This window comes from Sceloporus undulatus, chromosome 8 (genome assembly GCF_019175285.1).
Source record: "Sceloporus undulatus isolate JIND9_A2432 ecotype Alabama chromosome 8, SceUnd_v1.1, whole genome shotgun sequence".
In the NCBI taxonomy this organism is placed as follows: Eukaryota; Metazoa; Chordata; class Lepidosauria; order Squamata; family Phrynosomatidae; genus Sceloporus; species Sceloporus undulatus.
In genome coordinates, this window is record NC_056529.1 from 32,130,775 (window position 1) to 32,201,603 (window position 70,829).

Below are 70,829 nucleotides of genomic sequence, written 5' to 3' on the forward strand. Positions count from 1 at the left end.
TGCCTTGCAGTCTTTGCTGTTCGGAGATGGGTGAAGGCAAGGCAGGGCAGTCTGACCTGGATGGAGGTCAGCAAAGAACAAGCTCTGAATTAGGGGACAGCGAGAGTGAAACTTTCAAGGGATGTCATTGGCAGCTGTGTTGCAGAGGGATCACCAAGACTGCCCAGATTGAAACAAACCTGGGCCAAGCTGAGAGTAATAAATGTCCATTAACCAACTCTATAAAAATTAGATTTTTGTGGTTTTGAGGGCTTTGTGGCCATATTCTAGAAGAGTTTATTCCTGATGTTTCACCAGCATCTGTGGCTGGCGTCTTCAGATGCTGGTTAAATGTCAATTTTAAAAACTAGGAGTGTGTTTTAAAAAGTAATTTGGTTTAAATCAGGGATTAAACCATGGTTTAAACAAACTAGGGTTATGCCACAGTTTAAACAAACCAGGTTAAACCATGGTTTAAACAAACCTGGCTTAAACCAGCCAAGGTATCAAGCCTATGATCCAAGTCCCCACTATTCTGCTAACTCAGTTTTGTTCTGTTTTGCAGTGGCCTCTCCCAAGAAGCTGGCAGTGTGGAGCAGATCTCCTTACATTGTGCAGAGGGATCTCTGGAGTGGCTCTACCCAGCGGGAGCCTTACGCCTGAGCCTTTTCCCCCGCCTCCCCACAAGCACCACCAGCAAAGAGAACCCCAGACGCGTGACGGCCTGCATTAAATCTTCCAGCAGCTTCCGCGGCGCTCAGATTTACTTGGAGAGGGATGGTGTGTTGGAGCTCCTCCTCTCGGAGGCGGATGCCACTGTCCAGCCCAAGGTGCGCTGTTTCAGCTGGTTGCCCAAGGAGAAGGTTGCCCTGTTCCTTCAGTCCACCTTGCACCAGGACATCAGCCGGCGCATCGCCGCCTTCCGCTATGAGCTGCGGGGCAATTGGAACTCTCGTTTTTCTTGGCCATCCAGAAATCTCAGCATGGAAGGTATATATGAGCTTGGCTATTGGATGCCCTTATGTCAGTATTTATCAAATGTCCTCATCTCAGGCTCAGCAACAGCCTCTTGTCTCTTCCTCTGAGCAGGCGGAGATCCTGGTACACAAGAAGAAGCCATAGTTTGTGTGCCAAGCATAAAGAGAAATTGTGAAAGACATTCTCATGCAATCCAGGTCCCAGTATCTCTCCGGCAGTTGGGGGATTCTGGGCATCATGGTCCCCAAAAGTAAAATTTTCCAGCTCTGAGTCCAAATCACAGGTTAACATTTCAAATGTGCAGGCAACCCATGCACCAGTCATTTTACTAGAGTTCCCATATCTGAAGTGTAGTGGCCTCCAGGCAATTCAACCAAACCATAGTTACCTGTGATTTGGGGTGATGCCAGTTCAGCCTAAAATGAAATTGGATTGACCCCTTCTGAAAGGAATAGCAATTCTTGTGCTTTTTGTTTCCCCGATAAGAGAGGGCTTATGGAAGTAGTTGGTTTGTAATCACAGCCACAACACAACAAAATCCAAAGTAGACCTCACAGTGATACTTTTATTAAGCCAACCCACAGGCACAAAATACATCATGTTAGCTTTTGAAGTATAATGACTTCTTCAGCAAGGAAAGGTGGTAAAAACCATGCAAGGAAGAAAAATAATAAGGTTGGTGGCAGAGGTCTACATGTTGCTTAATTTAAGTGTTGTTTAAAATGGTTCCCAGGGAAGATTGATGCAGATAGAAGCCACAAGACACATATGCCTTAAAGGGCCTTGAAACAAAGGCAAAGGAAATATGCAGCACCAGTTGTTGTTATGTGCCTTCAAGTCATTTCCGACCTATGGCATACCTAAGGAGACCCTATCACAGGGCTTTCCTGGTAAGTTTCTTCAGAGGCGGTTTGCCATTGCCTTCTCCTGAGGCTGAGAGCATGTTACTTGCCCAGGATCACTCAATGGGTTTCATGGGAGAGCAGGGAATCAAACCCTAGTCTCCAGAGTCATAGTCCAACACTCCAATAACTATGCCATGCTGGTTCTCTATTTGACATCTGTATCTGTCTTATTGAGGCCAAAAGCCACTTTGTAGCCAGAGTATACGCAGTTTCTAATCGCACCCAGAAATCTCATTTGGATCTTTGTGGTGCTGCAGCTGATCCAAGAGGATGGGCCTCCTTGTCTTGGGATCTGCAGACCTAAACTGCGGGTGCAAACATGGCAGAAGCCTTTCACTCTATACAGTGATAGTAGCACTATGATTCCAATTTAACTGCCATGGTTGCAACCTATGGTAATCTGAGGTTCATAGTTTGGTGAGGCAGGAACGCCATGCAGGGAGACACAATCAAAGCACTTCCGACATGTGACCATCCAGCCTGTGTGAAGTTGAAGGCTTTCATGACGGCATTCATAGTTTTTTGTGGGTTTTTCAGGCTATGTGGCTCTGTGCTAGAAGAGTTTATTCCTGATGTTTCACCAGCATCTGTGGCTGACATCTTCAGAGAATGTTGGCATAGAAGAGATCTGGATACACACAGACACATGTGCGCGCGCGCACACACACACACACACTGTGATCCTGGGTAGGGAGGAACATGCCAAGAAAACCCTATGATAGCGTCGCCTTAGGGTTCAGGGGCAACAGATGGTGTCACAGAAACCAGCATCACTGAGCACCTACTGAGACCAACCCACTAGGTAGAGGTCCAATGCTGACTCTTTCTGCTGGTCCCCTGTCCCTTTCCTTCGCTGTTGTTTTCGCCTGTGATCTGCAACAAAGTGAGGTAGAGGAGCCTCTTGCTTCTATTTTTCCTTAACACCAATGGTCTGGGATCTGTTCAAAAGGCAAGGGTGCAAGGCAAAGAACCATGATGAAGATCTACAACTACAAATCCCAGGATTCCATAGGATGGAGCCACAATAGTTCAAGTAGTGTCAAGCTGCATTAGTTCTGCAGCGCAGATGCAGCCCCACTGACTTTTAAAAGGCGACAGATCTGTTTCCCTCTCAGGCCTCCAAAAGCCAAACGAAGCAGCCTTTGCTTTTCACAGACTCTTGATTCTGTGATCCTCCTCCTTGGCAAAGAGAATAATTGGGGTAGTAACTTGAGCCACCTGGAGTGTGTTGGGCCATCAGAAAAATGAGGCTGGAGAGGGAACATCTAATCGGACTTATCGCCGCAACAGCCGGTGGAGCGGTCACCTGGCCACCAGTTTGGCTGCACAACAAATAAGGCTTTAACATGGTCACTGGAACAACCAAGGCACTCTGCCCATAGAGGAAAACAAGTTTTCGTGAAGCCTTGTCCTAAGAAACTTTGATATAAGCAAGGGCTGAACCTAATACAGAGTCAGACACACTATAATGGACTCATTTCAGTCTCAAAGGCTGCTGCCACACTGCAAAATTCATGCTGTTTGACACCACTTTAACTTCCATGGCTCCATTCTGTGGCATCCTGGGATTTGTAGTTCATCATGGCACTAGAGCTCTCTGACTGAGAAGGCTAGGGGTGCACCTGCACTGCAGATTTAATGCAGTCGACACCACCTTAATTGCCATGGCTCCATGCTATGGAATGCTGGGATTTGTAGTTTTGTGAGATATTTAGCCTTCTCTAAATGATTGGAGCCAGGAGAATTAAAATGGGGTCAAACTGCACTATTGCTGCAGTGCAAATGCAGCCCAAATATCTCGCAAAACTACAAATCCCAGAATTCCACGACATTGAGCCATGGCAGTTAAAGCAGTGTCAAACTGCATTAAGTCTGCAGTGTAGATACAGCCTAGGGCCTGTTACAGACTGCCAAAATAAAGCTGCTTCGGGTCTCTTTGGAGGTATGCTGTTTAAATGATGCATGCACCCTTAGAATCCGGAAGCTGCACCAAAGCTGCACTCCAGTGCTTAGGAATGGAGTGTGGCTTTGACGCGACTTCCGGACTCTTAGGACCCATGCATCGTTTAAATAGCATACCACCAAAGAGACCCGAAGCAGCTTTATTTTGGCAGTCTGTAACAGGCCCTAGGTCTATAGAACCTTATGCTACAACTTCCTTCTCTTAGTTAGTCTCAGAGGGCTCTGTTACCTGGCCAAAAATACCAAGTGCTTATATTGGTCTTGCTTAAAATATAAAGTAATTACGAGAAAGGTCTTTCTTGGTAGTAACCCCCAGGCTCTCCTACTCCTTTCCATTCTCCTTCTACCTTTTGAATCATGGAAAAGATCCCATTCTTGGGTAGAACAGAAATCCTTTGGACAAATTGCCATATGTGTAAATTTAGTAGGTACAGTTGGGCCTCCATATTCAAGCATCCACGACTTGGAAATATTCCAAAAATGTATAAATTCCAAAATGCAAAGTTTGATTTTGCCATTTTATATAAGGGACACCATTTTATTATCCATTGTGTTTAATGGGATTTGAGCATCCATGGATTTTGGTGTCTATTGAGGGATCCTGGAACCAAACCCCAGCAGATACGAAAGGGCCCACTATATCATGAAACTAACTTTCAGAGACCCATGAATGGATCACTGATGCGGAAGGAGGTGAGATATTAGGTGCAGAATAGTCTACAAGTACATGCAGTATTGTCCAATGAGAAAGAACCGGCACAGATATTCCTAACCTGAACTGGCTCTTTGATCCTTCCTCTCCATCCCTGTCCAAAGAGGAATTGTTCATTTGTGATAAGTCCCCTCAGTTGACTTTTGTTTTTCTTTTCTTTTCGGAAGATTCAGGGAGTTGCCGGCCATGTAACAACACTGAAATCCTGATGGCTGTTTGCACTAGCGATTTTGGTGAGTACATCATCGCCTGCGTTATTTCTACTTTGCTTTTCAGCATCATGAACTGGCGGAGCTAAAAGGGAAGGCAGACTTGAAATTAAAAAGAGAAGCCATGGCACAAGGTTTGTTTTAAAGGGGTTGGCTTGTGCCTTCTGTGAGGCCAAGAGAGACTGCCTTGCCCACAGGCATTCATTTGCTTAGCGACACTAATGTGATTGCAATACTTCTAATTTCTGCTGTTGCAAGTGGTGATGACTTGTTTTGCACACCTTTAAGCCCCAGTTAAACTAACAGTCTCCACATCTTCCATTTCATAACAATTAATGGCATCTTTAATATGCTCCCTCTTTGGGCAGAAACTGTACAAACCGACTACCTGTTCCATGTGATTTAAATGTATTTTTAGACATTGCGAATTTGGTTTTTGCTGGGTTTTTGGACCATGATGGAGAATTGTATCGTAAGTTCCAATGAATACCCAGAGCTGTGGGCTATATTTCAGAAGAAGGAACTGGCAAAACTACCTCTGATTATTCCTTGCCTAAGAAAACCCTAGGAAATGCATGGGGTTGCCATAGGCATGTATGTGCTCAAAGGCACATACACACAAGATCTTGGTCCCTTTTTCCCAAATGCTGCAGGCTGGAATTTCTAGAGCATAAGAAAAGGTGCCTTTTCAGGACTGTCCCACCCAGAATCCCTCCAGCCAGCATAGCATACCTTCCCCACGAAACCAGAAGGACTGCATTACATGCTCTATTTCAGAGCAAGGAACTGGCAAAACCACCTTTTAAGTATTCCTTGCCTAAGAAGACCCTAGGGCCTCATTCCCACTTACAAAAAAAGCAGTTTGCGATCCAAATCGATGGATTGATTCGACAGAGGAGCGTGGTTCGCACTACATTTGCCCTGATCACATTTTTTCTATGTAAAATAACCCACTTGTGCTTCACATTCACAAATGAGTCGGTTCAAAATGGACCCGCTCCAGGTCGTCAAAGGGCAAATTTAAATCGATTCTGATCCACATCTGGTTCACACTTGCACCGAATCGATTTATCCAAAAAGATACAGAAAAAAATCCGTATCAAAAAGATGAGGGTTAAATGGATCTAGTGCCTGGCACCCCCTCTCCGAATCGCTTCAGCGAATCACTTCAAGTGGGAACCAGGGTCATTTGAACTGGTTTAAACCGATTTGCAATCTGGTTTAAAATGTAGTGGGAATCTGGCCTAGAAAATTCCTGGGTTGCCATAGGTCCACAGGTAACTTGAAAGCACATATACATGCATACCACACACACACACACCATTTCCCCATTGCTGTGTAAGTAGCTAACTGGTAGCTGCCTGCCAAGCCAGGCCATGGCACCATCAGTCAGGGCAACTCACAGAGCAAGGGGCTTCCCAGCTGGGATTGCCTGGCCTTCCCTTCTCTCCTACAAACGCCAATGCTGTCTGGGCTGTCTGTACAGTGGGCAGTTGCCAATTACTGCCCCCCATGCTCCGCTAACCCCCAGATTTGCAGCTCTCCAAACAATGGAAGAAAGAGGTCAGGGGGTCTGCTGGCTGCCCACTCCAGGGTTGCCACAGCAACTAGTAAGTCATAGAGAAGAACAAAAGGATTTGCCACGCTGGATCAGATCACGGGCTTCTCAGAATACCTCCGAGGGACTAATTCTTGTTGATTTGCAGAGGCTGAATGCAAGCTAATAATACAATTCTTGTGCACATAATTGGCTAGATCCTACACGTTATATTCAATTCTTGCCTTGGGCCAATAGTCATCAGTACAGGACTGGTTCCACACTACCTTTCAAATGTGGGTACCTCAATTTGGCTAAAGCATATATATTTAAAGTTGCCATCATATAACAACAGGGCAACTGGATCTGCTCAGAAATGCCAGCAAATGAAAAACAGGCAAACAGGTGCTCATGCGGCATCAAGGGCTGGTTTCTTCAGAGGGGTTTTGCCATTTCCATCCTTTGAGGGCGAGATAGTATAACTTGCCCAATGTCACCCAGAGGGTTTACATGATATGACATTCTTGTATTTGGTTATACTCTCTGTGCTGTTATTATTTTTAAGTGGTGTTCACCATTACCAGCAGTTCCCATGGTCATTTTACAGAACGTTGAAGTCAAAAATTAAATATTTCATCTGTCTGCACTTCTTCCCTGCAGTCATTCGTGGGAATATCCGGACAGTCACCAACGATAAAGAATCGCAAGAATCCATCATCAGCGTGAGCGCCACCCGGATTCATCGCCAAAAATTTGCCTTGTTCCAACCAGTTGGCAAATATGGGAAATCCACCGGCAGCATCCGTACCCTGCTGCGATGTGGGGTGAAACCAGGACCTGGCAGCTTCCTCTTCACAGGATGGCTACACTTTGGGGAGGCTTGGCTCAGCTGTGCCCCCCGGTACAAAGACTTCCGCCACATATACGAGGATGCGCGCCAGGCTCATGAAAACCCTTGCGAAGTCTCATTGGACTGAACTGAGGCGAGGAGAGAGGACCAGGGAGATGAAACCAAACTTCAGGTTTGGAGAAGGAGACAGGTTTTTGCCACCCATCGTAGTCGTGCCATAAATGGTGTACATACCCAACTCGGTGACATGACCCATTGGAAAAGACGGCAATGCTCAGTAACATGGAAGGCAGAAGTAAAGGAGGAAAACTGCATTACAGGCGGACTGAGTCAACCAAGAATGTCGCAGCCATGAATGGACCTGAGCAGGGCTGTTAACAGGACCTCTTGGAGACTTCCCATTCACATGGACAATGTAAGTCGAAAGAAACTTGGCAACATCTAACAACAAATGCTCAATTTAGCGATGAGTGAGGAGGGATCGAGAAAGTTCTTCCTTTCCTGTAGAAGACTTGTTGAGATTGAGCCATAAGTCTTGGAGGCTTTCTCCACCAAGAGAAGCTGCATTGGTCTGAGTAAGACAACTGGGCTGCTATGTAATTCTGTTGGTACACACCAATATGTCTCCTGGTTTAGAAAACATGTTGCTTCAGATCGTTCTTCTGTTTCACATGGATTCCTTGGGATCATTCCCCTGTTTGCTGCTGGAGCATCCAACTGCCACACTTTAAAACAAGTCTAATAATCCCTTCCTGCATTTTAAGGAAACCTGGCCTTCTGTCTATTGCATGTCGATTTCGACTTGCAAGCATCTGCCAAACGGGAAATCGCATCTCGTAAAAAACATCTCATCTTCTGCTCTGTCTTCCACTACTCAGCAAGGTCATGCCAAGAACACCTGCAAAGCAAACAAACCTCAAACCTTTTGTGGCTGCTGCGGCAGAGCTGCAAAACCAGGATTACATCTCATGTGGTGCCCAAAACCCTAAGAGGGATTGCATGCTCTTTAGGGGGGGGTCTTGGTTTTCCTTTCCTATCAAGTCCAATGTGGCAGAAAGCATCAGATAGGGAGATGAAGGGAGCTAGTGCTGGAACTGGAAATAGCCGTGTGCACAGCTTTTTGTGTGTTTGTGTTGGGGGTGGGGGGGTTGCGAATACCTGATATGCACCCTTGGTCTTTTCTATTTCCCTGTCCCAAATAATATGAATGTGACAAAGGGCAGATCTAGATATCTCCTCCACGTTTTCTGGATTTCCAACCTAGCTGCAAAAACCAGCACAAGTCCTGGACCCAGCCCTGGCTGCAGATGTGACTTTTCTTCTTCATGAGTTTAGATTCCTTCCTCCTGACTTGGTGCTGTTTGTCCAGGAGGAAGCCCTGTTTCAGTAAAGATTTAGAGTTCATGGTTTACATAAAAAGGACTTCCAGCTAACCTGCTCCCAAGTATGTTTTACTTAGAAGCAAATCACCCTGAGTTTAATAGGACTTTAACTTCCAAGTGAGCGTGCACAAGATTGCACCAGGCTTTGTTGTTTGGATAAGGCCCAGTTTTCCAATCAGGGTAATGCCTTTTTATTGTCCTAACAGGGCAAATGAATTGTTAATAGGGATTTCAGCGATGGGATATGTATCACCAGTTGGTTTTCTGCCAGCCCCATTGCTGGTAAAGGCTCTTGAGGGCCGACCGAAGAGAAGGTGGCAAACTGGTTTGATTTCTTTCGTGCCCAATAAGTACTGTATTGGTCTACTTGGCAATGGGAGAACCACTGGAAAAAGAAATGGAGCTCGGCAAGAAGGTCAATGATTGTACTGCAAATGTTAGCAATCTTTTCGCTTGGTGCTTATACTTTCACTGCTGAATCTAGTTGTATTTTGTCCACTCAGGGTTGTCTAGAAGGTGCTGAAACAAAAGTGGGAAAGTATGAGAAATAGAAGCAGGGGTGAAAAACGTGGGTGGCTAAGGGAATGCATTAGCTTTTCAGGAGACTTTGGTGGGTTGCACCCCCTGAAAACAACACCCCAGAGACATGGAGAGGATTTTCACTATATTTATTGGGGTGAGCATTTTAATTCTAGAGGCCTTTTTCAACAATAGGAGGTGAGTGGAAGTTGCTTCCTTTAAGAAACGACCTCTTCCGGACCTAAAATGCATGGCAACAATGCACACATTTCCTCCAGATTTTTTTTTTAATTTTTTAATTAATTAATTTTTTAAAATTAAGGACCCGGGGACTACAAAATGGCCCAAGGGCTGCACTTTGACCACCTCGATATCAGGGCAAAACACTGGAGGCTCCTTTTTAAAAGTAATTGGTTACAGTTTTGGTTGCTCGCCCTGGTTATCACCCTGTTTGCGATTTCAATTTATTACTCAAAGAAACACTTTGGGTTGCTGCTTTTGGGGAGGAAAAACATCAGAATGCTACAAACGTGTGATACAAAGCTCACCTGTATTGTGAGCTTGTCCCATACCTGTAACTCTAAAAGTCAGAAAGACACAGTTGGTTATACCAGAAAAGGAACATGGTTATCCCTTATTGTCATCACGTAACTTTATTGGAGGAAATAAACTAAATGCAAGTACAGTGGGCCCTTTGTATCTGCTAGGGCTTGGTTCCAGAACTCTCTGGATTCCAAAATCTGTGGATCCTCAAGTCCCATTAAATAGAGCGGATAGTAAAATGGTGCCCCTTATATAAAAGGGCAAAATCATGGTTTGCTATCCAGGATTTATATATTTTTTGAATATTTTTAAGCTGTGGATGCTTGAATCTGTGTATAAGGAATCAGTGGATATGGAGGGCTGACTGTAACTCACTGTGTGTCATGAGTTTCCTCCAAGCTCTGGATTTGGGCATCTTCTTCCCTGACTTCTTTAGTCTGTAGAAAATGGAAACTGGGTGGATCTGAACCAAACTGCTTCATTAGCAACAATAACAATAGGACACAGATCCAGACAGACATCAGGGCTCTGCTTATCAGCCAGGGCTCCTTTTCCTAGCTTGCATCCTAGGGCCAGCGACAAGGTGGCTAGATGTTGGAACTCATTGAGGTACTGACCAGTCAATAGATAAGTCCCTTGCCTTCATCCAAGGAGGCTTTTCAGCCCCAAAGGTGGTCAGTGCCACTAGGATACACCCAAACGTCAATGTGGAAACCAACAAGCTTACCCTGCTTAACCCCGGAAATGATTTTGGCTCAAAGCCCAGAATTTCACACAAGGGATAATGTATAAAAGAATGAGAACAACAATGAGGATTGGCAGTGGGGGTACTGAAAACCCTATATGAAAGTTAACAGGGATGCACATAGGTAAATTTCTTCCTCTCCCCCCAAGAAGCAGCTACTGAGCTAAATCCAAATAAGTAGGAAAACGAATACATGTGGGAAGAGAGGGTAAGGGAAGCCTGTCTCAGCACTGAGACCAGGCAACGTCGCAGGCTCAGCAAACACTAGCTGGATAGACCACAGGAGGAAACCAACTCTCAGGCAAAATGCCCGTGGACCAACTGGCACTGTACTGTAGCTTAATTCTTTAAGAAGGAACCATTTCTGTCTCTGTGTAGAGCGCAGAAAGCTTAGTCCAGCCTGGGAGAACCTAAAAGAAACATGACCCACTCTGATCTCTGAGATGTGGTGCCACGTCTGGACTATTTGAATGCCTAGATGAGAAAATAGCGGCGGCGGTGGCTCTTTGGCACTGGGAGAGTAGAGAGAATCAATGCTTCTTTTAGGTTCTCCGAGGATGCTCTTGCTTTTTGCCATTTTGCTCAGATAAGGGGATGATTCTATTTTTTTAAAAAAAAGACCTAATGCAGTATCTGAACTATTGCCATTACATCCCTTTTGACATGTGTGCATTTTCTTAACCTTGCCCATGCCTGGTTGCCTATCCCACACATTGCACAGCCAAAATTTACCCTGTTTCCCTTCTCATAAATCCAGCCTTTTGTGTGAGAACAAACAGTGATGCTTGCTGGGTTTTTGTAGGTCCTTTGGCATTGTTTTCCTTTGCTTCATCCTTTATAGGTTGCATGCCCCAACTTATCCATGGGTCATATCCACCTGTCTTCGACTTATGCAGTCGTCCCTCTGTATCCATGGCTTTTTTATCCACTGATTCAAACATCCATGACTTGAAAATATACCAAAAATATATAAATTCCCCAAAGCAAAATTTGATTTTTGCCATTTTATGTCAGGGACACCATTTTACTATCCATTGTATTTAATGGGACTTCAGCATTCATGGATTTTGGTATCCATTGTGGCTCCTGAAACAAAACCCTAGCTGATACCAAGGGACCACTGTACATGGGTCCAACCTATACATGAATATATACAGTATTTTTGCAGTGCTAGAGAACAAGAGAATAGGATCTGAGTGGAAAGTGACAGATCAATGCAGCAATCCCAAGCGCAGTTATTGTTGGAACATCAGTTTTTGGCATGATGTCTCACAGGACTGGATACTTAATCCAGATGAAAAGCCTCGGTGTAGATCAGATCGTTCTCTAGACAAACCTCATGTAGACAAGCCTTTAATCCAAATTAAAGTTGTTTTCACAAGCAGTGCCAAAAACATCTTGGGTTAGTCTGGGATACATTACTTGTGAATGCAAAATGGGATAGACAGCGGAAAGAGAACCAGCCATAAACTGAATGTACATTCCAGCCAATGTAGTTTTCGACTCAAATTTCAGATCTGGGAAATGCAAATAGAAAAGGCAACGTAAGCATAATTTCAGAAAACAGCCACCTACATACCACTTCTTGTATTAATCAAATTTAAATTAAAACCCCTGAAAATCTCATTGTAGGCAGACGCTTAAAACTAGTTTCCAGTCCAGGGAAGTATCATATGTGCACTAAAGGTTATCATGATACCAAATTTGTATAAAATTAAAATTCCCAGTATAAGTGCTCTGTAATGTTTTGTGTGTCTGTGAAATGTTAATATAAGGTGAATTGCTACGGCTAGAAAGATAATAACGTCGGATACGTTTTGGTCGTTTTGTAGTGATTTAAAAAAACAAACCTTGAGAAGATCTGTAATATTTTAAATGTAATTTTTGTACATATCGTTCGCGTCTTTGTGCCCATCGAGAGAGAACTCTGCCTCTGTGTAAACTGTAATGTCTTTTGTTCTTTCCCCCGCTTTTTTAATTTGGATCTTGTATTTTTCCCTTGAAATGGAGGGTTACATTAAAAAAAATACATCAGAGTTCCTAGTAATGCCTGGTCTGTGATGCTTTCTCTGGCTGCTTGGATTTATTTTTCCCTTGGTACTCTTCAAACAAAAGAAAATGAAGTACATAAAAGCCCTGGAAGATGTTCAGCTAGATAATTCTTTGTCTACCGAAAGCGTCCGAAACAGCAGTGCTCAAATGAGCTTGAATAATTTAACAAGCCCTGGAATGTGTGGAAACTAAAAACAGAGCCAGGCTATTGATTTTGGCACCTGAGGCAGAAAATCCCAAGGAGGTTCATGCGCACACACAAACGCACGCATATAATAATTGACCACTGGCCACCATTGAATGGTTCCCAGAATCCATGGCCTGAGGCTAAACTAGATGCGAAGGGACAGCTATTTGGATTTGGTCTGTGCATAAAGCATGGTGAACGAAGGGCCCGTTTTTGTGCCTTGTGAATGAAATGTGGAGAGAGAAAGAGACAGGAGCACTGTGAAACTGAAACCTGTGGCTTCGAACATGGTCTTTCTTTAGTCCAAGATACTTCTAATATCTGAGCAGAAGTATGAGAGATTTGTGAAGTCGCAAGGCTTTAATGGCCGGCATCCATAGTTTTTTGTGGGGTTTGGGGGCTATGTGGCCATGTTCTAGAAGAGTTTATTCCTGACGTTTCGCCAGCATCTGTGGCTCTGGCATTTTCAGAGAATTAATGAATGAATTTCTCTGAAGATGCCAGCCACAGATTGCAGGCGAAACGTCAGGAATAAACTCTTCTAGAACATGGCCACAGAGCCCGAAAAACCCACACAAAACTATGTGAGAGAATTGTTTGAAACACAACATGCGGAAAGGTACAAGAAGTTGTAGATTTGCTCCTTTCAGTGTGTGGGTTGTGTGCCTTCAAGTCTTTTCCAGGTTTTCCAAGTTATGGACTTGGACGTTATCATCTCCAAGTTATGGAGACCCTATCACAAGCTTTTCTTAGCCACTGTCTTCCTCTGAGGCTGAGTCTCAGAGGCCACCATGGAGCCCTGGTGGCGCAGTGGTTAAATGCCTGTACTGTAGCCATTCACTCAAAACCACAAGGTTGCGAGTTCAAGACCAGCAAAAGGGCCCAAGCTCGACTCAGGCTTGCATCCTCCCGAGGAGGGAGCTAAAATGAGTACCCAGACTGTTGGGGGCAAATTAGCTTACTTGCTAATTAGCTTACTTGCTGTTCACCGCTATGATCTTTGGAATAGCGGTATATAAATAAAAACAACAACAACCATAAGTTTGAGGAGGCCTTTAAAAAAGGTTATGCATAAGGCCAGTTCAAGAAATTTTGCTTCTTGAAATGAAACAGAAGATGGCATCCCCTCCTATTCCTCATACAGTAGTTGATGCAGAATTCAAAAACATAGTTGTGTTAGTTTGTAAAATCCGTATGTCAAGGATTTTGTAGCACCTTTGTGACTAACTGAAAGAAAAAAGTTGGTAGCATGAGGTTTCATAGACATATCTACTTATTTTGATATGGGCTATAGAACAGTTTCAATGCTGCGCAATTATTGTGCTATGATTCCCTTTAACTGCCCTGACAACAATCCCAAAGTTTGCAGTTGAGAAAGGAGCGTATCCAGCATGGCATAGTGGTTTGAGCATTGGGCTATGACTCTGGAAACCAGGGTTCGATTCCCACTTGGTCATGAACCCATTGGTTGGCATTCGGCAAGTCGCACCCTCTCAGCCTCAGAGGATGGCAGTGTCAAGCCCACTGTGAAGAAACTTGCCAAGAGAACCCCATGAGAGGCTCAATGTAGGGTTGCCATAAGTTGGAAAAGACGTGAAGGCACACAACACACAATAATTTAGAACTCAGCTGGAGCGACTTAGCACCTCACCAAACTGAATAGGACATTGCCATGGCAGTTAAAGTGGAATCACGATGCTCTAGTTTTGTACTGGGAAAGAGCACCTTCCAAAGTCTGCAGGCTAACTTAGGGGGCACATTATCCATAGCTCTTCCCTCCCATACTGGGCCCCAGTATTCAATGCTCCATTTGGTGCCTGCTTCCTGGCTCCTTGAACAAGTGAAATAATGCAGCAGTGGAGAGGTCCAGTTTGTGTCACATGAATAACACATGTGCTAGTGGGATGTTTACAGGAAAACAAAGCCTGGCCTAGAATCATAGAGTGCAAAGAGACCCCAAGAGCCATCCAATCCAACCCCCTTTTGCCATGCAGGAACACACAATGAAAGCACGCCCGACAGATGGCCATCCAGCCTCTAAAAGCTTCCAAAGAAGGAGGCTCCACCACTTTCCAAGGCAGCATGTCCCACCATCGAACAGCTCTTATGTTAGAAAACTCTTCCTAACATGGTGCCATCTTGTGATTTTATCATACAGGCAAGAAAAGTGGAATTTTAACAGGACAAAAGCATCTTTGGCTGGTTCTTATCACACAATGTCGCATCCGTTCTGCAGCCACCTTGCGTTCCATTTGTCACTGAAGTGCACCTTTTCACTGATGGGCAAAACCCATCAATAGGCTCTCAATCTTTTTCTTATTCCTTGACCGCCTTTGTGCGATAGGTCTCTTCTGCTACAGTTCCACTTCTCAGGAAATCATGTGGTGTGAGTGAGTGTGATTCTGCTCCTTTTTCTCTGTCGTCTTCCCACTTGCCACAATATTGGCTGCCAACACCTTCCCAAAGCCAGCTGCTATGTGCACATTCACACAGCAGCCAGTTTCGTTGGATGGTTGGCAACTGCAATCACTCCTCCCCCCTCTTCCTCCTGAAAGTGGTGTTTGGCAACGTGGAAAACAGATCACACAACCATGGGTTGCCAAAGCACTATTGTGGGGGAAAGTATGATAAGAAATGATGCCAAACTGGTATGCTTCCATTCTTAAACTAGTATGATTGTGGTGGGACAGCAAGCTGGTATGCTAAAGTCCTTAAGCCAAACTCTGGCCCGCCAGATGTTTTGGACTTCAACTCCTAGAATCCTAAACCATTAGCCAAGGTGGCTGAGGCTTCTGGGAGCTGAAGTCCAAAACAACTGGAGGGCCAGAGTTTGGACCTCACTGCCCTAAGCTATCTGACATGCAGGACTGGCAATTCCCTCCTCAATAAGGCTGGGGCACCATATTTGTGCCCATTGGCTACCATTGTTTCTTTCTTTTGCAGATCCTCCAGGGAAAGACCACCAATGGCTTGGGGTGGGACTGGCACTGGACCAAGGAGCACCACTTTTAAGGAGCCATGTCCTAGTGAACTGCTAGGGTTGAGCTTAATCCTTGCCATGCATCTCAACTCATCCAGCCGCCGGTGTTGCCATGGACCTGAGGAAGACGCGTGTGGGAAGGGAGGAAAGAAGGTGCCAACTTCCTGAGAGGGGTGCATTTCTCAAATAGCATTGGCGGAGGAGAGGCGGGCAGGAGAGGAAAGTCCCCCAGGCTCCCACCCGGGAGGCTGTCAGACCTGATTTCTGTCATGCGCTTCAAACCACAAGGCCCCATTGTAGTAGCTTGTTCAACATGATTTTCCCAGCCAAACACAGAGCTCTGGCATTGGAGTTTACATGCTCCCAAATTCCCATCCAGCCTTTGTCTTTCGGTCCCCCTGCCTCCTTTATCGCCCCTAATGAATTCATCCCTTTATTTGCACTTCTCCCCTTCGCAGCAGTCGAAAATTTCCCAGAAATTTTTGCATTAGTCAAAAATTTGAGCAGAAGGAGTCAGGCAAAGGGAGGGGTGTGCAAAAGGGCTGTGAGTATATCCTTTATACCCTTTGAGATTCCTTTCTATGGAGAGGCAGATAGCCCACCTCCTAGAAGGACAACAAGGCAAGTGGCTAGTGAGCGGCCATTCTCCAAAGGGGTCTTGGCGTCCCCCACATCTTGCAAAGGAAGAAATCCTTCCTGCCCCTTTCCCGGATGACTCACTTCCTTGGCCATCCATTTTCTTTCTCCACTGGGGCTATGGAGGTTTTTCACACGCAAGAGCCTGGTTCTCCTTAGCCCAACATGTTCATCTCATGGATGTCGTCCACCAAGAGGACCCTTGTCAAGCATTGCAGAAATTTGGCACCGTCCTCTCTAGCAGAGCTCAGGAAAGTTATATTTTTCGACAGATCCCAGAATTCCAGGGTACTGGGGAACTGTGGGAATATATATATATATATATATATTCGTGCCCTCCAACTATACCTGTTTGTCTCAGTTAACCTTCTGGCATCCCATTTTTCAGCTGCTTTTAAAATGCCCCTGTTTCTCTCTTCTCCTCCCACTTTCCTACTTTGTCCTCAACCTGCTTCAACAGTTGGCCACATCCGCACTGCAGGAATATTCCGCTTTGACATGGCTATAACTGCCACATCTCAGTGCTGTGAAACCCTGGGGTTTCTAATTTGTTGTGGCACCAGAGCTCTCTTGGCAGAAGTGGCTAAACATCTCACAAAACTACAAACCCCAGGATTTCGTAGCCTTGAACCATGGCAGTGCCAATTTGGATTATTTCTGCACTGCGGATGCAGCTTTAGTTTAGCACAGCTACTTCTGCACTTTAAACTCATTTGGCAGTTGAAGCAGACTGAAGACAAAGGAGGAAAGCAGGAGAGAGAAACCGGGACATTTTAAAAGCAACTTGAAAAGTGGGATGGTAGAAGGTGAACTGGGATTTTCTCTGCCAAATCAGGACAGTTTGACGGGAGGATGTTGCTTCTATGGCTTCATTCCCACTACCTTTTAAACTGGATTGAAAATCAGTTTGAACTGGTTCAAATGACCCTGGTTCCCACTTGAACCGAATCGCTGAAGCAATTCAGAGGGGGGAGGGCATGCGCTAGACCCATTTAACCTGCGTCTTTTCAATGCTGATTTTTTCCACATCTTTTTGGATAAATCGATTCCGCGCAAGTGTGAACCAGATGCGGATCGAAATCAATTTCAGTTTTCCCTTCAGCCGACTGGAGCGGGTCCATTTTCAATCGAGGCAAATGTAGTGCGAACCACGCTCCACTGTCGAATCGGTCCATGGATTCAGATTGCAAAGTGATTTATTTGTAAATGGGAACGGGGCCTATACCATCTTTAGGTAAGTCTGCCAAGAGGATTCTCGGATTCAGAAGAAGGCAGACAAGTAGACATTTTCCAAAGCCTTCAGAATCCCTGGCAACAAAGTCCATGTGTTTAGCTATACCACCCAGCTCTGGCATTCACACACATACTTTTGCTGCTTGGAATCGTACCATGGAGAAAGGACTACATTTGTGTGTGTGTTTGTGTGTGTGTGAAGGGCGCCTGTATTACATTAGAAACCGAGAGAGGAAAAAGCCTGGGAACAGAGTGGGGAGAAAAGCAGGGGAAGGGGGGAATGGGATAAGGAAAGAGGTGGCAAGACAAAGCAGTTAATGAAACAACAGAGATTTTGGCTTTCCTCTCCCATCTTTAATGCATTCCTCGTATTTAAATTATTGCATTTAATACTCTGCACATCCGGTGGGGTTTCAGCCTGGGAGAAGGGGAAAAAATAGATCTTGTTTTGATTTAACGTGGGCTTTTTTGGCCAAATCAGATAGCCTTTTCTGCCAAAGAGAAACATTTATTCTTCTCTTTCCCCAATGTCATTTTTGTTCCTTGTTGTTTTGGCTGCCCTCTGCCCTCTTGTCAGAATCAGCCTCCTCCTCCCACTTCCCCACATCTCTGTCATTCCAGAGCAATGTTTGGGTGCTGGCCAAAATCGCAGGGCTATAGAAAAGCTCATTTGGGGAAAAGGGCCAATCAAGTCTGCAGAAAGAATGGCGAAGGGAAGGTAGGCTGGAGACGTCAAACCGAAATCAAGGCAGCTCAACCAGAGGTATAGAAAGAAACACCAATTGTATTCTGATTTCTAACAAACAAATTTTTGTTTGTGACTTCTAGTGCATGCATTTTTGTATGCATTTCTCCTAATGTGTATAGTTTCTATATCAAAAGCGGGTGGAAAAGGAGTGCAGCAACACCTTTAAGACCAATTGGTTTCATCCCTCCCATCATTTTATAGATGCAAACCGGGACATATGGCCAAGCAACATCAAAACCATGTCCAAGCCAGGAATTGAACCCTGGTTTCTACAATTGTATTCCGATGCTCAAGCCACTACGCCACATTGGTTCTCTTAAGCAGAATATACTGGTTTGATTGTTTGTCACAAGGACAATTGTCTGAACTTTGTCACTTTGGCACATTCAGCAAACCAGTATCAAAAGCAAAATGGGCACCTCAGCAGGGGCATCCATATTAATATTTCCTCTGCAGGATGAAAAACAAGTGTATTAACCACAGGCACAATGCTGGAGAGAGAGAGAGGATGTGAAAAAGAAAAGCAGTGTGCAGAGTGATGAATGGTCTGTTTCCATAAACAGGGTTTCGGTTTTAAGTGGCCAAGCCAGCTGTGGCCATTTCACCGGCCAAAATAAACAGGCTGTCATGCATCTCTCTCCTTGCGCTTGGCACTTCCACATGAAACTATGTTGGCCATTTGCTTCCATGGAGATGCTGCAAAGCACCTCGAAGATGGTGCTGGGCATAAGCATTGGGTACAGTGGGTTAGCAGAATTTGAGTTGTTCTTCATTGACAGGTCAGAAACAGTAGGTTTAAAAAGCCGAAATGTAGGGAAACGTACCAATGGCAACTTAGTCCATCCCTTCCCTGGGTTCCCATTTGGCTAAGTGGAAACCATACGGCTTAGCATGGAAAATATGTGATTGTGACTGTAGTCCAAAATAGTTGCCCTCCAGTGCCATTTTTCGCCTCTCCGACATGGACATGGCAGGACAAGAACCATCCTTCAGAAGAGGCCATGTGTGTTGTAGGAACTGATTTTTTCCTTCTTTTTTCAATCCAAAAAGCTCTAAAAATAAATAAATAAATAAATAAATAAATAAATAATTCTGGAGCTCCGCTAGCCATTTCTCAAGAATGTCATAAAAAGCCCAGCGAGCTCAATAGAGTGGACTCTATTTTGCACTCGAGAGCTTTTGGACTAACTGTGACGGGGGGAAAAGAAAACTTGTGATGGGTGGTTTTCCTCCCCAAAGCCCTGGAAAAAAAAATCCCCAAAGGACCCAGGCGCACACACACACAAATATATAGCAAAGAATGTGCGGCTTGTCGGTGAATTCTCAAGCGAGGCCCAAGGGCTCCTTCTCACACACGATTAGTGTGTTTACCCTTGTAACACGGGCAAAGCCACACAATGGGAGCCTCCGGGGAGACATTTCCCGCCATTTCCCTCCTTTTTTCGGTGGCCTTTCATTCCCTCTTGCAACCCCAACCATATGTACCCCCCTTTCCCCTGGGAGATAAAAGACCGAATTTGTGAATCGGTCCCTTTACAAAGGCCAGAATCACAAAGGCTAAGGGGGAACTCGGTCTTCAATGCTCCACATCCCTGAAAAGGGCTTTGGCGGTGCAGATGATTCCCTCTCCCTTCGCCATTGTGAGAGCACTGGGTCTGTGGAGGATGGGCACCCCAGTGCTGTGAGGAGCTTATCTGAAATAAAACAGCAGCTGGGGGATTGCATAGAGCTGGCAGGCAGAGCTAATGGCAAAAAATCTCTCCCCGGCCTCTTCCCCAAGGGCCCCGGCCCTTGAACTCCAAGAACTTTGGGTTGTGAAGTAATCCTTCCCAGCCAGCTCTGAACAAGAAAACGAGAGCTAGGCCTCCCACACAATGCAACAGAGAATAGCAGGTGTTTCGAGGGCATAGGTTACTGCAGACCCTCTCATGCGTCCGTAGGAACATCGGGTTTTATGCCACATGAAAGTGCACTGTCAGGGAAGGCTTCGCTTTGAGCATCTTCATATGTAGCCTAGACTGTTGTAATGGTGCAAAATTGTATATTAGTTTTAGTTCTCTTTATCATGCGGGGAAAATCGGGGGTTTAAACGAGCATTATCCAGTGATAGTCACGCGATCGCGTTAAAGATTTTCACACACCGTGGCGAATAAAGATGGCTTATCCTGGGAATAACCAGGGAATAACCAGCAACAATTCATTCACAGGATTTCCCCAACCAGCAACAAATCATTTATGGGATTCATGGGAAATGGACAGATATAGGATGGGTGACACCTGGCTGAATCTGGGAGTCCAAGTAGACCACAAATTGAACATGAGTCAACAGTGCGATGTGTGGCAGCTAACAAGGCCTATGTGATTTTAGGCTGCATCAATAGAAGTATGGTGTCTAGATCAAGGGAAGTAATAGTGCCACTATATTCTGCTCTGGTCAGGCCCCACCTGGAATATTGTGTCCAGTTCTGGGCACCACAATTCAAAAAGGACATTGAGAAACTGGAGCCATGTGTCCAAAGAGGGTGACTAAAATGGTGAAGGGTCTGGAAACCATGCCCTATGAGGAACGACTCAGGGAACTGGGGATGTTTAGCCTGGAGAAAAGAAGGTTAAGAGGTGATATGATAGCCTTGTTTAAGTGTTTGAAGGGATGTCATATTGAGGAGGGAGCAAGCTTGTTTTCTGCTGCTCTGGAGACTAGGACCCAGAGCAATGGATGCAAGCTCCAGGAAAAGAGGTTCCAGCTCAACATTAGGAGGAACTTCCTGACAGTAAGGGCTGTCCGACAGTGGAACAAACTCCCTCGGAGTGTGATGGCGTCGAGGTCTTTAAACAGAGGCTGGATGGCCATCTGTCAATGGGGATGCTTTGATTGAGATTTCCTGCATGGCAGAATGGGGTTGAACTGGATGGCCTTTGCAGTCTCTTCCAACTCTAGGAGTCTATGTGAATGATTTGTTGCTGGTTATTCCCTAGTTATTCCCGGTATAAGTCATCTTTTTTCCCCCTTGGGATAAGTCATCTTTAATCACAATGTGTGTGAAAATCTTCACCGCAATTGCACAAATATCGCTGGATAATGCCCATTTAAACCCCTGATTATTTCCACATGTGATAAAGTCCTTCTTTACATTTCTTTCTTTTATAAAAATAGTAATTTTTATTAAGTTTTAATATCAGTTGAGCCTCTCCTATCCAGAATTTATTGCTGTTGTGTACCTTCCAGTTGTTTCCAGTTTACGGCAAACCTATCATGAGTTTTTCTTGGCAAGTTTCTTCAGAAGGGATTTTCATTGCCAACCTCCGAGGCCGAGAAAATGTTACTTGCCTAAGGTCATCCGTGGTCGAGCCAGGATTCGAACCTTGGTCGATGGGGTATGCATCCTTGTAAAGAAAACAACAAGGTGAACTCCTTGGCAGTGGGTTGTACATGTAGAGCAATAGATCCAGCAAGAAATCAATAGTATTGAATCAGTCATTTCAGTTTCCAAACTGGAAGTCTTCAGCATTGCAGAGACAGAGATGCACAGGGTTGGCCTGTAAATGCAGATCAGTTTTTCTGAACAGAGTGTGCAATGCCTACACTTCCAAACACAAACACAAACCTTACGTTATAACCATCTCATCTCCCCCACATTTCTCCTTGTGATCTGTTTGGGCCCCCTTTGCTTTTCCAGTGGTGGTGAAACTGACAGCTGGGCACAGAAAGACTTACCCGTGCATAGTGACAATTCTTTACCATTCACTGACTATTACAACCTCTGAGAAAAAGACTTAAGATTTGCAAGGGGAGCGGGGAGAGGGGGGATGGCAGAGAATGGATACAAGCTGCCTTTTGATGGCTTCCTATTAAAAACCTCTCATTAGCACAGAACCAGCTCTCTGGGATGACTTGCGGCTCCCCGAAACACACAGACTGGAGTCCATTTCAATTTCACTTGCCATTATTTGCTCTCCCAGCAAGCTCCTTATCTTTAAACAACAGCGGTCGAAGAAGTTTGCCAGGATCTTGTCGCACCTTTGAAGTGGTAGCATGCGCTTTCATAGATGTAACCACCTGCATATGAGGAAGTAGGCTCAAGTCTATGAAAGCTCATGCTATCATCTTCTTTCTTCATCTGGCTGCATCTGCACTGCAGGAATATCCAGGTTGGCACCACTTTAACGTCCACCTCAATGCTTAGTGTTAGGGAATTGTAGTTTGTTGCAGCACCGGCGCTCTCTGAAAGAGAAGGCTCAGTGTCTCACAAAACTACAGTTACTGGGATTCCATAGCACTGAAACTACAGCAATAAAGTGGCATCACCTGGATATTTCTGCAGCGAGGATGCCAGCCTTTTAGGAGTTATCACATTGAGCTAATTTCCGCATTAAAGAGGATTAAAGCACATTTAAAGTATCCTGCTGCAAATAAAGCGAAATGACAGATTGTGCCAAGTCGGCAAAACCCTAGTTTGATTCACATGCTTGTAATGAAGCAGGCAGAAAGAAAACCAACCCCCAAATTCGCAGCAACCAGCTCTCTTTACTCAGTCAGCCCACTGCTCTCCTGGTTTTTATCATGGATCGGAGCATAAACGGCTTGAAAAGTCTAAATTCCCCAACGCAAATGTTGTTTTTGCCATTATATATGGGACACCATTTTGCTTGCCACCATTATATGCATGCCTCTGATTTTGCATATCAAACCCCACGGGATACGGAAGGGAAGAATCAAAATACTTGAACATAGTCTTTGAAAAGAAAGGGGTGGCTTCTTTATTTGCTAGAATGCGCCGGAGCTTTTTGTCAATTCTGCCCCTATTATTTAACCAAGGAGAACCGTTCCAACCAGGGAAACCTACAATTGAGAAGTGAGTGGAGTGCACTTAGGACACTTGGGAGAAATAAATCACCCAGACAGATGGCGACCAACAGAGCTGCATTGAGTTCACAGGGTCCCCATAAGTTGAAGAGGACTTCGTGGCTCGAACGCCGCAAGGTTATGACCTTAAAAAAATCCCTATGGTTCTTAATTGGGTCTTTTCCAGAGCAAACATATGCATAAGCAAATTGCATACCCCCAATGTCAATATGACAATCCCAGTTAATCCCCTGTTGTCCCACTTTCGCAGCTTCATTTAAACGTTCCCAGTTTCTATCTCTTCCTCTTCCCGCTGTTCCCCCTTTGTCCTCAGATTACTTGCATTGCTGCAAACTGGAGTCAAGGTGCAAAAGTAGTTTGCACTCAACTAACTAAGCACGAGGAGATGGCTTCTCGCCCTTCCCAGTAGGCTCCACACAAAAGCAAAACCGCTGCACCTATCCTAGCTTATGTGTGGTTCCTTGTTGCCATTTGATCTCATTCTGACTTTTTGGGTCCCACTTGCCCAGGTTTTCTTGACAAAAACGTTGGAGGCTGTGATGTTGTTCTATTGATCTCTAACATACTGTTGCTATTTAAAAAAGGACAGCGCAGGCCAAGACAGAATGTGTTTGTTTCTTTTTTTCTGGTAGTGGTAACCCAATCCGCTGTAGGATTTTTTCATGTGTTCTAAAAAAGAAGTGTACTGGAACCAGCACTGGCAGAAGTTCCAGGAATTTTGATTAGCGGAGTAATAGTAATGCCTACTTCTCCCCCTTCTATCCCAATCGTCCTTCTTTCGAGCTTAGCTGATGGTGTTACTTGGTGTTAACCTCCATCAAGTCAACCTTCGACTTATGGCGACCAAGTCACCCTTTATCAATAGCCCTCTCAGGTACTTGCAAAACCAGGTAGTTCTTGATGAATCTTCCATCTGTAATGTGGTCTTCCTCTTTTCCTACTGTCTTTTACCATGCCAAGCAATATTGTCTTTTCTAGTATGTGATCTCTCTCTGTTCATATTAATGAATGAACTAGGATATGGAAAATTTGAACTTTTTCAATGCCTTCATCATCTTCTTAAAGTCGGTAAATCATGGTGGTCTTATTTTGTTTTTGATGTTCCGCTGTAACCGGACATAGCCAGGATTTTAGGAAGGGGGGTCCAGACTAAGTGCCACCCTTAATGGGGCTTGGGCACGTGGGCAGCCAGCACATCCATTCATTTTTTCTAATGGAAGAAGGGTCCGGACCCCAAGAAACCCCCCCCCCGCTATGTCTCTGGCCGTAAATCTGCCTTTGCACTTTCTTCTTGATTTTCTTCAGTCATTGGCCCGCAACAGATCAGCAAGAAATGCTGGCATGAGAGCAGAGTGGGGCGTGGCGGCTGTCTGCCCAACCATCCCCCACATGGCGTCATGGTACATCATGCAGGCGCACCCCACCGCATGGCGGGGTGTTGTCCACCACTCATCTTTGGCGCAAGGTTATAGACGCCTGTGCGCAAAGAGCTGTGGAAGAGCCACAGTGGCGGTGGTATAGGTTCCCTTTCCACATGGCAAAAGAAGCCCACTTTTGCGGCTTCTTTTTGTGCCATGGACCTGCCGGATTGGGGGCATAGCATGCGATTGCCATGTCCCAAATCAGTGCTTCCAGGGGCGGCAGAGAGCCTCCTCTTAGGGGCAGTCTATCCAGCCCATTGTTCCAAAACTACACACACTACTTTCTGCATCGTAGTACCAGCGTTGTAGTTAAAGCACCTTACAGCAAAACTTTGCGGTTAGGTGCCATCAAACTGAGTTTTCTGGGAAAATTACTTCAGAGTCCCTGTTCAACACCAGGAGATTATCAATTCGGTTATAAAACAGGAGAAAACACAGAATGATCCCGTCACTATAACACGTTGTGCGAAGATTTTCACCAACGTGTCACACCTCCTGAGTTTTTAAACAGATTTGAATCGTTGGTAGAGTGACTAACCGATGCAATAGACTGAACAGATCCAGGATAAAAACACTGCATATCAGAAAGAGTCTGAATGCATTTGCATCATCGACTCCATCTTTATTTGAATGCTTAACGTGTGCACAACTGAACTCTCAGAGATGCGCATTGATGCAGTTCCAGTGTAAATAACAACAGAATGAATGAGTGAGATGATTCACATCATTGAGCTAAAAAAAAACCACATGTGAATGACCCCTAGCCCATCCGTCAACAATGGGGTTTCCTCTCCTTCTTTTGCCCTCCGTCTTTCCTCATTATTGTCTTTTCCAGTGCTCATGCTTTCTCATTATGTGGCCAAAGTACAACGGCCTTAGGTTTGATCATGTTGTTTTCCAAGGAGAATTCAGGCTTGATCTGTTCAAGGGTCCAGTGTATGCTTAGTCTGCACACTTATTCAGACATTGCACTGGACGTGCAACAGGAGAGGTGCGAGCAGAGTATGTGCAATTGCAGTCATGGTATAACATGTGTCGATGTCTTTTCTTTCTCCTGCAATCATCTCATTTCCTTTTCCTTCCTCCACCTTTGTCTCTCTGTATTTTCTCCTCTGATTCCTCCCTTATACCCGATTTTCTGCTTGCTATTAGGATAATGGCTGCACCGCCAGGGAGAACCATAAAAATGGAAAAGTCACCATGGCCGACTGATTTGGATAGGCCCCAGCCTCCAGATTGTTTACATTAGTGTAACCCTTGGTCACGGGTTCTCAACCTCAGGATATCACTGTACCAGAGGCATGCCTTCGAGTGGTGTATAATAATTGTAACATGTACTCGATTCTTTTAGGTGCTCCTGCCGAAATGGTTTTACGTGTCTTTTGGAATCTCCTAAACGCTGAGCTTGGAGAAGATACGTTATTGAACTGCAGCTCCCAGAACCCCCACCGTGCGGTTTATGAATTCTGGGAGCCGTGGTCTACAGATGTTCTAAATTCTGTATGTGTTGGCGGCATCTTTTGTTAAACATTGGGCATGATGTTCCCCGGAGCCTGGCTAGGTAACCTCAGCAGTGAGACAGTTAGACACCATTGTGAAGTCGAGGCTTTCATGGCCGGCATCCATGTTTTTTGTGGGTTTTTGGACTATGTGGCCATGTTCTAGCAGAGTTTCTTCCTGACGTTTTCCAGCATCTGTGGCTGGCATCTTCAGAGAATCAGCCAGTGCAAAGCCACAGATGCTGGCGAAACATCAGGAAGAAACTCTGCTAGAACATGGCCCCATAGCCCGAAAAACCCACAAAAAACTATAGAACACCCATTCTTTCTAGAAATGAAATGTATTCCAATATTTTTTTCCACTAATTCCTGACCCAGACAACACAGGAGGGGGAAATTAAGCAGAAATGCCCCCATCTTAAGTGTCGGGAATAGAACTCAGAACCACTGTTGCCCTGTGGGTTAGGTACCACTCCCCCTTCCTCTTACTGTTTATCAGGACCCGTTCCTAAGTGTGTTAACATTTCATAACAACTCAGCAGAAGGACAGTATTTATAAATAGCCAGCCTCCCATAGAATTAAAATACACAATGGGACTGGGGGTGATGAGATCCATATGTTTCCTTATCTGGATTTTTGTAAATTGTTATGTTCCATACTACCTCTTCTCCCCCTCACTTGCCCTTGGGTTAGTTTACATTTTCTAGTGTTTGCACTCCTGTTGTGCATTGTCTAGATTACCGTAACTGGTGTAAGTGTGTCTGTGAGTGAGATCAGGACGAACGGGGAGGCTGATTCCAAGAGAGAAACCAATATTCGGTTCCCACAAGCAAAGGAAAATAAATAAAGCAAAACCCCATTCTCTTTTGGCAGCATCTCCTTTTTCAACTCAGCTTGTCTTTTACTACCATTTAAATGGAATGGGTGGGGATGCTGGGTGTCCTAGCGATCTCAGGCTGAGAAAAGCAGGGAATAGGCAACAGAGTTTTTGAAAGCGCTGAGAGCGTAGGGAGGTAAAACGCATTTGGACTGTGGTGGGCACACAGTTTCTCATGAACCTGGAGTGGAGATGAAAGCTCCACACAGGTGTTGTTCATTAACACCTTTTTTCGTACGAGGTTGTAAACAGCTTTTTGGGGGTCCCCAATTAAAACTGGTGTTAATTGCATGAATTATTCACATATTTGTGTTGTTGTTCTTAAATGCAGCCACAGGGGATGGGGAGGTGAAACGTCTACTCCTTCTCCCCCTGCCGCAGTTTCAAGAAAAATCACCTCTTGGAGGGAGCGGGGCCTGTAGCATATCTAGTTATTTGATACCTGGTGCAAATACTTTTCAATAGCCCCGTCTCTCTTCAACAGCCTTTTCTGAGTCAGGCAGAAGTGCTGCCTGGACAGCAAAGGGAGGTGACTTGCTTTCCCACCAAGTCAGTAGATCTTCCGGACCCCAGGCAGTGCCTTCTGCTGCTGGGGATGGTCTGGTTCTGCTGCTTGGCAGTCTTTTTCCCATTTGGCCAGCAGCCCTGCCAGGCCCACAAAGCTAAAGGGTGGCAGCAGCACCCCATCTCTACCAGAAGTGGGGTGGCCAGGTGGCGTCTTGGGACAGACAGGAATGAACACTGAGTGTTCACCCGTCTTTGAGCGGTCACCCAGTGCAGCCCACACTCCCCACACTCCCCTAGTGACCCCCTTGGAAAGAGAGTTGCACAGAGGATGCAAATACCCTGTTTTCCCCAAAATAAGACTTACTCCATGAAATAAGCCATAGCAGGGTTTCTAAGCACTTGCGCAATATAAGCCATACCCCCAAAATAAGACATAGTGATAGGCCTGGTGTGGAACGGAAGGGAGCGGAAAGATTGGGGCCAATGGTTCTAAAGGAAATGGAGTCACAAGAAACACTGGTGTTTAGCAGGGGAAGCCCACAGTCTTGTTCAGTGCCATCTCACACCAGTTGGCAGAAACGTTTTTGCCAATAGTCTAAAAAATTTGATCAGGAGGGCTTTAATCTGAGTTATGTAGGGGACTTCAGCTCCCAGAATTCCTGACGGTTGGCCAAGCTGGCTGGGGCTTCTGGGAGCTGAACTCCAAAACACCCAGAGGACCCAAGTTTGGGAATCACTGGCCAATGCCAGCACTATAAAGCAGTATAGAAATGTAAATGCTATTGCTATTGGTGTGTGCTTGCACAGGCTAAGGGTTCCCAGAAGTTGCATTCCAGTGATAAGTGAGGTCAAAGGCAAAGGAATGGGACCAAACATGCCAACATACTTTATCTTAAAGCTCCTACAGCTTGCTCCATCCTCAATGTGACATCCCTTCAAATACCTAAACAGGGCCATCATATCACCTCTTAACCATCTCTTCTCCAGGCTAAACATCCCCAGCTCCCTAAGCCTCCCCTCATAAGCCATGGTTTCCAGACCCGTCGTCCTTTTGGTCACCCTCCTCTGGACACGCTTCAGCTTCTTGACATCCTTTTTGAAATAAATTAGAAGCGGTTGTTCAAATGGGGGGGGAGGGGGTTGTACAAAATCTGAAACCCACCCAAGCAATGGTGTGAGAGGGAAAGGGGCATGGCCACGAGAGACACTTCAGGATGGCCAGACGTGGACCTTGGAGGTCCAGATTTGGACCCAGAGTGATGGATGAGGTCCTTTCCAGCTCTGGCGCTTTCAAAACAGCCATCCTCTCCCATCCTAAGAGAGCTGGGTTTGTGTTTCTGCTGGGATGGGAGGGGGTGGTGACCCTTATGAGACCCCATTCCCCTCTTCAGGCCTCCCATCGTAGCCAAGGGTTCCCATGGGGAAAGCACTAGGGGGCCCGGATCTCATAGCCTCTACTGTTGGGGGAATGCGGAAAGGGGGAGTCGAAAAGCGGGGATGGAGATCTGGGAGTTAGGAAGGAAAGAGACAGATAAGATGTGGCAGAAACTGTCACTGGAAGGCCACAAAGAAGAAGCCTGTCTTTTTCTTTTCTTTCCCTTTTAAATGCTCCTTTCCCTCTAATTGACTCATTGTTGTGTCTCTCCTTTCCAGCCTCCAAATGCTGGGTGGGCACTTGGTCGCCACAATGGAGAGGAGGCTGAGCTGGCTAGTGAGCCCACTCTCTGGCCTCCACCATGACTGCGCATCCAGCCTCTCTCTGCCTTCGCCACCATCCCCCTTCTCTCCTCTGCCTGGCTCCCCACTGTCTTCCCACACACTGGAACTTTCCCACAGCCTTAGCCTCATTCCCAAGCCTGTTTTTATTAAGAGGGGAAACTAAGCTGGGCATCTGAATGGTAACACGGTGTGGACGGCCGCAACAGGTGGTGCCGGGGTTTTTTCAGATGCAGTGGGGAGAAAGGAACAAGCACATACAGAGATCAACCCAGGCAAAGCGGGTGGGGAGGGTGCATGCATGTATGTGTGTGCAGCAAGGAGAAACAGCAGTGACAAGGTGGAGATGGTGGTGCAAGGGAATTTCACGTTTCTCACAAGTGGAGGGAGGAAGAGGAGCCAACTGAGCACCAGTTTACTCCATGTTGTTGCTGTTGTTAGCCTTCAAGTCATTTCCGACCTATGTCAATTCTTAAGGTGAACCTATCGTGGGATTTTCTCGGCACAATTTGTTCAGAGGAGCAAAGATGCCAGCCGCAAATGCTGGCGAAACGTCAGGAATAAACTCTTCTCGAACATGGCCGCACAGCCCGAAAAACCCACAAAAAAATTCAGAGATGCCAGCCACAGATGTTAGTCAAATGTCAGGAACAAACTAAGTAACTAGAGAGCCAGTGGTTTAGACCAATGGGTTTGAATCCATGTTCAGCCATGGAAACCTACTGGGTGACCTTGGGCAAGTTACATTCTCTCAGCCTCAGAGCATGGCAATGGCATGCTCTCAGCCTTCTCTCAGGCTCAGAGCATTCTCTCAGCCTCAGAGCATGGCAATGGCAAACCCCTTCTGAAGAAGCTTGCCAAGAAAACCCCATGACAGGTTCACTTTAGGGCTGCCATAAGTTGGAAACGACTGGAAGACACACAACAACAACAACAGCTCGTGTAGCTAGTTATTTTCAGAGCTAGTAGAGTAACCACAAGCCTGAAAAGTGCCTTCCATTTGGTGGAGAAAGTCACATCCCCAAGGCAGTCCCCATCCCCACTTTTGGAATCTGTTTCAAATAAAAGAGCAAAGCTAGCATGGCACTTTAAAGTTTTACAATGCAAAACTGTGTGTGTATATAAGGGAACATTTTCTTTTTTTTTTCTTTTTAAAGAATGCTGTAAAACCAAGTCGATTTCCTTTGGAGGCACTGGGAGAAGTGGGAAAGGGAAAACGGGTGGAGGATTTGGGCCTGAAAAGAGGCGAGGGAAGGAGGGAAACGTTCAAATAAAAATAATTAAAAAGGCAGAAGAGCAGCGGCAGCAGCTGAGGAATGTTAATGCTGTGCAGCCTTCATTTCCACACTCGCTGTCCCATTCACCACACCAGCAGTTTCCCAGCAGATTTGCTTATAAGCCATGCATTCCTTGCGCGCCCAAAGAAGTGACGCTTTCCATCGCAAAGCTCGGATCAGCGCTCTGTGCGAAAACCATCCCCAGACGGAGCAATTTTCAGCCACAATACCTGTCCTATCTCCTCCCCGTCTCCCGTGATTTTGCTGTTTTGCAGACATTTCAAATTGCTTTTCTGTGTTCCATGTAAACTCGTCTTTAACTTGACCTCATGTATAAGTCGAGGGCAGGTTTTGGGGTCGAATAATTGTGGACTTTGATATGACCTGTGGATAAGTCAAGGGTAAAGCCTAAGGGCACACAACGACAGATGTAAAAGATGAAGCAAAGAAAAATGATGCCAATAGAGCTTGCAAAATTCTTGCAGGCAATAATGTTTGTGCTCACCTTAAGGGCTGGATCAATGAGAAATTAAAGGGAGTTGTTCCTTCTTTTTGGTGCTCCAAGGAAGAACTGAACTCTCATCTTTCACCAGGGAATAGTTCCCTTGTTTGTAAGAGTTAAAATATAGTACTTACACTGTTGTTGTTGTTGTTGTTGTTGCATGCCTTGACGCTGTTTCCAACTTACGGCAACTCTAAGGGTTTTCTTGGCAAATTTATTCAGAGAGGAAGTACCATTGCCATTCTTTGATGCTGAGAGAGTGTGACTTGCCCAAGGTCACCCAGTTAGTTTACATGGCTGAGCCGGGATTTGAACTCTGGTCCAGTGTTCAAACCACTATGCCACACTGGCTCTCGGGTCACTTACATCAACACATGGATAAGTTGACCCAGTTTTTTTGGATCCCTTTTTGACTAACATTTCTATACTTATACATGAGTATATATAGTAAATAATCAGCTTCTGAAATGATATTTTGGTGTGTTCATAGAATCATAGAGTTGGAAGAGACCGCAAGGGCCATCCAGACAGTCCAACCCCATTCTGCCATGCAGGAAATCTAAATCAAAGCATCCCAGACAGATCCATCACATTAGAGTGGCTCTAAATCTCAGTTTGGAAGTGTCTGCATCAATCCAGCCAAGAAAACTTTATGAGTGGGATGTCATAAGTTGAAATCGACTTGAAAGCACATAGCAAGAAGTAATGGTCCCTCTCTGTAGTAAATGTGGAGGATAAGAGTGTCAGTGGCTACTAGTCATGCTGGTTACACAGAATTATAAAATTCCATGTGTGTCTCCAGCTAAATAGAGAGTCAGCGTGGCATAGTGGTTTGAGTGTTGGACTTTGACTCCGAAGACCAGGGTTCGATTCCCTGCTCAGCCATGAAACCCACTGGGAGACCTTGGGCAAGTCACACTCTCTCAGTCTCAGGGGAAGGCAATGACAATCCTCCTCTGAACAAATCTTGCCATGAAATCCTCATGATAGATTAGCCTTAGGGTTGTCATAAATCAGAAATGACTTGCAGGCACACAACAACAAGCAACATCTGCAGCTACGTGGAGAACTGGAGACGTCACACCACTAAACTTTGTGCTCAGTCTTTCCCTCTCCGGGCCAAGTTATTATAAACATCCAGAGGTCTCTGGAAAGCTAAAATCCTGCTGATCATCTCTTTTGAAGGAACAGTGTGGGACCGGATTCGGTCCCCTCTATTCTGCCTTCCTCTGCCAAACAATTGATCAGAGAGGGTTTATAACATGGCAGCATTTGGAGGCATGTAGCCCCAGCTGCTCCACACATGCTCTGTGGAATCGGGACAATGGTCTGGTGATGAAAGCCATGGGGGGCGGGAATGAAGCTGCGTGATTAAGAGAAAGATTGGGAACAGATTTGCCCTGCTTGAAATATCCATAACATGTCAGTGATAGAATACAGCTTGGGGGAAATGCTGAAATTATCATGGCGGTGGCTGAGGGCATAGTACCTGATCTCCCTCCCTTTACACTGGTCCCCCGGGTTACGAAATACCCAGGTTACGAAATTTTCGGGATACGAAAAAATCCCATAGGGATTTATTGTTTCGGCTTACGAAGGTTTTTTCGGGTTACGAAAAAACCCCGGCGCTGTTTTAAATGGAGCCGCGGCGCAGCCGCGGCTTTTTCCCCATTAGCGCCTATGGGCTGTTCGGCTTACGAAGTATCCCGGGTTACGAAAGCGGCGGCGGAACGAATTAATTTCGTAACCCGGGGTACCAGTGTACTTTTTGAGTGGCCCAACTTTCTTGGATACTAGAGGGGTGCAAGGAGTATGGGTTGCACTGGGTGACACACTAAGGAGAGGGGTGATACCATGGCCGCAATACAATTGCCTTTTGGGCAGAAATGGGTGGTGGTGTTCATCCACATCCCTTTAAAACCCTATGGTAGAATTCAGAGATACAGCCGTATTAGTCAGTAGTCACTGTGTAGACAGATCTCGTAGCACCTTTGAGACTCACTGAAAGAAAGAAGTTGGTAGCGTGAGCTTTTGTAGACTTAAGCCAACTTCCTCGGATACATTTGGAGATCTGTATATCTAAGGATGTTCGATTCCCCGCTCGGCCATTAAACCCACTGGGTGACTTTAGGCACGCCACACTATTTCTTTCAGTTAGTCTCAAGGGTGCTGCAAGAGCTCTCTGCATACAGGAATTGCAATTTGTGAGTAACGCTGGTGCAAAAATCGTGACTAAGGATTCTGTATAGTGTAGTGTGGGAGAAGGGCGATGGAAGGCGATGGAGGGATGGCACCATGAGTTTCTGCACCAACCCTAGTGATGCCATTGCTCCAAAGCGTGATGCCATGTTGCCTTATTTATACAGATGATATGCTCCAGAGAGCTTGGCCTCTATCCCTGCCACTCCTTGGACCCTGTGTTTATTTGCACTGCGTGCACTTTTGAGGACTGTTGGTTTAAAGAGGTGACAGACAGGCTTCACGCTGAGTCTGTTTGTTTAATGGCATGTTGGATGATGGATGGTCCCCTTCCTCTGAAGTTATCTGCCCTGAAGGATCACATTTCCCTCCTGTGCCTAATGTCTGACGCCATAAGCTGCCATTCGGGAGGGAGCCATCCTTTATCCTCCTCTTCTCTCTTGGAGCATCACTTCTGATCTCCCCTCTTGATTCTCACAACGTGTATGTTGTGGATCTAAAATGGGATGGGGAAAAGTCTAGCCTTGCCTGGAGCTCAGAGGCAGGGAAGCAGGGATTTGTTTTGTGCCTTCAAGTCGTCCTCAACTTATAGCAACCCTAAGGCAACATGATCATGGGGTTTTCTTGGCATGTTTCATCAGAAGGGGTTTGCCATTGTCATCTTCTGAGGCTGAGAGAGTATGCGTTGCTTAAAGTCACCCAGCGGGCGGCTGAGTGGGCTTTCATGGCTGACTGGGGATTTGAACCTTGGTTTCCAGAGTCATATACTGTCCAATGCTCCAACCACTATACCATGCTGGCTGTCATAAAAATCAAAGTGCTCACCCAAATGTCTTAATGCAAAGGTGGGGAATCAGTTTCCACCTGAGGGCCAAAGTCATTTTCAGAGAAGTTTTGAGGAGGTGATGCATTAGTGTTGGTTGGGTCTAAAGTAGGGTTGCCAGGGTGAAAACAGGAGAGGGCTCCTAGGCCTTCGTTTCTTGAATGTCCTACATTTCACGGTGCCTTGTCCTCCTCTGCCATTAGGACATCTGTCACCCTGAACATATATAAAAATATATATATGTATATATGTATAGCTGTTTATGTACATATGTGATAAAGACTAAAGGATCATGTGTTAAAAATTATGGCTGTGTATATACATATGGAGTAAGAATAAAGGATCATGCAATAAAACTATGTGTGTTGATATATATATGTGTGTGTGTGATAAATAATAAAAGATATATATAGAGAGAGAGGGAGGGAGAGAGAGAGACTATATTCCACACACACATATATCTATAGATATAGATGTGTGTGTGTATGTGTATCCCTATATATAGATATAGATATCTGTGAGTGTGGAGATATCTATCTATCTATCTATCTATCTATCTATCTATCTATCTATCTATCTATCTATCTATCTATCTATCTATCTATCTATCTATCTATCTATCTCATGCAATAAAACTAAGTATGGCTGTTTATATACACATATGATAAATATATATATACACACACATGATCCCACAACAAACTTCAACTCCAAGAATTCAATAGCCTTGAGCTAGAAAAAGACTTAAAGCGGTGCCAAAGCGGGCTATTTCTCCAGTGTGGACGCAGCCTCATTTGCTCTTTATTGCTTTCTTAGAGGCGGAACTGAAGGCGCAGAGGGCCTTGTTTCCAGACGGAGCGCTTTTAACGACGGACATTTTGTGAGAGGAGCTCTGGAGGTAAAGGGGGGCTATATAGGCCTCAATGGAGATGGAGGAGGAGGAAGGGGGGAATAAAGGAGAGCATGTCTTGAGGCTGAGAGAGTGTGACCAGGGCCAAGAAGGGCTTCCATGGCAGAGCAGGGATTGGTCTCCAGGCTCATGGTCTCTCCAGACTCAAACCACTATCATTTGGGTTTAAAGTAGGAAGGAAGGGAAGGGAAGAAAGAAAGAGGAAGGGGAAGGAAAGGAAAGAAGGAGGGAAGGGATGAATGAAAGAAAGAAAGAGGGAAGGAAGGAAGGAAGGGAAATGAAAGTAAAGGAGAAAAGGAAGAAAGAAAAAGAAAGGGGAAGGGAAAGGAAACGAAGGAAAGAGGAAGGAGGGAAGGAATGAAAGGAAGAAAGAGGAAAGGAAGGAAGGGAAATGAAAGCAAAGGAGAAGGGAAAGAAAGAGAGAAAAAGAAAGACAGAAAGGGAAGGAGGGAAAGAAGGAAGAAAAGAAAGGGAAAGGAAAGGAAGGGAATTGAAAGCAAAGAAGAAAGGAAAGAGGGAAGGAAGGAAAGCAAAGCAAAAGAGAAAGGAAAGAAGGAAGAAAAGGAATGGAAAGGAAAGGAAGGAAAAGAGGAAAGATAAGGGAAAAGAAAGGAATGAAGAAAGACAGCCAGACAGATAGACAGCTCTAGTCGTCCTCAGCAGCCAGGATGCAAGTCTGTTTCTGGCTTTAGAAACCTTCCTGTTTCTTGAGCCGAGTCAAAAGCAAAGTTGGCAGAGTGAAAACTGGAGAGAGCTCCTGTCACCTTTAATGCTTGGCTACAATAATAGCAAGAGAGTCGGGGAGATGGAATGGTTTGAGTGTTGGATTATGACTATAGATCAGGGTTCGATTCCTGTCTCGAGCATCAAAACCCATTGGGTGACCTTGGGTGAGTCACACAGTCTCAGCCTCAGAGATGGCAGTGGCACACCTCCTCTGAACAAATCTTGCCAAGGAAACCCAGAGACAGGTTCGCATCAGAAATGATGGAGAGCAACAAACCACAAATAAAGGTGTATAGTGCAGTTAAACTATGTATGGCTGTCTATATACATCTGTGATAAAGAATAAAGGATTGTGCAATAAAACTGTATGCCTGTTTATATATATATGTGATAAAGGCTAAAGGACCATACAATAAAACTATGTATGGTTTTTTGTGGGTTTTTCAAACTATGTGGCCATGTTCTATAAGCCTGAAAAACCCACCAAAAACTATGGATGTGGGCCATGAAAGCCTTCGACTTCAAACTATGTATGGCTGTTTATATACATATGTGATAAACTGACATAACACATTTGGTTTAGTATGCATCAAGTGAAAAGTTGCTGAAGTTTAGAAGAAACCACTGTGTAATATGCAGAAATTCAACAGAGTTAATACACAGAAGGGCATACTTCCCAACTGTTGAAAATGAATCCTTGTCAAACAGCAGTTCACAATGGTGTCAAACTGCATTAATTCCGCGGTGTAGATGCATCCTTTGCCCATAAGGAAAGGGAACACACACGGAGACACAGAGTCCTTGTCTCTCCTTAAAACAACCTGATTGTTTATGACTGGGGAGAGAAATAAGGACACCGGATAAGTAACATTGAAATCTTAAATCCATTTATCTGAGGGTAAGCCCTACTGAGATGAATGAGAGCGGGCAAGATTGCACCGCAAGTTGTTTTATAGCAGCCTCTGAACTCTAGGATATTTGTTGCACTGTTTGGGTTTGTGAGATTAGATATGAGAGAGAGCCGATAAAGACCTGGGAGAGCAAGTCAACAAACCAAATTCATCTTTGTATCTGTTTAACTACAGAAGGGAAGTAATGCCATTTATCTCCCCACAAGTATAAAATGTGTCACATTTGTAGATAGTACATTTCAAACCTTGAGGTGAGGTTATTAATCTTTTTAAGAACTGCACCCAAATGAGACTCTAATGGAGAAAGAGTGAGGGAGGAAGGCCAGATAATGGCAGATTTTTAGGAGGCATGAAAGGGGAAATTAGAGGTTTCCTTTGGGGGGAAGCTAGTGTTTGCGTTGGGACGAAGTCTCATTTCATTTGTTTTTCTTATCGCTTGTCGCCCATTGATTTGCAAATTGTTTTGCTTTGGCAGACATGGATCCTGAGGATGCAGAAGAACTGGCAGCTGAGCTGCATGGAAAAACAGTGGATGGCTGGGGCCTCTTTCAGATTGCGGCGGGCACAGGTTTGACTGCCTATGTTGTGTGGGCAGGGATTCTCATGCCAGGATTCCGCAAAGTACCTTTAAGGTTACAGGTAAGGGACAAGTTCTCAGGAGTTTTAAAGGAAGAATGGCACAGTTAATAGGCATGTAAATGATACAATCAAATTTCAAAGAGAACCCCATGATAGGGTCTCCATAAGTCTGAAATGAGTTGAAGGCACACAATAACATCAACAATCAAAGCTAACTCACACAATCAGAATGACAGCCATCATATTGAAGAATTTCACCTGATCTTCAATGTTTGATTTTAGCTTTTTTGTTTGATGACTTATATGTGTGAGCTAAAGCCTTGGCAGATGATATACCAAAGAAAGAATGTTCATATCTCTTCACATCATCCCACATACGAAGCTTGTGTTAGATTCATTATGTATCACAGAGATTTTTATCCCTCCCATATTAGAATAGACAGATGCCTAAGACAAACCATGGTTTATTGTGAAACCCATATGTTGCCAGTGTATTAACTCTAACTGGTAGTGCCATAGCCCTTCTCAACTCAGGACTGGCCTTTTTCTCTCATCTAGGTGCCTTATGTTCCAGCAAGTGTCAAGCAAGTGGAGAATGTCATGTCGCTGCTGAAAGGACGCTCAGGGAAACTGGTTGATTTGGGGTCAGGAGATGGCAGAATTGTAAGTACTGTACCAGGAAAAAACCAGCACCCATCTCAAATATGGTAATCGAAATAACAGAGCGACAGAAGAACAATATGAAGTGCCAACAAAAATCCCAATGGTTGATATTTTTGAATGCAGCACATTGAACAATGTATCACTTTGTAGGTATGTACTTAAAATACCAACAGGCAACTGTCCTATAGGACTGTATTCCTATAACTATACAAACATAGTTTTTAATATATTTTTATATATTGTTTTTATTGCTATGTATGTATTTTGATGTTGAAATTTTAATTTGTATGCCGCTTTGATCATTGCAGAAAAGCGGGATAAAAATAAAATTTATTATTAGTAGTAGTAGTAGTAGTAGTAATACAGTTTATCTTAAGATAGCCCAAAAGGAACACAGGTACTTCCCTCTCTTTCACAAATATTTTCTCACTCACTGACTCCTTGTTTCAGTTAAGTTTTTGGGAAGAAGAGGAAGGTACCCATGTGTTTTGAGCTTCCAGGATTTCACAGTTGGCATGGGCAGTGGCTGAGGAACCTTAGAACTAGAGTAATTTCCTAAGGTTGGTGCTAGGGTGGAAGGGAAATTACATAGGTAGTGCTGGTTTCATCTGAGTAGAGTGGGAACGGCTATGTTGTACCCAGGCAGACCAATAGGTTCAGCAAAGACCTTTCTCTGACCAAAATCCTGGACAGCTACTGCCTTTCTGAGCAGGTAATACCCATCATAAGGCAGGGACGTACCCAGGATTTTGGGAAGGGGTAGGTCCAGACTAAGTGCCACCATTATAATGGGGCTTGGGTGCGGCGGCGCAGCAACACACACCATTCATTTTATCTAACGGAAGGGGAGATCCAGACCCCAAGAACCCCCCCCCCCCCCCCGCTACGTCCCTGCATAAGGACAGCTACCTGCAAGATGTTTGCTGATGTTTTTAGGCAGTAAAAATCCACTTGGTAAATAAACACTGGCTCTCCTTCCAGGTACTAGAAGGCTATAAGCAAGGCTTCAGGCCAGCCATTGGTTATGAACTCAATCCATGGCTTATCCGACTATCCAGCTATCACGCCTGGAAGGCTGGGTGCTACGGAAAGGTTTCTTACCATCGAGAAGATCTTTGGAAGGTGAGACAGAAACTCTTGTAAAGTAAAGTTTTGTGTATGCCAACAAGACACAGAAACACCCTGGCATTGGAACAATAAAGATTTATGTGGCACTTTTTAAGATTGTTGTTGTAGCTTTGATGGGCTGTAATCCACTTCCTCGGGTGCATAAAGTATAATCTTCAGGGATATTATACAGTGCTTGGTTGTAGATTTAGATCAGAAAATTAGCACTTAATATTATTACATTTTGTATTTCTTCATATTAATATTGTTAATTATATGTTCCATCATAGTATATAGATTATTGTTGTCTGTCTTCAAGTTGTTTCCGATTTATGGCAGCCCTAAGACGAACCTACCATAGGGTTTTCTTGACAAGTTTCATTCATATTTAAACTTCATTCCAGGACAGTTTTATCAATTTTTTCTCAAGAGACTTGCTGATATTTTTTCTTTCACAGCCCACATATTGGAAACGCATATTTAACTGGATACATTAGGGACTGAAGGAGGCTTCTACCTATGAAGTTAGCTACTGTGTCACTCAGTTTGGGATGCTCCACAATGTATCCTCCAGATACATTGGACTATAGTTCCCAGAATTCCAGAGTGCTTATAGTCCAACACATCTGGATGGCAAGGTTGAGTTGACTTGTCTGTTCCAGCTGGCACCTGTTGTCTTGGAGCTTGTCTACATCGCTGATAAATTCTGAATTACTCCGAGGCTCACTGTGTGCTGTTTATTGTTATGCAGGCTCAAAATCCCAACTCAAATCTGGGCTGTTTTCAAAATGTCTGGACCTGATTTAGGGTCTTCACCCCTTGCTCTGCATTGAAAAGACTTACCTTTTGCTCCGAGTTTTCCAGAAAACCTGGAACAAAATGTGGCGACAATGGATGGCTGCCTTCCAACCGGGTTCCATTTCTGCTGAGTTGTTCACTCAGATCAGAATGAGGCTGTGCACCTTGTTGTGACCTGACTTGTGTTTCCAATGGTGGTAACAGCCAGCTCACAGGGACCTCATAGGAAGGCAGCCAGAATACTCCAGAGGCAGCCTGGAGCATTCTGGCAAAGGTAAATGAGCCCTTGAATAGGAAGCAGAGAACGACTTTCAGTTGAAGCTGGTAGGGACTGAACTTGACCAGACTAACCAGTTATCCTATTTGTGTCTTCCCCATCCCCTTTTTAAAGGTGAATCTCTCAGACTGTAAGAATGTAACCGTATTTCTGGCTCCCAGTGTGGTAAGTACAATCTTTGTGCATAGACTAACAGTGAAAGCGAAAGTAGAGTGCTGAAGATGCGCATCACTTGATTGATATATTTTTTTTAAATATGAGAATGATCAAATGTGTTAGAAATGGAGGCTGCATTTTAAATCAATACAAGGGCAGTGTGAATGGCAATAGGGGTAAAAATGCCACAGAGTGATTTGATCGGGGTAAATGTAGTGGGAACTTTGATTTGGTTTCACATTCCGGAGGAGATCTGAATCTCCTCAATATAAAACCATGGGTGTGAATGAGCCCATTGAAATCAGAAATGCAATGGCATGGACAACCCTGCCTTCATTGATATGAGAAATGCACATCCTCAGTTGCACAGCTTCTGTCCTTTCCTTTCCAGCTGCTACTTCTAGAGAGAAAGTTGCTCATGGAACTTCCAGAAGATGCTCGCGTAGTTGCTGGCCGTTTCCCTCTCCCCAGCTGGATCCCCACCACGACGGACGGGGAAGGTGTGAACCAAGCCTGGGCCTATGATATCAAGACTATACGGGAAACTGAGCAGGACAAATCAGAGGGAAGCCCGGTATAAGAACTAACCAGCATGGAAACGTATGTTTGCAAAGAAACCTGCTGGTATTTATGGATGTCTGGAAAGTAGGCTGTGCCTCTTTTCCATTGCTGGACCTTTTAGAGTCCAAATTGGGAGGAAGCAGGGAGGAGATATGAGATATTTTGAGAAGCAATCCTATGAGCCAGAATGCTGTCAGTTACAGAAATGTGACCATTCCTGTTACTAAATGCTCTCTGGTTCTCTCGAGTGGCCATTTCAGGTGTTGCAGCTTGGACAAAATGCAAAAGATATTACAAAGAAAACCTCTGTACTGTACAGCACAAGGTAGCCACCCATGTGCTCCTTCTTGTCACTCTTGTTTAGACCAAGCCAAGCACATGCACCCATTGATGAGTAACAGTCAGACAAGGTGTTCCTGTTCCCCTGGCAAGTAGTGAATTACAACCATGGCCATTACAAGTTCTAGCTCCCTGCTGCAACAAGTAGGGAGTTGCAGCAGGGAGTTAACTTCCTAGCTCTAAAAGAATTCCCTACGACCATTGAAAATATGTGGGCAGAAAACCATTCGTCTTGTTCAGGGTACATGTTCTGTTTATTTGTAATGAACTTTCACAATACGTTATATTTTACTGAGTGTTTGTGATACTAAGGGCAACATCTATTAAGTTCTGGTTCTCACTGAGTTGATCGGTTGTGACAGAAGGAAAGAGGAAAAAAGAATTCCTGAATTGTACACTAGATTCTGATGTGTTTTACTAATGTGGTGCAGCTGCAGATTCTGCAGTCATTGCTTTTGGGATCACTTCTAAAAGCCACAGCACCAAACCCTGTATTGGAGCCTGTATAAGGAAACTTGCCAGCCATAAGATGAGCACAGTATGGATGCTTAAATGAGAAATAAGCTGCTTGCATTTGGATGCAAGATATTGCATGGTGTCATGTATCTAGAATCTGCAATTTGAGTTCTAATTCAGTTAATTTATCTGATCCTAACTTATCTCGATAGTTTATTAGGAGAATATAGTGGGGAGGGGAAACAACCTTTTGCATTGCTCTGAGTGAATGCCATGGAGAAAGAAACAGGGAAATAAAGAACAAAAAGAGTGGTTGAAAGACCTCTTTGAACTACTTGTTTCTGGGAATCCTCTCTGAGAGATAGAGGTAAATCATGTATTGCAGTCCAGTTGCTGCTTGGGCCAAGATACCAGTCCTTTTGAGGATGCTACAAGAACACTCGGCTCATGATTCATGGTGTGGAGACTATGTTTCCTTGCTGATATTCCTCTTGGTTTTTGAAGTCACTGGGGCATTGGAAGCTCCAGCACTAAACACCCGGAGGCCATCTGTTCCTAGGAGTTTCCTCAGCCTCAAGATCTCTTCCTTGTATCTGCATTACAAGCATAACAAAAGCAGCATCAGCCCAACACTGCAGTACTCAGAAATGCCCAAGGTTCTCAGGATCTGTAGAGCTTGAAAAATTGCAAGTGCTTCAAACATCTAGTTAAGAGCTGGGAATGATGTGGCCCTCCAGATGTTCTTTGGAAGCCAACAGTGGCTCCAGTGATGGTCTAGGACACTGGGGGTCTTGGGCTGAAATCTCCACTCAGATATAAAAACCTGCTGGGTGGCCTTAGACAAGTCACACTCTCTCAGCCTCAGAGGACAGCCTTGGCAAAGCTCCTCTGAGTAAATGTTGTGAGGAAGACCATATGTCAGAGTTGACTCAAAGGCGGCAACAAGAACAACCAGATGTTACTGATCTGCAATGCTCATTGTTCATCACCATTGGCTGGGGATGCTGGAATGTGCAGTCCTGCAGCATCTGCAGGTCCATACAGTTCATACCCCTGGTTTAGTGGATATTGAAGTGGAGTTTGGAATTGAAGGCTGTCTTTGCAAAGAGAAAGCTTTTATTGCAGTGAAATGCCTACTTGACAGGAGATGAAAAATCAAGTCTGCTAACCTGGGTCCTCATGGATTCCCTCAACAAAGGACTGGGGAGTACTGTGGTTCTGACCTGTCTTGGCAGGATTATTGTAAATATCATAACTGGAAAATGTTAAATACTCAAAAGCAATAGATAAATGTCTAAGAATAATGTACACCAGGCAACCAGTAGCCAATCCAAACTTCATTCTCACCTCCCCAGATGCTTATCGACATAGTCCTGCAATTCGGCAACCTGCTCTTCTGCCACTGTGGCTCGTGCCAACAGCTGGCTCCTCTCCTTTTCCAAATCTTCCTGTTGTGAAAAGGCAAGAAGAGTTTGGTTGACTGGCTGGTTGGTACTGAAAGCCTTTTTGATGCTTGTGGACCTTCAGAGTGGCTCATAAATGTTAGAGGTCAATATAGCATAACATGGCTATTGAGCAAGCACAGCAGCAAAACTGCTCCATCATATCCAGCAGCTTCCTTCAATCTGGTGCCTTCCAGATGTGTTGGACTACAGCTCCCATTACCACCAGCTAGTATAGTCAATGGGCATGTTGGCTGATGGCAGGTGTAGTACATCACATAAGGAGGATGCTGGATTGGAGAAAGGGGCTGAGATAAAGAAATGTCAGAAAGATTGCAAATGGTGAAGGCCCAATGTCAAGACTCAATGGGTGCATCTGCACTGCAGAATTAATACAGTTTGATCCCACTTTAGCAGCCACGGCTGAATGCTGTGCAATCCTGGGATTTGTAAGCTATTTAGCCTTCTCTGTCAGAGAACTCTGATGCCACAAATCCCAGTACAGTGGTGCCTCGGGATACGAAATGATCGGGTTACGAAATTTCCGGGATACGAAAAAGTTGGATTGGCAAAAACTGTTTCGGGTTACAAAATATTTTTCGGGTTACGAAATTCATTTCGGCGCGAAATTCAAATGCTGCAAAGTGCAGCTATAGGCTTTCCAGTGCTAACGGAAAAATGTTTCGGGTTACGAAATTTTCGGGTTACGAAAGGAATGGCGGAACGAATTAATTTCGTAACCCGAGGCACCACTGTATTCCATAGCATTGAGACATGGCAGTTAAAGTGGTCTCAAACTGTGTTATTTTTGAAGTTTGGCAGTTAAAGCAATGTCAAACTGCATTATTTCTGCAGTGCAGATGCAGCCATTTACTGACCAAGTAAAAAACCATCTGTGTAAAGGTTCAAGGTTTCCATCAGCCATGAAGCCTCTGTAGAACATCTTTATAATCCGGCACAGATTTGTATGGGAAAGGCAACCCTTAGGCCAGGAATAAAGCAAAACATGCTCTGCCTTGGAATGGCTCACCCCCTCATTCTTTGTGAAGTGCTGAAGGCTCGTTCCCATGACGTATAAAATCACAAATCGGGACAGCTATGCAAAAATGTAAGCAATACATTTGGAAAAAAATAATAATCCAGCATTTACTTGCAGCATGCAGCCATCCTCCTCACATGATGAGAAACTGCTGGGATTAACCAAGAATGTCTGAGGCTGGAAACTGGCCCCAGGAACCGCAAGTCGCTGGGTGACCTGTGCAACAAAGTGCATAACTGCAGCCTTTCAGCAAAGCATCAAGTCATGAAGCTGACCTATGTGGTGAAGCACCAAACTGCAAGTAGCAAAGGACTTTTCTTGGAGGTTATTAGATCCTGACTGGCCAGAAATGAGTATTAAGGCTGTAGAGAACCTAATGAGAGCAAGCATGATGTTTGCATGTGGTTTGTGTATCACTGTTGGAGATCAGGGTTTGAATTCTTGGTCAGCCATGAAAACATTTCTAAGGACTTTACCGCTCCAGACTCTTCTGATAAAATTGCATTCTTTTTTTTAAGGCTGCAGCATGAACTTTACTTCCATGCATAGACACCCTCCCCAGCAAACAAACAAAAATGGGACCGGATTAATATAAAATACGGAGCCTAATATCTTTGAGGTCATCAGCAATGCCATATTCGAGGAGGGTTTTACCTGGGTGGAGTGAGTGAATTCCCGCAGCTGCTTCCTGAGCTCAACCCAGCCTGCCTCATCCAAGGTGCTAAGGAATGAAAAGGAAGAGATTTGAACTGGGAAGAACCACAAGGTCATCACCAGCGCTGAGCTGGGACTGCAACTCCCATCATTCTTCGGTATTGGCTGTGCTGGATATATTAGATGAAAGCTGGAGACCAAAACGTTCTGGGGAGCTGCAACTGACTTCCCTTGCTTTACCACCTTTCCTTATTTCACCTGGCAACTCTAGCTGTAACCTATGGAATCTTGGGATTTGTAGTTTGGCAAGATACTTAGACTTCTGTATAGCAGTGGTTCTCAGGTTCTCAGTTGGTGGAATGGGACCCCCAGTGGATTATAGCAAAGATCATGAAAGGCTATGGAACGCTCTAAAAAACATGGGAGTGCCACCACATCTGATGGTCCTGATGAGGAATTAGTACATAGGACAAGAGGCTACTGTTAGGACAAAATATGGAGAAACAGAATGGTTCCCAGTTAACAAAGAGGTCAGGCAAGGCTGCATCCTTTCACCCTATCTGTTCAACTTGTACGCAGAAAATATTATATGAAGAGCAGGTTTGGACACAGAAGATAGGAGGAGTGAAGATAGGAAGAAGGAATACCAACAATCTAAGCTATGCAGAAGACCCCATTCTACTAGCAGAAAATATAGGCTTGGAACAACTACTATGGAAGATGAAGGAAGAAAGTGCAAAGGCAGGCTTAACAAAAACAATGATGACAGAGGATCTACACTAAATAGTAAAAGAGTTCCCTCACCTTGGATCAAACAGAGGTCCGAATGGGGATTGCAGTTTGAAGAAGGCTAGGAATGGGAATGGGAGCCATGAAAGAACTAGACAAAATTCTAAAGATATACAACTCAGCACAAAAGTTAGCATCATACAAGCCAGTGTATTCCCTATTGCCATGTACAGACATGAGAGCTGAACAGTGAAGAAGAAAATCAATTCATTTGGGATGTTCTGGAGGAAAGTGCTGAGGATAACATGAATGATGAAAAAGACAAATAGATGGGTCCTAGAGCAGAGCAAGCCTGAAATCTCCCTGGAAGCTCAGATGATTAAGTCGGGGCTGCCATACTTTGATCATATCATGAGAAGGATCGACTCATTGGAAGAGAAAGCCAGAGGGATGTAGAAAGAGAGGAAGACCACGTGCTAGATAGATGGACAGGTATGAATTTACAGGATCTAAGCAGAGCAGTTGAGGATAGGAAGTTTTGGAGATGTCTTATCCACAAGGTTGCCATGAGTCAGGATCAACATGAAGTTGGTTTACAACAACAACAAAGATGACAATCCCCACATGATCTGGGAGAATGGGGGTCATATTCCCAACACATCTCAGGTTGAGGGAGGCTGGCGTAGGTAGGAATGAGCCGCATCGAGTATTTTACATATGCATATCCAAATCTCTGAACAAATCTTGCCAAGAAAACCCCACGATAGGATCTTAGGGCTGCCATAAGTCAGAAACAATTTGAAGGCAACAACCACCACACTAAATGCTCTTAAAACTCATCAGAACTACCTTCCTGCAAAGACAATCAAATGAGCTACTATAAAACAATATTAGCCACCTCCATTATTGTACAAATGGAGTGTTCTCTGAAACAGCAGGCTTCACTGGTGAGAAATGTTGGTGAGATGATAAGGCCTTGGGCTGTCAATACTTGCATTTTTGAAAAAAGAAAGTGCTTGTATTGTACTTATGGGTAAATCCACTTATTTCACTGCGGTGGCTTAAGCCATGGGGATAGGTGATCTGATTGTGAGGAAATATGCAGGCAAGCCGTGGGAAAGTTTCCTCGTCTGTCCTGGGACTGCATAAGCAAAATATAGGTCACTTTTGATGTCCTGGGGAATTCTTCTGACTGTATAGAAAGGATGGTATGAACTGAGGAATGCATTGTGCTCCCTTTTGCATTCATAGGAGGAAGCTTTGAGGACTGCAGGCTTGCCCTCTAGTGGGCATGGGTTTTTTTATCCACAGATTCAACCATCCATGGCTTGAATTTTTTAAAATTCCAATAAGCAATTGGTTTGCATTCAGTTAATTTAGTGGGAAAAGAATCTGGCTCTTCCCAATGGGCTCAGGCAGAAGCAAACTGCTGCAGCCACTGCTACCTTGTATGCTTTCCCTCGTTAATAACTTTTACCATCTTAAGAACGATCTGGTGTTGCTTGGCCACATGTGTCCTAGTTTTCACCTGTGAAATGTTGGAAGGTATGGAAAGGACTAGCACATGAGACACAGAACATGTTTTGGATTGCTGTTCCTGACGTCACACACCAAGAAGTGGTACTCACTGTGGAGGTGATGTCTGAGGGCCAACATGTTCACTTAGCTTTACCTGCAAAGCAAGTTGAAAAGTACGAATTAAATTTTGATCCAAATGTCTACTTGAACGCTTGTCTTGTCATTACAACAGCAGACCAACTGCAGTGTTGGGAGATACACTACAGCCAAAAAGACTGCTGTGATCAAACAAAACCTTTCAAAACTAACTTTTGGGGAATGCATTGGGGGAAACGATGCTTGGGAGACAGCCTCGTCTTTTTTCATTTTAAATGTCCTCTCTCTCTCTCTCTCTCTCTCTCTCTCTTTCTCTCTCTATCTCTCTGTGTGTGTGTGTGTGTGTGAAGGATTCCAGCAGCGCCTTTGAGACTCGATTTATTACAGCATGAGCTTTTATGACTATCAATCCACTTCTTCAAATGCTGCATGGATTGATACCCATAAAAGCTCATGCTGAAATAAACCGGTTAGTCTGGTGCTGCTGGATACCTTCATCCCTCCCCTCGCACCCACTTTTCATTTGATGCTGAAAATTAACCTAGCTATGTCTTTGCAAACTCCCAAATGTGAAAAAATTGCAGGAATCCTACAATCCTGGATTTGGAAGAGACCCTAAGGGCAATCTAATCTAACTCCATTCTGCCATGCAGAAAGACACCATCAAAGCACTCCTGACTGATGGCCATCCAGCCTCTGCTTAAACACCCTCCAAAGACGTAGACTCCACCGCTCTCCAAGGCAGAGTATTCCACTGTCAAACAGCTCTTACTGTCAGGATGTTCTTAGTGCATCTTTTGGTTGCTCCCGGGATGGACTAAGTTCTTACCTTTTGCCACTCTACTGAGATGGGAAAGTTAAAATACAGTACTTACATTGACCCGTGGATAAGTTGATCCAGCTTTTGGGGGTCAATTTTTTGACTAACATTTCTAGACTTATACATGAGTATATACAGTAATTCTTGCCCATCTCTATTTGTTCTTGACCTCAAGTCCCCTGTGGCCTCATTTCTCTTTGACTATGGTGGTTCATCACCCCATTCTCTTTCCAAAGCTACATCCCAGAAGAAGGTGGGATGGATTCTTTCAGGTAACAGGTAGCATCCAACCAGCATCACCTTCATCTGCAGTTCTTGAAGCTGGCCTTCCAGGTTCGCTTTGTCTTCCCGCAGCTGGTTCAGCTCTTGAGAGGTGCTTGTCAACAGCTCGGCATCTGTGATGCTGAAATGGTGTTCTGCTGGACCAGGATCCATGTCATTGGTGCCCAGGGACCGAATCTGTTCCCGCTGCATCCTGCCACCAACAAATGGGATTACTGGTCAATCCTTAGGCTTGGAGAGAAATGGCTAAACTAATAAATCATTTACAATGCCCCTGAAATGTTTCATTCACCTGCCAAAATTGGCTACTGGCTAATGGAGAGTAGAATATTCTCAGTGAACAAACCTTGGCAAGAAAATCCCATAATAAGCCTTAGATTCATCATAATTCAGAAATGACTTGAAGGCACCCAACAGCAAGGAACCACAAGATGCTTCACATTCACATGTGTGGAGTGGTGTTTAGAAAGTACAATGTCATCTGTTGGGCTTTTGGTTGTAGGGGAGAGAATACAGGGTTAGCAGTGGTTCTCAAATTTTGTATTCTAGATGTTTTGGACTTCAGTGGCCAGAATTCCTGACTGTTGCCAAGTTGCCGAGGGCTTCAGGGAGTTGAAGTCCAAAACACCTGGAAGACCAAACTTTGGGAATTCTTGAGCTAGAGTATGAGAAAGCAAGTCCAATTTCATGGTTGGTGTTCTGGGGAGCGTAGCCTTCTGAGACATTTTCTACTCCTACCTGTATGCAACCAGTAGGCCCTCATGCCTTTTGACCAATTTCTGCATGCGTTTCTTATAGCCACGAGCGGCTCCAGCCAGCTGCTCTTCCCGAGACTTATAGGAAGCCCGGATGTCCTTCAGCATGCTGTCCACAAAGCGCTTCATGTGAGCGGGCTCTGAGGGGGCTTTGCCGGCCCCTGTTGCAGCAGAAGCTGATTTGCTGTCAATGTATTCCTTGAAAAACAGAAAGTTTGGGAAAGGCTGCATTATTTGTTGTGGTGGAACCTGATCTAATGCTCCAGGATCCTTTGCAGCTGGGGACCCCATAATGCTGCCAACAATCCCTCTTTCAAGCTTCTTGTTAACAAGAGAGAAATGGTCCTGGGGAGTGAAGGTTTGTAGATCTCATACCCACCAACGTATCACAGATGAAAACTGGGACCCGTGCAGCCAATCAATATGAGAGTCTGATCAAAATAGCAAGAAAAGACAAGCTAGGAGAAGCTGCAGCGGTTTGCTTTTGCCTGCGTCTACTGGGAAGGGCAACATTTCCTGTCCTTCCAATGAGTTGAGTGCAAACTGCTTTTGCATTTTGACCTCGGTTTGCACCAATTGAAGTTAGCTGAGGACAAAGTGGGGAAGTGGAAGGAAAGAGAAATTGAGCCATTATTAAAGCAGCTAAGAAAGTGGGATGACAAACGGACTGTCGCTGACAAATGAAGACACTTGGAGGGTAAGAGAGCTCCACCACCCAATCTGCCCCAAGGGATGGTAGTGTTTACTACCTCTTCTACCCTTATTTTCCAGCAGCAGAGCAAGCAAAATGGCTGGTCGCACATTGCTATTGCTGCCTTTGAGATGCTGGCCCCAACTGTGCCAGCTGGAACTCTGGTTGCCAGGTCAGGAATTTAAGCTCTGATCTGGGAGCAGGACCAGAACTCTGTATTCACCATCCACCAGATAGCTCAGCTGACCACCCAAAAGCAAGTGCTCACCGCAAGGTCTGTGATGTATTGAACAAGCCGGGACCGGTACTCTTCGTTGAGCTCCTTCAGTTGCAACTGCAGCTGGGAGTTCTCTGCTTCTACTTCTTGGAGCTGGCTTTGAGAGGAGAGCAGAACCTGTAATCCAAATAGAAAAGAAAAAGTTTACCTTGATTATCGGATAGTACTGGTCACCTGTTTTAGGAGATTGTTTAAAATGGGAAGGAGGAATGAACCCCTGGGGAGCCCTCCTTACCGCTGACTGCTCCGCCATTTTGTGCTGCGTGCTCCGAATCGCCTTCTTTGCTTCTTGAAGCTCCTTCCCCATAGTCACCCTGGACACACACAGAACATAAGCAATTCAAGACAGCATGATACGGGTTGAGTCTGCCTTATCTAGAATTCCAAAATCCGGACTTATTCCATAAACCAAAACTTTTTTTCATGGGTGGTTGAAACAGTGCCGCCTTTGCTTTCTGATGGTGCAATGTACACAGACTTTGTTTCATGCGCAAAATGATTTGAAATATTGTATAAAATTACCTTCCAGGTATGTGTATAAGGAATATATGAAAAATAAATAAAGGTAGGGAGTAACTATCATATCAGTTATTTCTTCTGTATGGCAGAGCGTTATAGCAGGAAGTGAGGGTGTTGCGTGGAAGGCATAATGGTACAACAGAAATTGGTTATTGGATGTAGGCCGGATTTGTAAAAGGTTCTAGCTCCTATGGTTTCAAGCAGAGTAAATGATACCTATATCCCAAATAACAGAGCAACAAGATATTAGGGACAAAACTCCTTGTATACATGCAAAATTATATTACAAACTTTGGCCTGTTACAGATGCGAAAATAAAGATGCTTCGAGTTTCTTTGGAGGTATGCTATTTAAATGATGCATGGGTCCTAAGAGTCCAGAGGTCGCGCCAAAGCCACACTCCATTCCTAAGCACTGGAGTGTATCTTTGGTACAGCTTCCGGATTCCTAGGACCCATGCATCATTTAAATAGCATACCTCCAAAGAGACCCAAAGCAGCTTTATTTTCGCAGTCTGTAACAGGCCTTAGATAGACATTTCAAGAACCCAACATTTTATGTATCTTATAATGTTATAATACAACTAGTTGCTGTTGCCGATTCTTGAAAGAGGCCTCACATATGCAGTCGGCATGAGATGTGTGGAAAGAATTTGGGGTTGTTGAAACATATATCTAAGTTGGTGACATACAAGGAGTTTTTGGTAGTGATATCTTATTGCTCTGTTATCTGGGATACTGCAATTGAGGTAGGTGCTTTTTTCTGGTAGATGATACCAATCCGTTTCATTTGCATGATCTCTTTTGGGCATGATCCAGGAATCTCATTGGGATGGTCTTCTGGATTTTGTTAACAAACCACACAAAAAGCCTGGGATCTAAGTTTCATGCCAGACAAATGTGTGTGACTGTATGTACACACACACAAACATATACAAGTGATGGAAGAGAAAATCTTTGGCTGCATCTGCACTGCAGAAATAACGCAGTCTGATGTTGTTTTAACTGCCATGGCTCAATGCTATGGAATGCTGGGATTTGTAGTTTTGTTAGCTATTTAGCCTCCTCTATCAAAGCACTGATGCCACAGCAAACTACAAATCTGAAGATTTCATAGCCCTGAGCCATGACAGTTAAAGCAGTGTCAAACTGCTTTAATTCTGCAGTGCAGATGAAGCCTTGGACTGCAATCCTCATCAAGCCTCACCATCGGCTGTGCTGGCCAGGGCTGCTGGGATCTGCAGTCCAACAACACCTGAAGGATCATATGACCCCAACTCTTGCTCTCAGGAAGGTAAATGGCCTTACACTCTTTCCTCTAATTTTTGTTGTTGAGAGTTGTACATTTCTTTCATCTTTTCAATCTCTCTGGCGAAATAATCTTGGTTTCCAAAGAGCTGGGAGAGAGAGAGGAAGAAAACAGAAGGTGTTTTGTCACATATTAAAAACACAGAGATCTTCCTTATGCTGGATCAAATGTTTTCTCTGTTTTATCATTTAAAAAAATTAAGTAGTCTATGTGCGATATCAAAAATCAGAATTTGGGCAATACGTTGATGAGTCAATAAAAATAAGATGACCATGGCTACATCCTTTTAAATCCCGGGATTTGTAGTGTGGCCAGAGAACTCACAGAGAAGCCTAATTTTTCTTTATCACAAAGAACCCAAATCCCTTGTGAAGCTACAAATCCCAGGGTTCCATATGAGTACTACAATACTAAAAGTACATACTTGGGCTTTACGCAACTCTTTGTATCTCATGCACCCAAATTTAAGCTCTAGCTTTGCTGATGCAAGGATTGCCGTGTAACTCATTGCTTCTGTTCCAAATCAACACAGCACTTATGCTTCAAAAAAAGGCAATGGAGATGAGTTTGGAACTACAAGTCCCAGGATTTAAAGGGATGAAACCAAGGTCATTGAAGTGTTGTTAAGAGAGCTAGTGTGGTGTAGTCGTTTAAGCATTCGACTAGGACCCTGAAGACCAGGGTTCAAATCCCCACTGAGCCATGAAACCCACCTTGGGCAAGTCACACTCTCTCAACCTCAGAAGATGGCAATGGCAAGCCCTCTCTGAAGAAATTGGCCAAGAAAACCCCATAATAGGTTTGCTTTAGGGTTGCCACGAGTCGGAAATGACTTGAAGGCAAACAACAACAACAAAGTGACATAACTGTGTAGTAAAAGAAGTCCAAGTCACAATAGTCATATTACTAACACTTTTCTCCAGCTTCTGCCGTTCATGTTCTGAAGCCACCACATCTTCAGGCTAAAGGGGAAAGATACAGAAAGAGAGAGAAAGTATAAAATGTCTGCATATGAGTGAGAGACAGACTTTTGGAGAAGATGATCATTTGTCTACCTACCCTCACTTTGCGGGCAGAAAGACGGCGCACCAAAGCTCGCACCCGCTTTAATTCTTCAGTTGGTTCATCCGTTTGAGCATTGGACTCAGGGAGGTTTCCCGGCACACGGCAAAGGGCCAAGTTGAGTAACTCTTTGCTCAACTCTTCATTCTTGGCCACCTACTCAAGACACCAAGCAAAAGAGGTGGTTTATTTGAAAGAGGGTCAGCCCCCGAACTCACACCAGGTGGAAATAGCAAATATGCTCATTCCAACACATTTGTGGCTTTGACTTTTGCGGATCTGATTATTCATGGATTTTATGAATATGTTCCTCTCTAGGAATATCTAGGTCCCCCGACGCAACTCTATGGTCAACTTGAACCAAAAGTCGCCCTGAAGGACCTAGGGATTCCTAGAGAGAACACTCCACTAGGCATTTGTAGCTCCTCCAGCGCAATTCTATGGTCAATGTCTGGCAGATGTTGACCACAGAGATGCACTGGAGGACCGAGAGATTCCTAGAGAGCTGTTCTCTCAGGTAAAAACATAGTGTTTTTGTTATTTGTGGTTTTCTCCACATTCACACCTTTTTGAATTGTGTTGAATTGTGGTGCCCAGAACTGGACACAGTATTATTCCAGGTGGCGCCTGACCAAAGCAGAATAGAGTGGCACTATTACTTCCCTTGATCTAGACACTGTACTTGATGCAGCCTAGAATCACATTGCCCTTTTTAGCTATGCACCACACTGTTGACCGGCATTGCAAAAGCAAATCCTTAGAAGAAGCACTCCAACCTTTGACAATGTTTAAAAACTTGTATAAAAGCCAGGGAAATACTGAAGGATGGTACCCCAGGGAAGGCATGGAGGCTCTTTGGAGTACAGTATTCCCATGAGAGGCAGAGTCTACCCTTGCAGACAAACAGAAACCTATGTTCTTACATGCAGCCCTTACCTCTTGTTCATGCTCCTTGCCCAGTGCAAGGTAGTTGCTCTTCAGAACAAGGTACTCATCCGCCAGCTCCTTGCGGTTGGCTTCAAGCGCTTCAAGACGCTCCCGTAAGGCATCGCGTTCCCCGGTGGTTTTCTCGGTATGAAGCTCAACCTCCAGAATACGATTTTCCAGGGACAGAATCTAGGAAAGCAAAACCCATTGAGGAAATGTATTGTACATACTCATGTATAAGCCTAGGCAGGGAACCACTGTGGTGTAGCTAGTGTTCCTTCAGAAAAAGGAATGCCAGTGAACTCCTTTTAGGTCTACAGTGGTCATTCCTGATGTTTTGAGGAGAAAATATTGGGTGAAGTGGGGAGAAGACAAACTACCATCTAAGGTTGAAAGCCATATGGTCTCCAAAAGCAGACCTACCAGAGTCTTCAGTTCAAAGTTTTCCGCTTCGTGTTGCTCTCTCATTTTGTTGGCCTCGATCTGAAAATCAACAAAGTCCTTGGAAATCTGAAAGGGCAAAAAAGAAAAAAGAGGTTTACTTTGTACACTGGATTTCTGGAAGGGTCAAACAGGCTTTCGCTAAGGAGCCAAACTCAATGTGCCAAACAGCTCCTGGGCATCAAGAGTAATGGGCGAAGGATCTCTCGGAGACAATGACAGTGGCTTGGAATCGATCCATTATTTGATTATTTACAGAGGAAACTTACCATGGGGTCTTCTTGGCAAGTGTCTTTAGAGAGCGGTTTGCCATTGTCATCCTCTGAGGCCGAGAGAGTGTGACTTGCCCAAGCTCACCCAGTGGGTTTCACTATATACACGCAAGTATTGCAAAACCCTGAAATCTAAAATACAGCTAGTCCCAAGCATTTCAGGTAAAGGGGACTCAGCCTATATTACCTCCTTGACATTATTCTGCATCGCCTATGGATTACCTTGAGTTTCTCCTCTTCGCTGTGGATCAGTCTAGATGACAGGTTGGTCTTGGAGCCAGCCAACTGTCCCATCTTTTCCTGCAGCTCCCCAATTTTGCTATAGAGCCTTTCATTTCGGTCTTGCAGCTGGACCTGCAGCATAAGAAAACAACTCCAGCACTTGGGGGGGTTAAAATCTCCCAGTCCTGATTTCTCTCCTCTTCTTTGAATGTTCTTCTTCTCAATATTGTTTCATGTGCTGGGTTGCAAGGTTTTCAATGCCTCCTCCTCGCCCAAAATCCATGGAAAGTAAGGAGATAAATATATATACATATACATACATACATACATACATACATATCATTCAACACTTACGTTTTCATTGGTGAGGCTCCGCACCTGATCTTGGAAGCCAGGGATGCTGCTATTCTCGGGACCATTTCCAAAATCCATGGGGACCATCGAGGGAATGATGGAGGCAATATTTAGAAACCCAGAAGGAAATACTATAAGAAACCAAGAGTCACTCTGCTTGGTGTGTCTCCCCAGAGCCAGACAGTGTTGCTATCAACGCTGGTTGTTAACAGGTGTGGCTTTTGCCTGGTTAATGAACCAGAGGAAGAAAAGACATTGACCCGTTCCCGCAGGAAGTACAAGGAGAAACGCAAACCTTGGCTCTTTTCAGGTAACAAAGCAGGCTCAAGCAAATCCAGTCTGGACTTCAATTACTTCTGTGTTTATTTTATTAAAGGTATATCCGGCCTTGGCACAGAAATTGCACTCAAGGTGGCTGGCAGTGATAAAACGCAGCTGGAGCAGAACATCTGAATTGCAAATGTGACAGTAGGAGCAGCGTTTCATTGACATAAAAGATCAGAGGCAAAATTGTCCAAATCCTGGCAACAGCAATACAACTTTTGAAAAAAAGAAGACACAGAAAATAGGGAAAGGTCATAAAGATAGCAAAGCAGGGCGACCAAAATGGTGAAGGGTCTGGGAACCATGCCCTATGAGGAACAATGTATGGAGCTGGAAATGTTTAGCCTGGAGAAGAGAAGGTTAAGAGGTGATATGATAGCCCTGTTTAAATACTTGAAGGGATGTCATGTTGAGGAGGGAGCAAGCTTGTTTTCTGCTGCTCCAGAGAGTAGGACCCAGAGCAACGGATGGAAGCTACAGGAAAAGAGATTCCACCATAACATTAGGAGGACCTTCCTGAGAGTAAGGGCTGTTCGACAGTGAAACAGACTCCTTAATCGGAGTGTAGTGGAATCTCTTTCCTTGGAGGTCTTTAAACAGAGGCTGGATGGCCATCTATCAGGGATGCTTTGAGTGAGAGTTCCTGCATGGCAGAATGGGGTTGGACTGGATGGCCCTTGTGTTGTCTTCCAGCTCTGTGATTAATTAATGCAGTTTGACACTGATGAAACTGTCATGGGTCCATCCTATGGGATCCCAGGATTTGTAGTTTGTTGTGGCACCAGAGCGCTCTGAAAGAGACATCATAATTAGCTCACAAAATTACAAGTCCCAGAATTTCATAGCGTGGAGCTGTGGCGGTTAAAGTGTTGTCAAACTGCATTAATTCTGCAGCGTAGACGCAGCCTGGGTTGCTTCAATGTGCCAGTGAGTTCTATTATCCCAGTAGCCGCAAGAGAGCAGTCTTGAGCAAGGAACCTAGAGAAGTGACCAACCCTTAAATAGGAAATAATGCTTGATCTCATGTGCCCATTGTGTTCCTTTTCCATGTTTTTATTTTTTTAAAACATCATGATTTCTGAACATAGCTTCCACAAACTATACCTTTCTCGATGCATCCTATCCTAAAATAGCTGTTTTTGTGCATGTGTGTTATGTACCTTCGAGTCATTTGTGACTTAGGGCAGCCCTAAGGTGAACCTATGACAGGGTTTTCTTGGCAGGTTTCATCGGAGGGGGGTTGCCATTGCCATCCTCTGAGGCTGAGAGAGTGTGACCTATTGCCCAAGGGGGGTTTCCATGGTTCCAGATAACTGAACCCAGGGCTCAAGCTGTAGTCCAATGCTCCAACCACTACGCCACACTGGCTCTCTGTGTTTTTAATACACATTTTATCGTTTATTTCCATATATATATATATATATATATATATATATAGAACCTAAGAATATGGCTGGAATCTTGTTAGTGGTTTATACCAGTGTTTGTTGTTGTTGTATGCCTTCAAGTCTTTTCTGACTCATGGCAACCCTAAGGGAACTAACCTGTCACAAGGTTTTCTTGATATATGTTGTGCACATGGGGTTTGCCTTTGCCATCCTCTGAGGCTGAGAGGATGTGACTTGCCCAAGGTCACCCATGGTTGAACAGGGATTTGAACCCTGGTCTCCCAGTGTCCTCGTCCTGTTGGCTCCATGCAGATATACATCCAAAGCATTTCCATGTACTTCACTTAGTGACTGTGGATGTCAGAAACTGCCACTTCTCTCAAGGATCTGCCCAGGATTTAATATCATTGTGGGCCTTCAAGTCCATTCTGACTTATGGTGACCCTAAAAGTGAACCTATCAGGCAGGATTTGTTCAGAGGAGGCTTGCCATTGCCTTTCCCTGAGGCTGTAACTTGGTCAAGATCACCCAATGGATTTCCATAGCTGGGAATCGGACCCTCCAGAGTCGTGGTCTGATACTCAAACCACTACACCAGGCTGGCTCCCAGGATTTATCAGCTCGGCTTAAAAAGAGGGTGGGGAAGAAGAGATAGGAGGCTGTTTTCCTGGAGATAAGAGTCTTTCAGAGGTAAGAGGAGTGGGTTGCTTAGCAGGAGACAAAAGGCTTTGCCAATTGCGCATGCTCCCACATGCACCCACAACACACACACAGAGGTGCTTTTGTTTCCAGGCATTCCAGTCATTATACCATAGGTATCAGCTGGGGTTTGGTTCCAGAATCCCCCACTGATACCAAAATCAAAAGGATGTTTATGTCACATTACGTATAATGGATCATAACATGGCGATCCTTATATATAATGGCAAAATCAAGTTTTGCTTTTTTTGGAATGAATATATATATATATATATATATATATATATATAGAGAGAGAGAGAGAGAGAGAGAGAGAGAATATTTTCAAGCCACAGATGCTTGAACCCGTGGATGAAGAATCAGTGGAAAAGGAGGACTGACTGTATTATTTCCTAGACACACACACAGTGCACCCTTTCCTTGTACCCTTTGTATTTCAAAGCCATTCTACCTCATATCCCTTTCTTTTGGTGTATAGTGATTATAACCTTTAACTTTAATGTGATGCACACTCTGTCTGATTTTGAGCATGAAAAGCTGACAGACATATATAGCCGTCCCTCCAAGTCCGCGGACTTGAGATCCGCGGCCTTAAAAATCCGCAGAGGGGTGACTGCCATTAACGTCAATGGGGTGTGTACCTGTGGCGCGCCCCCCGCATGCATGCACCCCATTCAAGCCTATGGGGCTTGAATATGCGCGAGTTTTGGAACTTGTGGCAGGGGGCGGAATGGATCCCCCACAAGTTCCAGGGGTCAGCTGTACAAATGTCTTATTCAGATCCTTTAAAGCTCAGTCCCAGATGGCACTCCCACCTGGGCATTGAAAAAGATTAAAAGCAGTGCCTTGGTGGAGAGAACAGAGAGGGCTGGTGTTGCTTTTAGATGCTCCCAGGATTTTAAGGTGAGTTGCTATTGCCAATGAAACCCTAAATAAATCTATCCACTGCAGGCCTGTCTATACTTGGAAACTGAGGAGGGAAGAGACTATGCTATGCTATGCTATGCTATGCTATCATATCCTTTGAGTATATACTTTGAGACTTGGCAGACCCAAGGATCTCTTCCTACCCTAATTATTTTATTATCATTGCTCCTTGCCAACATCCTTACAGGGTCAGGATCTGTGTCTGGGGAAAGAACTCGAGGAGACAGACATTTCCTCCGAAATCTTTATTTACAAATATACAAACTGAGGAGAGAAGAGTGACTCCAAAACCCCGGATAGGGCAGAAGGTGCAAAAGCATTCCCGACTCTCATAGACCACCAAAGTGATCCGCGTCAGTCACCTGTTGGTTACCTTCACCGGTATGCTCTCGGCTGGCATTAAGATCTTCCTGGCAAGTTTCGGAGGTCCAGTTGGCCAGAAGGTCACTAAAATCTGGAGGATTGCCATTGAGCATGCATATGGGGCTGAGAGACGGCTCCTTCCAAAATGATGGAGGCAGCTTTCGGCTGTGCATCGGAGGGACGTGGCCATACTTCAGTCTCACTTTCTTGTTGCCGGAGGGAAACGGCTGCTTGGCACACCTGCGCAAGCCATACTCAAAGAGCTCGGCCAAGGGTCCCAACTTCTCAGCCTCATCCTTGCTGCAGAAAGACCTCTGCAGCTTCCCTTCTACCTGCTCTGGAGGCTTCGGGGAGGCAGAAGGTCCTTCTTCTTCTTCCTCCAACTCCCTGCCTTGAGAAATCCTGACCAAGTCAGTGTAATACAAGACCTGCCCGGATACTTGCGGGGAACAGCAGTCCTCATAGATGTTGCAAGCATCGGAGCCTTCCTCTTTGCTTTTTCTGCCGAAATACCTTTGGATGTCATCGCTGATGCGCTCGGCAAAGCGAAGGAGCTGCCCTGGCATTTCTGTGCCACTCAAACTGGATTCGGCCACCAAATCCTCTTCCTTTCCACCAGGACTATGGCCTGCAGAATTATCTGCCATTTCCACATCTTCCCTTTCTTCTTCTTCTTCTTCCTCTCCTTCCTCCTCCTCTCCTTCCTCCATTTCTTCCTCCTCCGATAAATCTTGGAATATCATCTCCTGGCAGTCAGTGGCAGAGAGGAACGAATGCTGGAAGGCCGCTGAGAGCCTGAACTTGCTGAGGCTTTGGATGACACCGGCAGCCATTTTCACCCTTGGAATTGTTTTGTGCTTGAATCTTTAGCCTAAACCACAGATGGAAGGACAAATTGTTAGATGCACAAGGAAGCCATTTTTACAGTCATCATTGCTTCTTTCAGTTGCGAATTCAGCTAAGAAGCTGAAACATGGGTGAAAATGAGAGTCACCTTAGATGTTCAGAGGAATGTGTATTCCTTGTGATCATTCTGTTTTGACTCCCAGGGCAGGATTTCCTCAGAGATATGTGCCTCAGCAATTGCACTTGCAAAGTATGTTTCTGTTTACTTTCCAATAACCAGTCACAAAATAAAGCACGCTAAAAGCAAGATGCGGAGAAGCATTGTGTTGTGCCAAACTGCCTTATGCAACACTTCAGATGCTAACAGGTGAGAATTTAGAAAAGTTACTTCTTCTTCATGGTCTCTCCAAATCACACAAATGGGTTATTCTGCACCTGTGCAATAGCCTGGCTTGTACCAAGGGCAATCTAGAAGTTGTTGTCCAGAAATGTAATGTACTATCTATTCACATCGCTTATTCACACGGCTGACAACACACATCTTTTTTAAAAACTCAGGAAAACACCCAATCGATTATCCCAAGTTAAATGGTTTTTTTGGCAAACTTTACTGGATGCGTTCAAAATGCATGTGAGCAACAGAAATTCATCCCACATTCATCCTGGATTTTTTTCACCGTCTGAATAACCTATAGAATATATATGCACAATGATACGAATCATGTCACTCACGCATTCTGGGTTTGTTATTCACACCATGGAATCGCATCTATGTGGCATCTCTGCAAGTTCGGTTGTTCACAGATGCCAGCATCGCGAATAAAGATGGATTCCACTATGCGAATGCATTTGGAACACATTCAAGGCATGCCGCGTTTTATCCTGGGTCTATTCGGATCTGTTTGCATCAGTTAGTTATACAACTGATGATGTGGATCTTTTTAAAAAGACTCAGGGGAAAACCCAATATCGATTATCCTGCGGGTTAGTCACACTGTGAAAATAATCCAGGATGAATCTGGGTTAAATCTCTGTTGTTCACACGCATCCCGAATGCACCCAATTAAGTTGGGGCAGGCTGTGAAAAACCCACATAATCCAGAATAATCAATATTGGTCTTTTCTCCAAGTTTTTTAAAAATATCCATATCATTGGTAGTGTGAATAACCAATGCAAATGGATCTGAATTGACCCAGGATAAAATGTTGCATGCCCCAAAAAGGGTTCTGAATGCATTTGCGTCATCAACTCCATCTTTATTTGAATGCTTGCATGTGTGAGCAATGGAAGTCGCAGAGACGCGCATCGACGTGGTTCCATAGTATGAATAACAAAACCGGAATGCATGCGGTGAGATGATTCGCATTGTCGCGCTTATAAAAGGGACGTCTGAATGACTCCCCCCCAGATTAAGTGGGTTATTTGGCAGTCCCCCAAAAAACCTTAATCAAGTGCATTCGGTATGCATGTGAACATCCTGGAAGGAAAAGGAAGTGGTCCCATCCACTCCATTGCTCCAATTCGCTGCATAAACATAGACACAATGGCTCCCAGTTGGAGACTCTGAGCATGTGTTCCTCCCCCCCCCCATTTGCCAGGAGGTGACCCCCTCTTACCTGTCCGCCGCTGGTTAGACCCCCTGATTCCTTCTCTGCCAACTCTCAACCCTTCCACCTGGGGCTGAAGTATTTATAGTGGATCTGCGAAACTAGGGGCTAGCAAATATTTGGTGGCTGTATTGTAATCGTAGACTCGGTCAACAAAACTCGGGTTTGCTTTAGTGCCCAGCAACCAGAGAACACCGTAGACAAGGAGCCGGCAAGGACAGGAGATAGGGCTCACCTTAATGGCGGAGTTCCTGGGGGATTCTGGAGTGTTATTCCTGCTGATTCTCCCTATTAGGTCTGCTGCTCCAGCTGCCAAGCTGCCCAGGACGCAGGTTGACAGAGGACTCTTATCTCCTGCGTTGATTTGGAGACTAAATCAAGCCTTGTCAAATAGGCGTAAAATTAAATTTCATGGTATTTTGACTTCAGGAGTAGGCATCATCTCCAGAAGAAAGTTAACGCTTCTTCAACAACTCATGTGCAAATAATAGGTGCCAGGCCAGAAGTGGAGAGCGGCTGGCTGGCTACCGAGTGAGGTCTTGCCATTCAAAGCTCCTGTACATAGAAATGCTCCATTCTGGTCCTTTGGAATATACAGATTTTCTATTTCAGTTGGTAGGGGATAGCTCTAATACACACACACACATATACTGCAAGGTCAATAATGCAATTATACCATAATATTGCCAAATTACATTTGTATTTGGGAGGAAATGGATTCTTATTTATCACACAAAACATGTTCTTAAGTAATACGTAGAACGTTATCCACTTGCAAAGGCTATCTTTTCTTCTTCTGAAACAGAGAGTTTGCAGTCAGAGGTCAGGAAAGTTACTTTGTAGGACTACAACTCCCATGGATCCTCAGACAGTGCGCCCAATGGATTGCAATCCTTTGTTGTTGTTGTGTGCTCTCAAGTTGTTTCCGACTTATGGCAACCCTAAGGTGAGCCTATCATGGGGTTTTCTTGGCAAGTTTCTTCAGAGGTGGTTTGCCATTGCCATTCTCCAAGGCTGAGAGATTGTGACCTGCCCAAGGGAACCCAGTGGTTTTCCTTGGCTAAGGGGGATTCGAACTATGATTTCCAGATTCTTAGTCCACCACTTAAACCACTACACCTCACTGGTTCTACCGCTTTCGTGGCCAAGCCAGGATCCTTAGGTTGGACTGAAACTACCTAGCCACATACCAGGGAGTAAATCCCACTAGACTGTAGGTGCATCTACACTGTAGAAATAATGTAATTCAACACCACTTTAACTACCGTGGTCCCATCCTACAGAATCCTGGGATTTGTAGTTTTGTGAAGCACCAGCACTCTTTCGCAGAGAAGGCTAAAGACCTTGCAAAACTACCAAACCCAGGATTCCATAGGATGGTACTACAGCACCTAAGCGGCATTATTTCTACAGTGTAGATGCACCCGCAGTAAGGCTTACTTCTGAGTAGACATATATCAGACTCCAGAGGATTTTTGCTCAAATTCTGTATGAGTTATTTCTCAGTGGACTTGCTTTAAAATTGCTCTGTCAGTTCCAAATGTGAAGCAATGTCAATGGCATTTATTCTCATGCGCATTTTAATACATGTATTTATTTGGGCCATGTAAGTAGCTGCCTCTAGGGCACAGAGGTGGTGCTGAACAGCAGGGCAGCGCAAGATGTCTTTATTCTCCATAGTCCTGATGAAAGTTGAGGATCAAAAAAGTTTCATTTGTGGACTCCAGGTCCCATAATCCACAGTCAGCATGGCTGGCAAAGTTCCAGGGATCAACAGTACACATCTGGATAACAGACTGAGTAGCTGACACAACGGCCACCTTATTGGTGTCTCTCCAAATATTGTGTTTCTATTTAAATTACCCATTTGCATGTATAATATAAAATTAGCATATGCACGTTTTGCACAATTCTGTGTGTTGGCCACTCCTCTTTTTTGATGATGCCTTCCCCTCTTTTTGGACACTGTCTTAAGTGCACACATTGATATGACCCTGCGGTGCTATAGTTGGGCAATTCGGTCCTCCAGTGCTCAAGAACACGAACGCCACCTTCAGCATCTGGATGGAAAAGCAGAATAAATAGGAAACACAGTCGAATGGGATGCGTTTGCCAGGAAAAAGTGGTTCAAGTCCCGTGAGAGCATAAGAAGGCATAATACAAGTTTTGATCTTTGTCATGCTGCATTTTTATATATTTATATGCTCGTTTGGAACAAAAAGCCTTCAAAGCAGTGTAAAGGTAAAGGTAGTCCCTTGACATGAATGCCTAGCCGTAACCAATTGTAGGAGGTGGTGCTCATCTCCGTTTCTATGCCAAAGAGCCAGTGTTGTCCATGGACTGCTCTGGTGGCCATGTGGCCAGCATGACTGCACTGAATATGCTGTTACCTTCCCACTGAAAAGTGGTACCTATTTATCACATGCTTTCAAACTGCTAGGTTGACAGAAGTTGAGACTAGTGACAGGAGCTCATCCCATCATGTGGCACTCGGGCCTCGAACTGCCAACCTCCCAATCTGCTGATTCTCAGAACTGGCATCTTAACCACGAAGCCACCGCATCCCATGGTGTACAAAGCAGTGTACAGAGTTACAAAACAAGCAACTCTTGAGCCTTAAATGCTACACATGGTCTTTCTTTCCTATTTTCCAACATAGATAGTGGATGTGACCCATCAGAGCTAGTCCACAGACAAATTAGACAGTTGGAATGGCTTTCTGTGGCATGCACAACTTAATAAAAATGTCCCACCAATGACACTACATTTCCATGATGGTGGAGTTGCATGCTCCTGTGAAGCAAAAGGCTATGCTGATGGCAGCAATGCTGTTGGTAGGGTCTCTCTTGTCAGGCATGCTTTTGCTTAGAGCCAAACTAAATGTGCCCAACTGCTACTGGGCAGCAGCAGTAGTGGCAAAGGGTCTCTTAGAGACAATGGCAGTGGCACCATAACTAACGCTTGCTAGTACTGCGCAGAAGGAGGCACGGTAATCCCCTTTTGAATATATTTCACCACAAAAACTCTATAATGAGAAAATCTAAAATGAGACAAGAGATAGTGCCAGAAGATGACACTCCCAAGTAGGAAGGCATTCAGTCAGCTACTGGGAAAGAGCAGAGGGTGACTAGGAGTAGCACTGTGGCTAAGTTTGCAACTGGATTCAAGCCAAAAGGATGTTCAGCTGCTGATGTGCTCTGAGATGAAAAGAAAATCCTAAAATGCACAGCACATATTATAGGGACATGGAATGTGAGAAGCATGAATCGAGGGGAAGCTAGACATAGTAAAACATGAAATAGAACATGTAAACATGGCGATACTTGGGTTGAGCGAGCTAAAGCGGACAGGAATGAAACGTTTCCGATCAGATAATTACACAGTGTTTTACTCAGGACATGAAAATCTTAAGAAGAAATGGGGTGGCATTTATAGTGTGGAGGGATGCAGCAAAAGCAGTCCAAGGATATAATGCAAAGCCTGACCAAATTATGCCAATAAGACTTCAAGGAAAACCCATCAGTATAACCATAATCCAAGTTTACGTTTCTACAGACTAACATGGCTATATCTTTGAAAGATAAGAGAGGTTTAAGAGATGACATGATGATGACCATGTTCAAATATTTGAAGGGATGTCATATTATGGATGGAGCAAGCTTGTTTTTCTGCTGCTCTGGAGGACACTGAACAAGGGATTCAAAGTACAAGATTCCACCTAAACATTTGGAAGAACTTCCTGATGGTAAGAGCTCTTCTAAAGTAGAATAAATTACATCGAAGGATGATAGCGTCTCCTTCTTTGGAGGTTTTTAAGCAGAGGCTAGATGTCCATCTGTTGGGGGTGCTTGGATTGTGTGTTCCTGCATAATATAATGGAGCTGGACTGGATGCCACTTGGGGGGGGGGGTCTCCTCAAATTCTATGATTCTATGTATGTTCAACCAAAGCTTGCCTGTCCTTCATCATTTGATGTTGCTTGGACACACATGACCCAGCTTTCATCTGTATGTTGGAGGGTATGCATCAAACAAAGTGAGATGTCCACCTCAGCCAACAGATGTCCCAGGTTTTAATCTATGAAATATCGGAGGGTATTAACTTTTCCAAACTCTGGTTCAAGTTCTAGAAAGGTGTTGGGTTTTAAAAACCCTGTCCTTTGGAGATTCCATTGGTGTCACATGCTCTCAACCTCAGGATAAGATCAATGGCAAACCAGCTCTGAACGAATCTGGCCAAGAAAACCCTATGATAGGTCCACCTTAGTGTCGCCATAAGTCAGAAACAACTGGAAGGTGCATGACGGCAATAGATTGGAAGAAGCCATTGCTTTTCTTCTCCTTGGAGATGGTGCCACGATGCCCACCCAGACTCTCTTCTCCAATGCCCTTTGCCCAAAATGATGGGCAGCCCAGCCCACACATGGGAGCACTTAGCCTTCGCCAAACATTCACACTGGCAGCCCTCCTGCCTCAATAGCAGCTATCTAACCCATTTGCTGGCTCGACAAACATGTTTAGATACACAGCAGCAACTGATAAGCCAAGCCAGGCATCGCCCCTTCAATCTGCTCTCCTGACGTCACTCTGTGGCTTGTTGCCTCTGCCTCCTTGCAGGACAGATAGGGAAACAGGTAAAGGTAGGTTTTGAGACACTAGGGGTATGGAAGGTGGAAAGAGCTAGGAACACAACATTAGGATCATTTACGCTTTGTAAACTCCCCCATAAACAGCACATCTTCCAACTGTCTGGTTTGATCTGTCATCCCGCTTGTTCAGCTGCTTTGGAAATGCACTGATTTCTCTGCTTGCTCCCACTTTTCCTCTTTGTACTCAGCTTACTGCAAACTGAATTCAAAGTGGAAAAAGCAGTTTGCACTCAATTAAGGGTGCATCTGCACTGCAGAAATAATGCAGTTCGACACCAGTTTACAATGCTGTAGCTCCATCCTACAGTATCCTGGGATTTGTAACTTTATAAGGTCGTTCACCTTCTCTGCCAAAGCATTCTGATGTCTCACAAAAGGATAAAACCCAGGATTGTGTAGCATGACAGTCATAGTGGTGCCAAACTGCATGGTTTCTGCAGTGTAGATGCAGTGGCATCACTAGGATTGGGGTCATCCGGCGCATTAACTCATGGCATCACCCCCCTGGACCTCCTTCCATACCAAACCATACAGAATCATTATTTTTGGGGGGACTAATATGACTCACAAATTGTAATTCCTGTATATCACTGACTGTAGTGGCAATCATTAATACATCTTGAGGTATTATAGGTTTAATGTACTATGTCGTTTTTGATGTGTTTCCCCCCCCCATTATTTATGTGGGTGTTACTTAGTTTATATGTTTAACACATTGTGCCATTTTTGATGTGTTCTTTTCTTATGTACGTAGGTGTTGTTTGTGTTTAGTGTATGGAATGTATGTGATAATATGTACTATTTTAAGTGATAAAAGATTTTATTATAGAAAAAGAGAAAAGAAAGAGCAGTGAAATATCTGAGCCTCTTTAATGAAGAATCTGTGCCAACTATCGGTTCGGTGGCAGAGCACCTGTGTTGCATGCAGAGTATCCTGGCTTCAGACCTCAGTCTTTCCAGGTAGGGCTGAGGAAGTCTCCTATGTGGGATCTGGGGCTGCGTTCACACTGGAGAAATAACCTGGTTTGGCACTGCTTTAACTGCCCTGGCTCAAGGCTGTGGAATTCTGGGAGTTGGAGTTTGTTATGCAGCCCAGAGCAGAGCTCCATGACACTTCACAGCTCCTCTTAACTAATCGAGTTTGGACAGCGCAACGCCGGGCGACGGAGCATATGTCTGGGCATATGGTTCTTTTGGGCAGCCTCTTCTCTTGGCTAGGATGTTCTCATAAAATGAAAGCTCTGCTCGCCTTTCTGCCCAGCTCACTCCTCTCTTATCAACCCACTGGCTTGGAGGCGGCAGCAAAGGTGCGTCTGGGCTTGGGGCCGCCGCGCCATCCCTACGGGAGGATTCTGGGCCCTCTCTTTGGTTTCCGTGCAGGAAAAATCAATAGCTCCAATATGTTAGCACTCCAAATGAGCTGCAATAATATTACACCGGCCATTAACCCCACAAGCACTCGGCTCACCTCCATCCATTAAAAGGCAGTCACTTTCTGCATGCCTCTATTCACCGGGACCATAAAAGCGGAGCCGGGGACTTAGTGTTTCAGTCTCTTGGCTGGATAGGATGGAGGAGAGAGATTGGGCTCGCTGGCCAAAATGGATTTTGCTTGGAGAAATACATCTATTGTTTTGTTCTGCTCATTTTCCCAAGGGAAAGATGACACTTAAAGGGTGCATTTTTATCCCAGAAAATCTCTTCCACACTCCATAATATCTAGCGCATTGATACCGCTTTACTTTTCCATGGCTCCATCCCTCAGAATCCCTGGAATTGCCTAAAAGAAGAGAGAGGGAAATCTTTCAGATGAATGAAAGAAGTAAACATATAAAGGTGTCCTATAATATCTACTTTATATTCCTTAAGATGAACGGTAAACATCGGAGATCATCGCACGAGGCTTTGAAACAGCAATGAAAGCTAGAGAATAGCACCGCTGGCAATACTTATCATGCATTGTTGTGTCTTGTCGCTGCTTTGCTATGGGATGTTGTGAGAGCATCCCTTTTCATGGATGGGGAAAACTTGTCAATAAGCTCCCAACTGTACTGATGTGTCATTCATCCTCAGGTGCAAAATGTCACTCCCATGACATTTTGTCAAGCGTCTCCATCTTTCCCACAGTCTGCTATTCCTAAGCAGTCTGTTTTTGCTTAATATTTTAAAAAATCCTCCTCTTTATTTGACTTAAATTATATTAGCATAACTCCAGAAGTGTGTTAAAAAACTAAATTTAAACAACTCAAAGGCATGGTGGGCAGAGCATAGGGCAGGAGGGTGAGGTTGAGGGACCATCAATGCCAGAAACAGCCTCAGTTGCGCTATTGAATCCCACTGTGGGAGAAATCCAGGATATACATCTTTGACATAAATAAAATACTCTGGAGATATGCAATGATGAATACTCCCAAACTGGTATGTGCATCCGTTTTCTTCCATTAACACGATTGCAGCAAGAACGGGGCTCATGTGAATTGATGGCAATACAAAAGTGAATTTAAATACAGTGGGCCCTTGGTGTCTGCTGGTGTTTGGTTCCAGTTAAAGCAGTGTCAAATCGCATTAGTATAGCACTGTGGATGCAATCTCAGGTCCCAGAGAATCTCCAGCCGATGAATTTGTACCAAGCAAGGCACAGGATACATACCTTTCTTTCCAAACCTTCCTTCCTTCCTTCCTTCCTATCTATCTATCATTCTCTTTCTAACCTGTTCATCTCTTTTTGACACAACATGGTCACAGGCCTTGTCTGCACTGTAGAAATAAAACTGTTCTCACACCGCTTTAGCTGTCATGGCTCAGTGCTATGGACTTCTCTGGAATTCAAGCATCCACGTTTGGAAAATAGGACCCATGGATACCAAAATCTGTGGATGCTCAAGTCCCATTATATACAATGGTGTAGTAAGACAGTGTTCCTTATATTAAAAGGGCAAAATCAAGGTTTGCTTTTGGGAATGTGTATATTTTATATAAAATATTTTCCAGTCATGGATGCTTGAATTCCATAGAGGTCCATAGCACTGAGCTATGGCAGTTAAAGTGGCGTGAAACGGCTTTATTTCTGCAGCGCAGACAAGGCCTATCATCATTCTTGTGCAGAAAGAGATGAACAGGTTTGAGTGTGTGTGTGTGTGTGTGTGTGTATTTCAGTGCCCTCTACTGTCTCAGATTAGAGCTGCATAGCCCTGGGTTATTGTCTCATTGGGATGAGATTCTTCCAGTGCTCCATGGTCTGAAAACACAGGTACTTGGAATCACAGACTCACAGATTTAGGAAGAGACCCCAAGGGCCATCCAATCCGACCCCGTTTTGCCATGCAGGAACTCTCCATCAAAGCATCCCCATTCACAGATGGCCATCCAGCCCCTGTTTAAAGACCTCTAAAGATGAGACTCTACCACTCTCCAAGGCATCGTCTTTCACTGTCAAACAGATCTTGCTGTCAGGGCATTCTTCCTAATGTTGAGCTGGAATCTCTTTCCCTGTAGTTTGAATCCATTGCTTCATGTCCTATTATTCCCTGGAGCAGCAGAAAACAAGCTTGCTCCCTCCTCAATATGACATTTCTTCAAGTATTTAAACAGGGCTATCATATCACCTCTTAACCTTCTCTTCTCCAGGCTAAACATCCCCAGCTCCCTAAGTCGCTCCTCATAAGGAATTAGAAGGGAATTATTGAGTTATTAATAGAGCAAACATTAAGCACTTGGAGAAAAAGAAAAAAATATATATTTTTGGATGTGATAAATGATAATAAAAGTGATGATGACAGGAAGAATTCATCAAAATAAAGGTGAATATACTGTAAGCAAATTAAGAAAAAACAGGGAAACGGAGAAGAGTCTTATAATCAGATTATAAGTACATAAAAGGGAGGTTTTTTTGGGGGGGGAAGGTAAATATTTTGTGTTGATATTGTATTAAGGCAACTCATTTTGAAGAGAAGGATGTGACTAAAGTGAAGTATTTGGGTTAATAATAAGGAATCTGTGTGGCAGAACTTATCTAATGGAAGTCTATTGTAACAAAAGAATCAAGAGAATGTACTGTTGCAAATGATTTTATTTGTGTGTGTGTGTGTGTATATATATATATATATATATTTGTTAATCTCTAATGCCCTTTCTGAAATACACTTGTCCCTCCACATTCGCTAAGGTCAGGGGCACAAGACCTCGCCCCGTGAATATTAAAAAACTACAAATAACAGAAACATCATGTGTTTACCCAAGAGGATACCTCTCTAGGAATCTCTAGGAACTCCACTCCTCGGAGAACACAACTCCAAAATGCAATGCGGCGGCGGGGAGCTGTGCGTCAGAGCGTCGTCGCGTCAGGCGGCGCAGTAGACTACGACTTCCAGCGTGCGTGCGGGCCGAAAGGGACGTCGACGTAAGAGGGACCGCCCCCTTTTTCCCTCTCGGGCCCCGCGGCGGCAGAGGCGAGCGAGCGAGGAAATCCGGAGCCGTGGGGGGTCCTTTTCCTTTTGGTTTCCAAGGAGACGCGGATCCCCTGAGCGACCTCCGCCGCCCATCATCATCACATGTCCGCCCAGGCCCATCTGGGGCGCTGCGGGACCAGCTGAGGGGGACGGGCGCGGACGGTGAGTAGCCCCTGGGACCGGAGAGCAAGCAGGAAGGAGGAAAAAATGGCGGCGGCGGCCGGCGGCGGGGCGGCCCTCCTCCCCCTCCTCCGCGCCTGGCTTCCTGCATGGGCCCCGTCCGCCTCCCCTTCCGCGGGTTTGAAGGAAGAGGAGGAGGAGCCCTCTGCACACGCTCAGAAGGGCCCTTGGCCTCTGCGCCTCAGGGACAGACCCCCCACCCGGCATACCAACACCCACTCTCCCCCCCAGAACCCTTCCGCACAACCCACACATTAGACTTAATTGCTAATTGTTTATTACTATTTACGATTTAGTAATTTTTAATTTGTTGATATAATTTTAAAGAATTTTTTTGCATATTATATTAACTTATTTCTTTTGGTCCTTGTATTGCTTCTCTTTTTTAGTTCCTTTTCCCACTCATTTTCTTTTATTAAAATTTTTTTTTTTTTTTTGTGTCTGTTTTTTCCGTTTATTACATTTTCTTTATTTTTAATTTCCACATTTTTTTTTATTCCTTAGAGGCTGAAGAACCAAAGATTATGGTTTATTTTTATTTTTGTTTCATTTTTCCCGGTTTTTCGATATAAAAAACAACAGACTATAGCCAGGATTATATATTACAGTGTTATATATTTTTTTTTTCCCCTTACCACCTTTTTTTGTTTTCCGACGTGTATCA

The 70,829-nt window shown here is 44.5% G+C and overlaps 4 protein-coding genes across 7 annotated transcripts in view; 2 read left to right on the forward strand and 2 right to left on the reverse strand.

The window, feature by feature from the left end:
• METRN (meteorin, glial cell differentiation regulator) overlaps positions 1-9,775 on the forward strand; it is a 14,451-nt gene extending 4,676 nt beyond the window's left edge. Inside the window, exons 2-4 of the mRNA XM_042480701.1 lie at positions 545-969; positions 4,704-4,769; positions 6,943-9,775. Of these exons, the coding sequence (XP_042336635.1) occupies positions 545-969; positions 4,704-4,769; positions 6,943-7,259 (808 nt within the window). The 3' untranslated portion in view covers positions 7,260-9,775. The remainder of the gene's footprint in view (positions 1-544; positions 970-4,703; positions 4,770-6,942) is intronic.
• Positions 9,776-34,659: 24,884 nt separating this feature from the next.
• ANTKMT (adenine nucleotide translocase lysine methyltransferase) lies at positions 34,660-40,837 on the forward strand. 4 transcript variants are annotated; one of them, XM_042437994.1, is made up of 6 exons: positions 34,660-34,741; positions 36,866-37,029; positions 37,528-37,632; positions 38,614-38,754; positions 39,929-39,979; positions 40,362-40,837. In XM_042437994.1, the coding sequence occupies exons 2-6, from the start codon at positions 36,868-36,870 to the stop codon at positions 40,548-40,550; spliced, it is 648 nt and encodes a 215-aa protein (XP_042293928.1). In that variant the 5' UTR covers positions 34,660-34,741; positions 36,866-36,867; the 3' UTR covers positions 40,551-40,837. The 4 variants fall into 4 exon arrangements, with proteins under 4 accessions (XP_042293928.1, XP_042293929.1, XP_042293930.1 ...); XM_042437995.1 differs by lacking the exon at positions 34,660-34,741 and adding an exon at positions 35,261-35,767; XM_042437996.1 differs by lacking the exon at positions 34,660-34,741 and adding an exon at positions 36,384-36,641.
• Positions 40,838-41,116: 279 nt separating this feature from the next.
• Positions 41,117-54,900, reverse strand: CCDC78 (coiled-coil domain containing 78). The gene is made up of 15 exons (XM_042480590.1): positions 54,735-54,900; positions 54,381-54,512; positions 53,869-53,955; positions 53,455-53,634; positions 52,516-52,674; positions 52,368-52,418; positions 51,456-51,544; positions 49,865-49,943; positions 49,621-49,746; positions 48,645-48,859; positions 47,925-48,099; positions 46,819-46,862; positions 44,462-44,528; positions 42,674-42,774; positions 41,117-41,919 (listed from the first exon to the last, which is right to left on the reverse strand). The coding sequence occupies exons 1-15, from the start codon at positions 54,819-54,821 to the stop codon at positions 41,793-41,795; spliced, it is 1,719 nt and encodes a 572-aa protein (XP_042336524.1). The 5' UTR covers positions 54,822-54,900; the 3' UTR covers positions 41,117-41,792.
• Positions 54,901-58,401: 3,501 nt separating this feature from the next.
• PERCC1 (proline and glutamate rich with coiled coil 1) lies at positions 58,402-59,082 on the reverse strand. The gene has a single exon (XM_042437851.1). It carries the CDS (start codon positions 59,080-59,082, stop codon positions 58,402-58,404), a length of 681 nt encoding a protein of 226 aa, XP_042293785.1.
• Positions 59,083-70,829: the final 11,747 nt, after the last annotated feature.

Bases quoted from the DNA above. Each gene is read 5' to 3' on its own strand.
- ANTKMT (XM_042437994.1), top strand. From the start codon at position 36,868: ATGGATCCTGAGGATGCAGAAGAACTGGCAGCTGAGCTGCATGGAAAA. The intron at 38,755-39,928 runs GTGAGACAGAAA...CCCTTTTTAAAG, and splicing joins ATCGAGAAGATCTTTGGAAG to GTGAATCTCTCAGACTGTAA. The intron at 39,980-40,361 runs GTAAGTACAATC...TTTCCTTTCCAG, and splicing joins TATTTCTGGCTCCCAGTGTG to CTGCTACTTCTAGAGAGAAA.
- CCDC78 (XM_042480590.1), bottom strand. From the start codon at position 54,821: ATGGTCCCCATGGATTTTGGAAATGGTCCCGAGAATAGCAGCATCCCT. The intron at 48,860-49,620 runs GTGAGCACTTGC...CTGTTTTTCAAG, and splicing joins AATACATCACAGACCTTGCG to GAATACATTGACAGCAAATC. The intron at 42,775-44,461 runs GTAAAACCCTCC...TTTTCACAACAG, and splicing joins AATTCACTCACTCCACCCAG to GAAGATTTGGAAAAGGAGAG.
- PERCC1 (XM_042437851.1), bottom strand. From the start codon at position 59,082: ATGGCAGATAATTCTGCAGGCCATAGTCCTGGTGGAAAGGAAGAGGAT.